The sequence below is a fragment of the Carcharhinus amblyrhynchos genome, chromosome 24 (assembly GCF_965287045.1).
Source record: "Carcharhinus amblyrhynchos chromosome 24, sCarAmb.v2.hapA, whole genome shotgun sequence".
In the NCBI taxonomy this organism is placed as follows: Eukaryota; Metazoa; Chordata; class Chondrichthyes; order Carcharhiniformes; family Carcharhinidae; genus Carcharhinus; species Carcharhinus amblyrhynchos.
In genome coordinates, this window is record NC_137347.1 from 11,857,630 (window position 1) to 11,929,718 (window position 72,089).

The window sequence follows — 72,089 nt, forward strand, 5'->3', positions numbered from 1 at the left end:
TAGAAACTAAAGTGGTACATTTTCTGCTCACTTATAGAACCACTGCACATACTGCTACTGGAATAACTCCAGCTGAGCTGCTAATGGGTCAACACTAAGGACCACGCTGAGCCTGGTAGTCCCAAATTTGGTGGGAGGAAGGAGAAGAAACCATGATTTGTCAAAAGTGGTAAAAGCATTTGAGATAGATGATCCATTCTTTGTGAAGAATTAGAAGCAGGCAAATTGGGTCTCAGGAGTTCTGATGGCCAGAAAGAGGGCAATATCCTATGAGGTAAAGTGCAGAACAAGGTTGTGGAGAAACATGTAGATAATTTGAGGAGGTGGGAGCCACCCCAAAGAGCCAGTGTTACTGCCTGATCCAGTTGTGACACAAGTAGTGTTGTTGTAACTCCAAGGGGTGAAGTGGCTGATCAGCAGGCCAAAGTGCTGCTCCCATGAAACTAGGGGGAATGGTGGAACGAGAGGCACAGATTCCAGAGGAGAGTCCCAATGATACAAGTCCAGCCAAAACAAACAAACAATCAAATGTCAACCAATTGATTTACGTCACTACCAGAGAAAGAGAAGTCCCCTGACAGAGGGAGTTTTTAATACAAACAAATTCCAGCGAATGCTGGAATCTGAAACAAAAACAGAACATGCTGGAAAATTTCTGCAGTTCTGACAGCATCTGTGGAGAGAGAACAGACCTAAACGTTTCGAGACTGGATGACTCTTCATTCGGATTTTGATAAACTGTATTAAAAGTGTTTCTCACTGCTAATGCTTTGAAAATTATATAAACAATTTATGTATTTTATAATAAGAGACTTAAAAGGGGAGGGATGTAGTGGCAGGCCCCTTTAAGGGACATCTGTGTGGAGTTTGCACATTCTCCTCATGTCTGCCTGGGTTTCCTCCAGGGGCTCCGGTTTCCTCCCGTAGTCCAAAGATGTGCGGATTACATTGATTGGCCATGCTAAAGTTGCCCCTTAGTGTCCTGATTTGTGTAGGTTAGAGGGATTAGTGGGTACATGTGTGGGGGTATGGGAGTAGAGCCTGGGTGGGATTGTAGTCGGTGCAGACTCGATTGGCCGAATGGCCTCTTTCTGCGCTGTAGGGTTCTATGATTCTATCCACTGAGTGGGTCATGTGACCTAATCACCCAATGGGGAATGAGCATAAGAATCTTGGTGCAGAGTGCAAGTTATTGCAGCCAGAGTATGTCCTGGAGTTGGAAGTGTTAACTTCGTGAAAGTACTCTGCACATTTATCTGCTTGTGAATAAACCATTATAGTTCTTTACGGTGGTAATGAATCCTTGCAGTTACTGCATTGGAGAGTTGAAAATGTTCAGTTATGTCGCACAAGAAACAGGCCAAATTCAACCTGGCCAATTACTGCCCCATCAGTTACTTTTGATCACCAGTAAGGTGATGGAATGGATCATCCATCAACAGTGCAATCAAGCAGCACTTATTCAGCAATAAACTAGAGTCATAGAATCATAAAGGTTTACAGCATGGAAACAGGCCCCTCAGCCCAACTTGTCCATGCCATCCTGTTGTTTTTAAAATCTCTAAGCTAATCCCAATTACCCGCATTTGGTCCATATCCCTTCATACCTATTGTACCCATGTAACTATCTAACTGATTTTTAAAAGACAAAATTGTACCCGCCTCTACTACTACCTCTGGCACTGCTCACTGATGCTCAGTCTGAGTTCCACCAAGGTCACCCAGCTTCGGACCTCAGTGGCACGGCACGGCACAATGGTTAACAATGGTGCCTCACAGCGCCAGGGACCCGGGTTCGATTGTGGCCTTGGATTACTGTCTGTGTGCAATTTGCATGTTCTCCCCATGTCTGCATGGGTTTCCTTCAGGTGCTCCGGTTTCTCCCGCAAAGCTGTACAGGTTAAGTGGATTGGCCATGCTAAATTGCTCCCTTGTGTCCAAAGATGTGTAGATTAGCTGGATTGATTAGCCTTTGTAAAAGCACCTGGATAGGGTGGGGCTTGAATCTGAGTAAGACATTCTTGCGTTAATCGATGTAGATAGAATGGACCAAATGGCCTTCTTCCGCACTTAGGGATCCTATGGATTCTACTCTGGTTTGCTGCCAAGGCCACCTGTTCAATCTGTGTTCAGCCAGCCAGCATAAGAACATAAGAAATAGGAGCAGGAGAAGGCCATCTAGCCCTTCGGGCCTGTCCCACCATCCAATAAGATCGTGGCTGATCTGAAGTGGATCAATGCCACTTACCCGCCTGCTCCCCATAACCCTTAATCTCCTTATCAATCAGAAATCTATCTACCCGTGACTTAAAAATATTCAACAAGGTAGCCTCCACCAGTTCAATGGGCAGAGAATCCCAGAGATTCACTACCCTCTGAGAGAAAAAGTTCCTCCTCAACTCTGTTCTAAACTGCACCTCCCCCCCCCCTTATTTTGAGGCTGTGCCCTCTAGTTCTGGTTTCCTTTCTAAGTGGAAAGAATCTCTCTACCTCTACCCTATCCAGCCCCTTCATTATCTTATAATTCTCTCTAAGATCCCCCTTCAGCCTTCTAAACTCCAGTGAGTACAGGCCCAATCTACTCAATCTCTTCTCATAAGCAGAGCAGGTAAAACTCACCTGAAAGCTGCAACAGTGGAAATGGTGAGACAGGATGAAGTTTACAGATTGTCTGACTCAATGGGAGTGGATAAGGGCAGATTGTGCATCATGACCCGTATGTCTGAAAACAGGAGGAAATAAATCTTTTCCTCCAACATATGATTGTTGCTGGTTGTATTGAGTTATTTTGAAATAGTGTGCATGGTTAATGAGATTGCTCAGACTGGAAGCAGGAGGTAGTTTTAACATACAAATAGTAATAGTCACACACTTGGACAGGTGTCTAGCAAAGTGGCCACCTATTCTGCCTATCTCTTTTTTCAATGTGCAGGAGATCACACCATCAACAACAGGTGCAGTATAGGTGTCATGAAGTGTCACCCACGTAACTAATTCATCTTTCAAACAATCAGTGATGCATGGCTGCTGTGGTGAGGTTTGTACCGAGAAACAAGGTGATAGCAAATGCTAAGTGATATCTATCAGATGGTCTTTTCGTGCATGTGTAGATCTGATGGTCTGGGAAGTGTATGTCACTGAACTGATGCAGATTATTTCGGCAGAAAACGGAAGTATGTGGCGAGAAAGCAGATCATTGTGCAATCAGAAACGACGTGTTTTGATACAGGCCTTTTGTGACCTTAGTCCAAAGCACTTTCCAGCCAATCACATATCTTTGAATTATAGTCAATGTTGTAATGTTGGAAATAAAGCAGTCAATTTCCACTCAGCAATGCAGTGAAATCAGATCTTGCGCAAATCTGTCCGTGGAAATATAAGATGACTGGATGCTCTATTTTGAGCGATGTTGATTGAGAGATAAACAAGTTCAGGATACCTTTGCAGCCAGGACACCACTGTAGAAGGTGGACGAGTGGAGTTCCACTCTAAAGGGATGTGCAGGCGGGGGAAGACTTCAAAGCCTGCCTACAGCACAGCTTCCTCTTCACTACACCCCACTTCAGCCACTGGGAGGTCACCCCTAGGGAGCTCCGCAGTCCCCCACTGCGTCCAGAAACCTGGAAGTCAACTGAGAAATTCCAGTTGGCCTCCTTCAACAGGTAACCCTACCTGCTCCCCCCAATTCCTCATCGGGTAAAATGGCCCTGGCTCTGGATAAAACCCCACCTCTGTTCCCAGTGGAACTAGAAATAAAATCATTCGCTTCAGGTAAAGTGAGACGGGGAATTAAACATTCCTACCTTTAAGTTTTTCAGGGAAGACAGAGAAGGCAGCATAGTGGCACAATGGTTGGCACTGCTGCCTTACAGTGCGAGGGATCCGGGTTCAATTCTGGTCTTGGATGACTGTCTGTGTGGAGTTTTCACGTTCTCTCTGTGTCTGCGTGGGCTTCCTCCGGATGCTCTGGTTTCCTCCCACAGTTGAAAGAAGCGCAGGTTAGGTGGATTGGCCATGTTAAATTGCCCTTAGTGTCCCAAGATGTGTAGGTTAGGAGGATGAGTGGCGTAAATATGTAGGGATAGGGCCTGGGGAAGATGCTCTATCAGAGAGTCGGTGCAGACTCGATGGGCCAAATGGCCTCCTTCTGCAGTGTAGGAATTTTTTAATTCTAAGTGAAGAGGGTAGAAGAATGACCCGATTAATTAAAGGGCTGAATACAGTCGTTGAAAGGAAATATTTTATTACTAGTAATCCTCAGTCACAAGGCTTCTGAAGAAGAGATAAGGGGTGAGATTTTCCGGTCATGCTCACTCCAAAACTGGAAAATCCAACCCATGGCCAACAGACCATTGCATGCTGCCACCGACCCCCCTCCACCACCCCCCAACCCCCTCCCCCAACACCCACTACAATTCCTGTGGCGAGTGAAATGCAGAAGTTCCACTCAAGGCATGATAAGGGATCGTTACCGTGCTGGGAGTGATTTATAGATCACTGAATATTGAAAAGAAAGTGTTGAGAATAAGCTTTGAGAAGTTTAAAGAGCGACGCTGCTTCAATTACTAACCACGCTAAAACAATCTAGGAGAGGACAAAGCTTCATGGTAGGGGTTCCAAAAGATACATCCAGCACTGCTCCCACACACAGTCAGTTACATGCCCAGCATAGAAGGCTGCAGTGTTACATTAGATTGAGTGGTACAGACAGACAAATAAAGGAGGAGGATATTTTAGGTATTATTCGCCAAAACAAATAAGGCTAACAGTCATAAATCACAACTTGACAAATGACTCATTGCCAGTCCTGCCAATCAATGGAATGAAATATGGCAGATTTAAGAGAAAGAATCCACCTCATACTTAGCACCCAAGTCGTTGACCTCAGGTCAAGGGCAATGAGGAATGAACAAGAAATGGTGACCCAGCCAGCGCTGCCCACATCCCATGAATGAATTTTAAAAAGACACACACACAGCCTGAATGTTTGTGTAATACATTCATTTCAAATGGAAAGAACTGTTTTGAAATGGAGTGCTTGCTTCATTCCTGCTAAATTTCTTTGAAAAGATACTTTTGGAAATCCCCCATGTTTTTAGCAGGAATAACGTGGCTAGAACTTACCTCCTGATTTCAGACAGTATTGGGCAGATGGAGGATGATACGTGGCAGGACAATGCCACTATATGTAATAAATCATTTCAGTGCCCTCAAACACTTAGGGCCCCACTTTGCCATCAAGTTGCGCCTGTTTTCGGGCGCGGAAACTTGGCAAAGTCAGGCATGAGGCGAGCAGCAGAATCCGTGACCACCTCTGCACATGCTCCCCCTTTACCAAGCGCCTAAAATTGCCATGACCGGGACCGCACTCGGGACCACGCCCAAAACGGGTGCGACACCAATTTAAATGCATTTGCATGCAATGACTTAATGGGCTGGACGCCCAAACTTATTGGCATTTCCCCCTTTACCACCGCGTTCGCCCGTCCAGATTCGGCACGAAACAGACATGCCTGGCAAAAGTCCGATTCAGGCGCTCCATCTTCCGAGGACATAAATTCAGAGCTTCTGGCGGTTCTCTGACTCAGATCGGTGGTACGGCAGGGGAGGGAGGTGGGCCAGATGACTGTCTGGTATGGGGGGAGGGAGGTGGGCCAGATGGCTTTCTGGTACAGGGGGGTTGGGGGGAAGTGGGTCAGATGGCTCTCTGGTGGGGGTCCGTTGCCACTTGGCGTGCAATCAGTGAGGTCAAGTGAGGCAGGGAGCCGCAATCGATCTGGGTAGCGGGGGAGTGGGGGTATAAGGGGGACAGTTATGTTGTGGGGGTGGGGCAGTATCTGTGGGGGCCAGGTGCACATGTGCAGTTGAAGACTTCAATTGGAGCAACAGTGTTTTGGCCTGAAAAGCCCCATCAACAGGCTTGAGTAACATGATTCAGAATCACTGCTATTTTTTTCAGGCAGAGTGCATATGAGAGAATGGGTCTAAAAGTCAGAGCTGAAACACTCCCAGATTCAGCACTTAGAATCAAAATGGTAAAATCAGGTCCTTAAAGCTCGGTTAAGGACAGAAACAGTAAGTTGTGGTTAGTGGCTAGTTTGCATGGTAGGCAGTGATGTTCCCCAAGTGCCAATGCGAGAACCAATGTATTTTTTGATGTATATATCAATGACTTGGATCTTGGGATGCAGAATAAAACATCAAAATTTGCCAATGCCAAACTTGAAGGAGTGACAACTGGTAAAGATGATGCAGGACATAGAAAGGTTAGCAGAATGCATAAACAAGCGGACTTTTACTCAGGGAACTGTGAGGTGACGGATTTGGCAGGAGGAAGTCTGACAACACCAGGTTTAAGCCCAACCGATTTATTTGATCGTAAACACACAAGCTTTCAAGGCTTGCTTCTTCAGGAATGGAGAGTACTGGCCTCAGACAGAGCATATAACAGCACAGACAGTTTATAGATTACTGATTAGAATGCAAATCTTTACACCTAACCTGCTATTCAAGTCTTAAAGTGGCCAACAATGTGAGTGGAAGGAGCTTTAAACCCAGGTTAAAGAGATGTATATTGTCTCCAGACAGTACAGTAAGTGAGGTTTAGCAAACCCAGGCAAGTCATGGGGGTTACAGATAGTGTGACAAGAACCCAAGATCTGGAGACAAGAACTTGGGGTCTGGAGACAATACACATCTCTTTAACCTGGGTTTAATGCTCCTTCTACTCACATTGTTGGCCACTTTAAGACTTGAATAGCAGGTTAGATGTAAAGATTCGTATTCTAATCAGTAATCTGTAAACTGTCTGTGCTGTTATATGCTCTGTCTGAGGCCAGTACTCTCCATTCACCTGACGAAGAAGCAAACCTCGAAAGCTTGTGAGTTTACTATCAAATAAATCGGTTGGGCTTAAACCTGGTGTTGTCAGACTTCTTACTGTGTTTACCCCAGTCCAACGCCAGCATGTCCACATTTTGGCAGGAGGGACAGGGAGAGGCAATATTGGTTTAATAACTTTCACCTGGCAGTAAGGATACTCCAGTAGCAAGTACTAAAAGAACTAACTTCACAAAGTAATTCAAAGGAAAGGTTTAATAAAGAAATGTCATTATACCAACACTTGGGTCACAAATACTCCCCACAATCCCCATCTGTTTATTTAAACCCCGTCTGCTGATCCTCACCGCATGTTATCATTGCTTATGTTATAACAAATGACACATGCCTGAATAATGTGCAGGGATGGAGGGATCTATTCATTCATATGCATAGATGTATATATTTAAGATTTGTATGTGGCAAGTAACATTAACACCATGCAAGTGCCAGGCAATTGCAATGTCCAACAAGCAAGAATCTAATAAACACGACCTTGACATTCAATGGCTTACCATTATTGAATTCCCCATATCATCATCTGGGAGATTACCTAGTCAGAAATGGACTAGTCATGTAAATACTTTGGCCACTCTTCATTTGCTTGGTATTGGCTTCATGACAGCTCCAATATCACTCAAAAAGCATGACACCATCCAAGACAAAGCAGCCTGCTTGAGTGGCAGCCCATTCACCACCTTAATCATTCGTTCCCTGCATCACTGATGCCCAATGGCAACAATGCGCACCACTTCCAACTTACCACGGCTCCTTTGACAGCACCTTCTAAACCTACAACCTCTACCATCTAGAAGGACAAGGGCAGCAGATTCATAGGAATACCACCACCTGCAAGTTCCCCTCCAAGCCCCACATCAGCAGGCTACACACAACCATAGAACCATAGAACCCTATAGTGCAGAAAGAGGCCCTTTGGCCCATCGAGTCTGCACTGACCATAATCCCACCCAGGCCCTATCCTCATGTCCCTACACATTTACCCACTATTCCCTCTAACCTACACATCCCAGGACACTAAGGGGCAACCCTGAGCAGACTCGGGGGTGGGGAGGGGTGGAACTGATTGGTTTGTTCCACGGAGAGCCAGCATGGGTTCGACGGGCTGAATGGTTCCCAGCTTAAATTACAGTATTTAGGTGACATGGTCATAAAAGAAAGAAATCATCCCTAACTTAAATTGTGCTGCAATGCCAGCAATGAAGATATCAGCACTCTTCATTATTACAGAGTAAATTAGACTGCAGCTTCCTGTGTCCACATGGGCAGAGTTAGACATGGAAGTTGGAAAGTTATCGAATCTGAGTACTTCTGATGTTAATTATTGTTGGAGATTTCTTAGAATGAAACTTAGGCTGGGATTTTCCCGAAACAATGCTAAGTCCCCAACATATGGGAAATTGGGGATGATTCCAGTTGTTTTTTCAGCCTACTTACCAGAGCGGATCTCCGACACTGAGCATTGCAGAGTGCCTCAACGTGATTCCCTCTGAGAAGCTGGGTGTGGGGCCTACACTGCCTGAGGTTGGCAGCATAGTGCTGAGCGAGCCACTGCACATACCCAATCTGTCAGAGCGGAGATCAGTGCATGTGCAGTTCCCACCCCCCCCCCCCATTGCTAGCCTCCCGATTGCTGGTCTTCCCAATCGCTGGCCAGCCCTGTAACCCTCCTGATCGCTAGTCTTCCGAGCCCCCCACCCCGCTGATCGCTGGTTCCCAGGCCAGCCCCTATGTCCACTCACCACCCCCTTCCCCACCCCACTAGCCCCTATCTCCCCGATACCCCCATCCCCCAAATGTCATCACCCCCAGCCGGTTTCTGATGACCAGCACCGATGTCTCCCCCCCAGCCAGCCCCTCACCCCTGACAGTCCTGATCCCCTTCCCCCCCAACCCCGATGGCCAGCCCCGATCGCCCTCACCTCCTCCCTCTCCCATAGATCCCAATTGCAGAGTGGCACCCCACTGCAGAGCAACCGCAAACAGGTCCCATCCCCAGTAGGGTCTGCACCCTCTTGCCCCACCCCCTTGGCACTGCTGATAGAATTGGACAATGCCAGGGTGCCAGGCTGGCACAGCTAGGCTGGTACTCCCCAAGGGGCATCCCCCCTTATCCCCAACCTCCCGGGGGGGGCATCAATGGTCTCTGTTTCCTCCAGCGGGGTTCCACTGAAGACAATCTCTCCTGGCAGAGGGGGAGATGCTGACAGGCCAAGAGAAAACCATCTCAAGTCTGCTAATCAATTTCCATGACATTTCCATATGATCATCAGCTCTGCGTCAATTTCTGGCACGGAGCTGATGACGCTGAAAGACTGTGGTGCCCGTTGTGAAAGCCACAAAACTTCCATTGATGGTGTGCCCCGGCCCATTGCGCTACTCAATCAGTGCAGTGGACTGGGAGATTCACCCCCTTGTTCTTTACTATTTCTTTCTGTTTCTTTTATCTCTCATGATGTAAATTTTTTCCCCGTCGTTATTTTATTTTCTGTACATTTCCCGGTTTAGGCTGTGTGGGCACAAATATTAATTGCTTTTGCCTTTTTTGGGCACAGTCTATTCTTTGAGAATGAGATGCACATTGTGTGCCCCACTGTTGGGGCTGGTCGCATCAGACACATTGGGGGCACGATCTTGAGCTCGTGCTCGCCATCCATGCGAATGCCAATGGGGACTCAAGATCGAGAAGTCACGGTGCTCGCCGGCGACAGCATCAGGTCCACGGCCATAACCGATGTGAACCTGCTTTACATGCATGTGAATGCAATTAAATGTTGTTAACCCTCCCCTCACCTGATATTGACCTCTGCTGTATATTGACACCAAGACATCACATCGATGCGGTTTACAATAGGTTCACACAGATGTGAACCAGTCATGGCAGTCTCCCTGAAGGTGTAAAGGTGTATTTGGTTCCCGATAAAGAGGGACATGGCAGTAGCCTGGCAATGCTCCTTGGCACTGCCCCTTAGCACTGCCCTTTGGCTTCCCGGTGTCACATTGGTTGGGTCGACATAGTGGCAAAGTCGTTCGGGGTAGCACGGTAGCACAATGATTAGTACTGCTGTCTCAGAGCGCCAGTTCAATTCCGGACTTGTGTTACTGTCTGTGTGGAGTTTGCACGTTGTCTCCGTGTCTGATGGCTTTCCTCCGAGTGCTCTGGTTTCCTCCCACAGTCCAAAGATGTGCAGGTATGGTAAATTGGCCATGCTAAATTGTCCCAAGAAGTTTTGGTAATCTGAATTAGCGGGGTAAATATGTGAGGACAGGGTCTGGATAAGATCCTCTGTCAGAGAGTCAATGAGGACTCGAAGGGCCAAATGGCCTCCTTCTGCACTGTAGGGAATTCTAGGATTCTATGACATGCAGATTGGGATGAAAGCCAGCTGAAAAGTTTGATCAGGGACAACTAATGCTGGCTTGTCAGAGTCTGACACAGTCAGAAAGAGAGCAGCAGACCTCACCAAATTTTACAGGCGACTCTCTCTCTCTCTGATTGCTGAAGCAAGGCAAGGCAGTAAAGCCATAGCTGGAAAGGAAACAGAGCAACTTCTCAGCCACACCACAGAGCACTGAAATCTCAAAGTTCACTATTCACCTACCGAAGTCAGCACCACTGGAATCACAAATTGCAATGGCTGCAACATTCCACCATCTATTCTTCATGAGCAAGTCAAAAACTCTGGCATATTTTATTTACTTATGTTTGGATGCGATCCTTATTTCTAACCTGTGTTAATGTATATGCACAAGCGTTATTTTTTTTTCACCTTTAAGACTTAATAAACTCACTCTTTAACTGAAGAAAACCTGATTAAAATGGGCTGACAAAAGATCTCTGCAAGGGCAGTGTTCCTTCGTAAATTCATCTTGTTGTGACCAACCAAGGGAGCTGAATAATGAAAGGGAACGAGTTCATCCCTCCCCACCCCAGGTAAGAAATTTGGGGAACCTCGCCTGGTGAACAGGTCTTCACAATGTTCACAACCACCTGAATGTTTTTGGAATTTTGCTGTGCACAAATTGACACACAATTCCCTTTATTACACTTCAAAAGTACTTAGTACATTGCCAGTAAAGTGCTTTCAGATGTCATGTGATTGTGAAAGGTGCTATATCGATGTAAGTCTTCCTTCTCTTTTGTTTTGCTGCTATTTCCTTAAGAATGTGCTCCAGCTGTTTCTCAACGCTCTCAGCTCTTTGGCATGTATTTGGTATGTAGTACTGTTTCCATCACTCCTTCCTTCAATAGTGGAGTTAGACTTCCTGCTTTCACTAGAGCCATTCCAGAATCCAAAGAATTTTGGAGTATCACAGCTGATGAATCCGGTATCTCTGCCAAAACCACTTGAGGAACTGCATTTAGAAATGATGTGGAGATGCCGCCATTGGACTGGGGTGGTGGGCACAGTAAGAGGTCTCACAACACCAGGTTAAAGTCCAACAGGTTTATTTGGAATCATGAGCTTTCGGAGCACTGCTCTGGTGCGCCCGATGAAGGAGCAGCACTCCGAAAGCTTGTGATTCCAAGTAAACCTGTTGGACTTTAACCTGGTAGGGTGAGACTTCTTACTGTATTTTGAAAGACATGGATGATCTGGGAATTTGCTGGCTTTTAGGCCTTTTAATTTTGTTAACTGCAAATGAATCACTTTTCCCACGCAGTCTTCATTTCTCAATGGAAAGCATATTTATTGAGAATTATGAAATATGTCTTTAATTGTTCACCATTTCTTATTTATAATAATTTTAAATTATTATTTATAATTCATCATACATTATTTATCATCTAACCTACCAATCTACCTTAAATCACCCCTCAAATCAATACAATTGTTTTTATTTATCTGCTTTCAGACTTAGGTTTATCATATTGAAGCTGGATGTGAATTTTTCCCATTTTAGGATCACACTTCCCTAGAAGATCCTTAACTATTAGATTGCTTTCAAATTCTGTCTTATTATGCATTGAAGATTTTTAATCGAGTCTTCACGAGTTGGTTTGCTAGTTGGAAACCATCTGGAAAGCATTTCATGAACTCATTGTTTAAAGTATTTTTTGCTGATTTGATTTATCCAGTCTACATGCCGATTGAAGTCCACCACAAGTTTTGCATTCAATTTGTTACAAGCTTCTCTTCTTGCTTGATGATACTGTTTCCAACAATGTAGTTACTGTTTGGGGCTATGTTTCCTTCCCCATAATCTCCATCTATACAGATTCGACTTGCTGGTTATCTGAGTCAAGATCCTTCCTCACAAATAAAACTATTTATTTCTGCCACATTACCACCCTCCCTCTCTCTAACCCCAGTCCCACACATGTCATATTGCTGATACATGACCTCTACCTTCTTGTACTCTATTCCTCCAGATATAAAGGTAAGCACTTCATTAGCCTCTTTAATTATTCACTGTACTTGTTCATTACATTTTATTGATCAATGTACACAACTCCCAAAGTTTTTTGGACCTCCACTGATTTCATTTTTTCATCATTTAGAAAGTACACTGTTGTGTCCTTTTTTACATCCATTGTGGATGACCTCCCCTTTATCTACATTGTGATCCATTTACACCATAAGACTATAAGATATATGAATGAGACCATTTGGCCCATTAAGTCTGCTGTGCCTTTCAATCATGGCTGATATGATTCTTATTCCCATTCTCCTGCCTTCTCCCTGTAACCCTTGATCCCCTTATTAATCAAGAACCTATCTATCTCTATCTTAAAGACACTCAATGACCTGGCTTCAAGCTCTCTGTAGCAATGAGTCCCATAGATTCACCACTCTGGCTGAAGAAATTCCTCATCTCAGTTTTAAAGGAGTGTCCCTTCATTCTGAGGTTATGCCCTTGAGTTCTAGGTTCTCCCACTAGTGGAAGCATACTCTCCACGACAACTCTATCTACTCCTTTCAGTATTCTGTAAGTTTCAATTAGATCCCCCTCATCCTTCTAAACTCCTAAGTATAAACTTCTAAGTATAGACCCAGACTCCTCAATGACTCCTCAAGTGACAAGCCCTTCATTTCAGGGATCATTCACACATATGTCAAAGTTGTGTCCATTTACAGAATCAGTATTTCCACTGGTGTGAAAGACAAGAACTCAAGGGCACAACCTCACAATGAAGGGACGCTCCTTTAAAACTGAGATGAGGAGGAATATCAGTGTGGAGTTTGCACATTCTCCCCATGTCTGCGAGGGCTTCATTCAGGTGCTCCAGTTCCCTCCCACATGCCAAAGATGTGTAGGTTAGGCGGATTGGCCATGTTAAATGGATAGGGTTATAGGGTTAGGGCAGGTGAAAGGGCCTGGATAAGATACTCTGTCAGAGGGTAGGTGCAGATTTGATGGGCTTAACGGCCTCTTGCATTGTAGGGATAAAAAATGGATCAGCTGGTGCTAGTTTGAAGAATTGCCACCATCAGAATGTAGCCAAAGCTTCCTTAGTGAATGTAAATATGACTGAAAGCAGCAGTCCAAGCCTGCCAGTGGAAGAAGACCGAGACAAGGCAAGCATGTTGAAGGCCAGCAGAACCAGGAGCTTGTCAGCTTATGGGAAGGGGCATCCCAGGTTTCACAGAGCAATGACAATTCCCTTGGGAAATGCAGAAGGTTCTCTACCCTAGGGACCAGGGGAGAAAATCTCCACACCTAACCAAATAGGCCTGAATGGAGTTCATTGAGAAGTCAGTAGTCATAGAACCATCGGGAAAACCTGTCTATTGTTCCTCAAGAAAATGAGGAAATCTCCAACAATAGCTACTTTTGGGAAAAAGCACTGGGGATGAGATCCTTATTTCTAAAAGAGTGTTCCACCAACATGACAGGTACAAGCACACCTAACAACATGTTCCTTCCCAACAACAGCATCTGGTAACTTAACTAACTCAATGTTCTGGGGATACTGGGTTTGAATCCTGCCACATGAGATGGTGGAATTTGAATTTCATAAAAAAATCTGGAATTAAGAATCTCCTGGTGACCAAGTGATGACCACGTGGTGACATGACCACCTTTGAGCAGAACATCAATCACCTGAAGATATAAATCAGGTACCTAATTGTTCCTGTGGGGCATTTCAATATGCCCCAGTGAGGGTCTCCCAGATTGTTTTGATTTGATTTATTATTGTCACATGTATTGGATGCAGTGAAAAATATTGTTTCTTGCGCACTATATAGACAAAACATATCGTTCATAGAGAAGGAAAGGATAGAATGCAGCATGTAGTGTTATAGTCATAGCTAGGGTGTAGAGAATGATCAACTTAATATAAGGTAGGCCCATTCAGAAGTCTGTTGGCAGCAGATGGGATAACCATGAAACCATTCTCGATTGTCAGAAAAACCCATCTGGTTCACTAATTTTCTTTAGGGAAGAAAATCTGCCATTCTTACCTGGTCTGGCTTACATGTGACTCCAGAGCCATGGGCAACTAAGGATGAGCAGTAAATGCTGCCCAGCCAGTGACGACCATGAATGAATATAAAGAGAACCTCATTGTCTGCACCCAAGACCAAAGAGACAACTGCATCACAAGAGCAATGCGTGTCACTAATGATTGCTGGTCCAACAACCGTCTAGTCAAATTGATCATAAACTTTTGGCTCACCTAATGTCATCCCATGGGTGATTCAACATGAAATCCATCCAGGAAGACTCCTGTAGACCTTCCAACAATCCCCTCCAGTCTAAGTTGCTGTGCTCCCTGAAGTTAGTGCATCTGATACAACCATCTGGAACAGCCTCAAGACTGGCATCCTTTCGGCCTGTGCTGAAAGTCTCTGCTGCACCAGTCATCGCCAGCAGAACTGCTTCAATGACAATGACAAGGCAATTGAAAATGTGCTCATCAGAAGAAAGCTGCCTTCTGCCTATGGCAAAATGACCCCAGAAACAACTCCAGAAAAGCCACCTACCGACAATCCAAGGCTAAACCCCAGGGACTGGTCCAGGGGATCAAGAAGATTTGCAGGCAAGAGAAAGACAAAGAGATCCAGCTCCATGCTTAAGGAGTTATGGCCTCTGCCCACGCCACAATGGTCCCAGCTGCTGACAAGTCTACCCTACCCGCAAACAGCAACTTCATCAGGAACAGGTAGAGGGAGAACTTTGAGTCTTTTCTCAACCACAACTTGAAGATTTTGAGTACTACTCTTGACCTTGTACACAAGCGCAGAGTGAACGTGTCCCTTGCTGAACCTCTGTTCCTGGGTGAATCATTTCAATGATACCCTAAAAGTCTACTTGAAAAAGATCAGCTTTGACCTCACAGCTGGGAAAAGAGGGCACTATGCTGCCCAAATGGCAGGTCCTGCTTCACCAAGATGACGCTAGCTTTAAAACAAGGTGAATGATGAAGGTTAAAGGCACAGAGACATAAAGGAACTTCAAAAATGTGCACAATCTTTCATTGACCAAGGATCAATCAAGTAACTCGCCAATAACTATTTTTAAATCTTCCCTTTTGACCTCTTTGCCCTAGCACTGACTTCACCCCTATCTCTTACTTCTCTGTCTATCTCTCTCTCTCTCTTCCCTTTTCTCTACACTCCCCAGCTTCTTGACCATCGCAGACTAGTAAGGAGGAATAAGTGTGTCTCATATTGGGAGGAAGACAGCTGCCTTCCACATCTCAGGGCCTGCGTCAGGATGATCCAGTGTGAACAGCACTTCCTCATTCCCTGTACCAGTGATGTCAGCACCTCATGTTGCTGCAACAATTGGGGACGTTCCTGCAAGGCCAACAAGGTCATCCCAGGCAGAGATAGCAACCTGTCTCGACCACAGCAGGCAGTGAAGGGGGAGTACCTCATGGGAGTACACATGAAAGTATTAGCAAAACACATTAGAGACACAGGATAAATAGATAGTTAAGGTGTGTCAATGTTTGTAATAAAGGTGTTGTTCAATTTGTTCACATTTTCCTCTATTGTTGGAGACTTCTGTAAGTACAGGAACACCATGACTCATTGCAAGGTTTGATTAGGAGGGACTCAAGTGTTTGCAGCTGTCTTTTTGACTATGCAGAGGCACATTGGGTGAGGAAGTCTGGGCATAGAGCTGAGATAAATAGCAATAGTGGAGGGTAAGGCTGCATCTTTATTTAACTGGAAAGATGATGTTGGAGAGGTCATCTGAATCATAGACATGATTGCACCTCCTATGTCTTCCTTGTAGTCTCCATTACTGCTCCTCGCGTGTTTCCAGATGCTGTAGCTGATCATCAGCTGCCTCATCATGTTCCTCATCTGAGGATATTTGTGTTTTATTAAACCCCTCTGCAGAATCACGTGGTGCAAAAGCAGAACCCCACCCTACAGAGATAGGGAATCTGGTTAATTGGTGCGACGACAATAATCTTTCTCTCAATGTCAGTAAAATGAAGGAGATAGTCATCAACTTCTGGAAGTGCAGTGGAGGACATGGCCCTTGTCTACACCAATGGGGATGAAGTGGAAATGGTCAAGAGCTTCAAGTTTCTAGGTGTCCACATAACCAACAACCTGTCCAGGTCCCTCCACGCTGATGCTATCGGTAAAAAAACCCACCAACGCCTTTACTTTCTCAGGATGCTAAAGAAGATCGGCATGTGGAAGTTCAATGTGCCCAGTGAGGGTCTCCTGGATTGTTTTGATTTGATTCATTATTGTCACCTCGTTGGCCCCCTCTCCAGAGTCATCTCTGCATTTGTTTCTGTGGGATATCTGGTACACTGACCTCTTCCTCTGCTGTTAATCCTGAAGCGAAGTTATAATTTAACATATACACCATTTCCTTATTTTCATTGACAACTTCATTATTACCAGTTTTAAGGGGCCCGCATTGCTTTGGCCTGTCTTTTATTCCTAATGTAATTGTAAAGTAAATGAGCTGCACAGGAACAATCAGATTTATATCTTCAGGTGACTGATGTTCTGCTCAAAGTTGGTCAAGTCACCATGTGACCAGTGTGGGCAGAAAAGGGATAGCCAAAATGATGCAATGACAATAATCTCTCCCTCAATGTCATTAAAATGAAAGAGATAGTCATCAACTTCAGGAAGCATAGTGGTCAGCATGTCCCAGTCTACATCAACAGTGAAAGAAATGGCCGATAGCTTCAGGTTTCTAGGTGTTCAGATCACCAACAACCTATCCTGGTCCCTCCTTGCTGACACTATAGTTAAGAAAGCCCACCAACACCTCTACTTTCTCATAAGGCTAAGGAAAGTTGGCACGCCTGCGACAACTCACACAGTTTTTACAATTACACCATAGAAAACATCCTTTCTGGATGTACAACAGCTTGGTATGGCCAAGACCACAAGGAACTATAAAAGTTTGTGAATGTAGCCCAATCCATCAAGCAAACCAGCCTCCCATCCATTGATTCCGTCTACACTTCCCACTGCCTCAGAAAAGCAGCCAGCATAATCAAGGACCCCATAAACACCAGACATACTCTCCTCCATCTTCCTCCATCAGAAAAAAGTTATAGAAGTTTGAAACCCACTCAAGAACAGCTTCTTCCCTGCTGCCATCAGACATTTGAATGGACCTACCTTAAATTAAGCTGATCTTTCTTTATACCCTAGCTATGACTGTAACACTATATTCTGCAACCTCTCCTTTCATTCTCCCCTATGTACTCTATGAATGATACGTTTTTGTCTGTAAAGCACACAAGGAATAATACTTTTCACTGTATCCTAATGAATGTGATAATATCAAATCACAATGTTTTAGAGTTCATGAATTATTATATCAAATGGCACAGCGGGGTTGAGGGGTTGAATAACTTACTCCAGCTCCTAATTTGAATATTCATACAAATGTTCACGACAGGGGAACATGGCAGTCAATTTGTACATGGTGCAGGTTCTACAAATGACTGTATATGATAGATCAAATCATTTTGTAAGTAGCGGTTGTGTGATAAATCCCAGACAGAACTATTTTTATCTTCACCCGTCACTTAGATTTAAAAGGTCACATGTTTTTAATTGAGTGTTGCAGCTATTTCTGGTCTTAATCACATGCATCAATATTATTTACTCCTCCTTCCTCCAAACCTTCAGATCTTTCGGCAGTCACACTACAAGCTGTGATCTTGCCAACGCATAGCTCGAACCTAGAAAATTCATCACAGCCAACCTGCCATGATGTTGGGTGGGTAAAAATCTCATAGACCTACAGCTTCTACACTCAGCCTAACCAACATTCACAAAGATACTTCAGCCATTGCAGAGTGCTGCTGAAGGGAACTTTGGCTGAATGTAAAACATAGAACATTACAGCACAGTACAGGCCTTTCAGCCCTCAATGTTGTGCCAAACTATGTCCAATCCCAAGATCAAGCTATCTCACACCCTATAATTCTGGTGTGCTCCATGTGCCTATCCAATAACCTCTTGAAAGTTCCTAAAGTGTCTGAGTCCACTATCACAGCAGGCAGTCTGTTCCACACCCCAACCACTCTCTGGTAATAACCATCTGCATTATTTGCAAAATCCTATGTTTTTCCATCATGGTAAATTTCACAATTGTGCTCTCTCTGTCCAAATGTAGAGATAACGAAAGTAGTCTAGCACTGACCCTTGGAAGGCATCATTTATTGACCTTTCTCATAGGGAAATTTTCCATCCTAACATCTCAAAGCAAGGGTCAATGGAAAACCGCCATCAGTGCAAAAGAAAGTCAATACCGTTAGTAATCAGCTGTGATGGACCTTTGTCGTATTTCCAGAGGTGTCATCATACAACTTCCTACCCTCAAAGGATCTGCCCAAACTAACAGCCTTTTTATCCCCATTTCCCATTCTTCTTACAACTAATGAATGTTAATGAAAAAGAAACATATTTTGCATTTTCTGCTGGATTGTTCAGCAGTGTCCAAGTAAGTGATGAGTCCTCAATTCCCAGAAAACTCATGATAAATAAGTCTGAAGCAGTCAATGTCCAATTTCAACCAGACCTGGACAATACCAGAAAATGATGGAAAATTTCGGCAGGTCTGACAGCAACTGTGGAGAGAGGATTGAGTTAATGTTTCGAGTCAAGATAACCCTTTGTCTGAGCTCAAAGAGAAGAGCAGGACAACTTTGGGGTAGGTGTTTCTGGAAGAGAAGTGACAGTGAGTTAAGCACTAAGATAAAGGCAAAATACTATGGATGCTGGAATCTGAAACACAAATAAAAAATTGCTGGAAACCTCAGCAGGCCTGTAAGCATTTGTGTTGAGAGAATAGAGTGAATATTGATTCCATTCTCTCTCCACAGATACGATCAGGCTTGTTGAGATTTTTCAGCCTTTCCCTGTTTTTGTTTCAGGTTACAGCATTCACAGTATTTTGCTTTTATTGAAGACCTGAACAATATCCTGACTTGGAAATATATCGCTCTTCTTTCACTGTTGCTGGGTCAAAATCCTGGAATTGCCCCACCTAACAGCACTGTGGATGCACCTATACCGCATGGAGTGCAGTGATTCAAGAAGGCAACTCACCACCGCCGTCTCAAGGGCAATAAGGGCTGAACAATGAATGTTGGCCTAACTAATAGCAAAAAACACTTCGGGCTAGTTTTTATTTTTATTTTTATTGGTGTTCCATTTTAAGATATACAAGACCAGTTTGGACCAGTATTCTTATCTCCCCATTTACTACTGTTCTTTTCCCTTCTGGGTAGCCAGCTATGTCCATATCCTGAAAATGAATCATAGAATCCTACAGTGCAAAAGGAGGCCATTTGGCCCATCGAGTCTGCACCGACCACGATCCTACCTGGGCCCTATTTCCATAACCCCATGCATATACCCTACCTAGTCCCCCTGAGACTAAGGAGCAATTTAGCATGGCCAATCCACCTAACCCACACATCTTTGGACTGTGGGAGGGAACCAGAACACCCAGAGGAAGCCTACGCAGACATGAGGAGAATATGCAAACTCCACACAGACAGTAACACAAGTTGGAAATGGAACACAGCTTCCTGGCACTGTGAGACAGCAGTGCTCACCACTGTGCCACAGTGCCGCCCCAGCATTGGACAGCATCAGTTGGCTCAATTCTCTCGCCACAGATGCTTACAAGCATGTTGAGATTTCCAGCATTGTCTATAAAATTGGCAACATATAAAGAGGTGCTGGAAATACCAAATATACTCACTAGTAGCACAGTGGTTAGCACTGCTGCTTCACAGCACCAGCGACCTGGGTTCAATTCTTGGTTTGGGTCACTACCCGTGCAGAGTTTGCACATTCGTAATGAGGCGGGTAGAATCAGGGACCTTGCGGTGAAGGATCCTCTTGGGGAGAGTGATCATTGTATGGTGGAGTTTCTGGTGCAGATGGAGGAGAACAAAGTGGGTTCCCGGACACGCGTCCTTTGTTTGAACAGAGGGGAGTACGATAGGATGAGAGAAGAATTGGCAAATGTGGACTGGGGGAGCGCGTTGGAAGGTAGGTCTGCTGAGGGGCAGTGGAGGATTTTTAAGGAGACCTTTCTTGGTGCTCAGCAGAAATTTATTCCGATGGTCAAAAAGGACCGTAGGAGGAGAGGTAATAAGCCGTGGATAACGAAGGAGGTGAAGGAAAGTGTTAAATTAAAAGCGGAGGCGTTTAGAGTAGCTAAGAGTAGTGGGCGAGAAGAGGATTGGGAGAGGTTTAAATGTCAACAAAGATTGACAAAGAAATTGATAAAGAAGGGTAGGATAAACTATGAAGCTGGGCTAGCGCTTAATATAAAAAAGGATAGCAAGAGTTTTTGTAAGTATGTAAAAAGGAAGAGGCTGGCTAGGGTGAACGTTGGACCCTTAGAGGATGAGAAGGGGGACTTAGTGGTAGGGGATGGGGAAATGGCTGAGGTCTTGAATAACTTTTTTGTTTCGGTCTTCACGGAGGAGGACGTGAATAATTTGCCAGGTGTTAGAGATGGAAAGGTGGTAGGACTGGAGGGTCTCAATGACATTACTGTTACTAGAGAGGTGGTGCTCGACAGACTGGAGGGGCTGATTGTGGACAAGTCCCCAGGACCGGATGGAATGCATCCAAGGGTTCTGAAAGAAATGGCGGAGGTGATGGTGGATGCCTTGGTTATTTTCCAGACATCGCTGGATTCCGGGGAAGTGCCGGAAGATTGGAAAGCGGCTAATGTTACGCCGTTGTTTAAGAAGGGTGCCAGGCAAAAGGCGGGGAATTATAGGCCGGTTAGTTTAACGTCTGTTGTAGGTAAAATGTTAGAATCCGTCATCAAGGAGGAAATAGCGAGGCATCTTGAGGGGAATTGCTTGATAGAGCAGACGCAGCACGGTTTCGTTAAGGGGAAGTCGTGTCTGACGAATTTACTGGAGTTCTATGAGGATGTGTCTAGAGCGGTGGATAGAGGAGAGCCGGTGGATGTGGTCTTTCTTGATTTTCAGAAGGCGTTTGACAAGGTACCTCACAAGAGGTTATTGCAGAAGGTCAGGGGACATGGAGTTGGGGGTAGGGTGTTAGCGTGGATAGAGGACTGGTTGTCAAATAGGAGGCAGAGAGTGGGGGTCAATGGGTGCTATTCGGATTGGCGGTTGGTGACTAGTGGAGTGCCTCAGGGGTCGGTGCTGGGGCCTCAGCTATTTACCATTTATATAGATGATCTGGAGGAGGGAACCGAGTGTATGGTGTCGAAATTTGCTGATGACACCAAGGTTGGTGGAACGGCAAATTGCGCGGAGGGTGTGGAGAGTCTGCAGAAGGATCTAGATAGGCTGGGCGAATGGGCCAGGAACTGGCAAGTGGAATTTAATGTTGGAAAGTGCGAGGTGGTCCACTTTGGTAGGAATAATGGTAGGAAGGACTATTACTTACGTGGAGAAAAACTGCAGCAGGCGACGGTGCAGAGGGACCTCGGGGTCCTTGTGCATGAGTCGCAAAAACCCAGCTTGCAGGTGCAGCAGGTGGTCAGGAAGGCGAATGGGATGCTGGCCTTCATAGCGAGGGGGATTGAATATAAAAGTAGGGAGGTCTTGCTGCGGCTATATAGGGCATTGGTGAGGCCGCAGCTGGAGTACTGTGTGCAGTTTTGGGCGCCGTACTTACGCAAGGATATTTTGGCCTTGGAGGGAGTGCACAGGTGGTTTACTAGGCTGATGCCGGAGTTGAGGGGGTTGAGCTATGAGGAGAGGCTGAATAAACTGGGCTTGTACTCGTTAGAGTTTAGAAGAATGAGGGGAGATCTCATTGAGACATATAAGATGATGAATGGGATGGATAGGATAGAGGTGGAGAGACTCTTCCCGCTCAGAAAGGATAGTAGGACTAGGAGGCACAGCCTCAAGATAAAGGGGGGGCGGTTTAGAACGGAGTTGAGGAAGAACTTCTTCACTCAAAGGGTGGTGAATCTCTGGAATTCTCTGCCCGCTGAAGTGGTGGAGGCTGCCTCGCTAAATATTTTTAAGACGCGGGTTGATGGGTTTTTGATAAGAGAGGGGATTAAGGGTTATGGGGAGAGGGCGGGAAAGTGGAACTGAGCCACGACAGATCAGCCATGATCTTATTGAATGGCGGGGCAGGCTCGAAGGGCCAGATGGCCTACTCCTGCTCCTATTTCTTATGTTCTCCCTGTGTCTGCGTGGGTTTCCTCCGGGTGCTCCAGTTTCCTCCAACAGTCTGAAAGATGTGCTGGTGAGCTGCACTGGCCCAAACAGGTGCTGGAATGTGGCGACCAGGGGAATTTCACAGTAACTTCATGGCAGTGTTAATGTACTGGTGACTAATACATAAACTTTTTAACATGCCTGGCAGCATCGGTGGCAGGAGAAATGGTTTGCATTGCCTGCGAAAAAAAAAGATGAGTTTTTCAGAACTGGTCACATTTCGCTCAAAGCGTTAACCTTCTTTCTCTGAGCAGATGAGCATTTCCTGATTGTATTTAAGCTTCTGCCGTCACATGGAAGTTATGTCAAGTATTCAAGTGCGAAAATTCAAGCAGATTTAAATCCGCCCGGGCAGATTTCCTAATTCCTCCCGGCTATCAGCTCTGGCGGGAATCAGGAAGTGTAAGTTGGTGGGTGGGGGGAGAATCTGCATACATTTCAGTTGTTTCCTGGCAACATAACATTTTTTTTTGACGTCACACGCAGAGAGATATAACCTGTGGCTCCAGTGTTGAGATCAGTTGAACACACAGAGTAAGGTGTGATTGGAATGCACCTTCCGGAGTTAGTAAATGGGGAGCAGTACAAACAGAGTTTGGTGAGTATTCTCACAGACAACAAGAGTTTTTAGAAAATTACTTTTTAAGGCGTTGTTTCCACCAGCAGCCCACTTCTTAGAGGAGCATTTTCTTTTTTAAAAAAAAAAATTGCAGTCTGTGTCTACAGCCTTGCCCAGACTCACCAGCGAGAGCTAGAACTCAGGGCTGGGCTGCGCTGGCAGTGGATTAAGCTACTGCTGATCCGCTGGTGCTCCGCAGGCACTTTAGTCCCCTTTGGCAGTGAAGGAGTCACTGTGGGGTTCAAAGTCGGGAATCGCCAGCTCCAGTCCCTGGTCTGGGTTTGAGAAAGGGCGACTAGAAATCAGTTCTCCGCATGATAGGAAGTCAAGATTCGGTGGTTGACTTGTCACGGTCACGGCAGGAATCTTACAGCGTGTGTCAGATACATGATCATATGAGGCACTGACTCAAAAAAGAAACCGTTTGCTGGTAACATTTCGGCTGGAAGGACGAAAAGTTAACCCTTTGCAGTTCCTTCTTTGTCTGTACAAGCCTGTAGCATTGCTCACTGTGATCTATCCATATTTGCCATGATTACATATGTACTATACAGCTACGGTAGGAAGTCTGACAACACCGCCTTCTTCTCGGGCAAACCCCGAAAGCTTGCGAGTTTACTATCAAATAACTCGGTTGGACATAAACCTGGTGTTGTCAGACTTCCCACCTGTGGTTACCCCAGTCCAACGCTGGCATCTCCACATCGTGACTCTACAGATACATACAGGCAGAGGCGCAAACTGCGTCTTATGCTGACAGGGCGGGCGTGCTTTACTAGTGTCGAAAATACAGCCTTTCAAAACCAATCTGTGCACCTTAAACAGTGAAAGAGAACAGAGTGTTGGTAGAAACTGGAACAAACTAATCTGGAACTGATAGAATCAAGGAACCCGCCCTTCACCCACCCCTCCTGTCCCACCAGCCCATACCACAGTGTAACTTTTGAGAATTACTGTTGGCCTACGTTTGTCTTCATTGTTCTTTTTATCTGCCTCTTAAGCGCCAGCAAGGTCAATAAGTGCTTACTTACTTTCTTATATTAACTGTTTCCTGTTGGATCTGATGTGTTTGTGAATGTTACTCAGAGAGCGTGGGTAAAATGTGAAACTTGCTATCTTGTTGAGGCGCATGATGCATTTTAAGGGGAAACTGGGTAAGTACACAGTAGGGACAAAGGGAAGCAGGGCATACAAATTGGTAAAATGAAGCAAGCTAAGGAGCGTAAGCATCATTGTAGACTTTTTTGACTGAATGTTCTTCCTCTGTGCTGCAAAGTTCGATGTAATTCCACGTACACCTAGTTTCAAAATGGTTTTAAAGAGTTCCTCTAGTCTGCATCCAGAGCACAGCTTCCAATCCCTCCTGAAAGAATCTTTCCATGGGAGCACGTCATGCGGAGTGTGGTGCTACCCAGTCCTGAATCCAAAAGGTCAAGTTCTTCCTCTGTTTTAGTTCCTATATTTTCCTGATTAAACATAGAAATTGTTTTAGAAAATGACCTGGTTTCACATCAATATCTGGTGGAGAAACTCCTGCCACCACTTCCCCCAGACCCTGCCACAATTCCCCTCCAACACCTTGTTTTGTTTCGTTGCTTGATTGGAGAAAAGTGAATGAGAACAGGATGGGTTAATTCTCAGTGTTACGTTGGACCATTCCGTATCCAGTAACACTGCAAAATAGATCATTAGAATGTGTAAGAAACATTAAGAAGTAAACATTGGTGGTGTTTTGTGTTATAGAGAAACACTGGGATATTTTACTACATGGTGCTATATAAATGTAAGCTGTTGCCCATATGAGAGGGTTTGGGGCTATGTTTCTTAGAATGTGTAAAATTTAAGGAAATTATGGACTAACTGAACTCAGAAGGAAGTGGTTAAATCGACTTCTTCTACTGTAGTCATTCATTTCTTTTCAAGGGAAAAGTAAAATGGAATTCTTGTTCCTGACTCTGAGAAATTTGTTGAAGTTCTAAGCACTTTTTTTTTGAATAGGTTCAAAAAAATCATATTAGTTTAATGGAGGGTACAATTCCAGCAGCTATTTGATGTTGTTGACTAACATTCAGTCTTGGATCCTGGAGGGAGCCAGGGAGGCACCACAGGTCAATACTAAACCAACTTTATTTCATTCATTCATGGTATATAGACATCACTGACAAGGCCAGCATTTGTTATCCATCCTTAGTTGTCCTTGAAATGGTGATTGATGAAACACCTTTCCAAAGTGTAGGTATACCCACAATGCTGTTGGGGGGGGGAATTTCCAGGATTTTGACCCAATGACAATGAAAGAACTCCAAGTCAGGATGGTACGTGGCTTGGTGGGTTACTTACAGTTGATGGAGTTCTCTTGAGCCCATTTTCCTCTGGGTTATAGACTTAAGAAGGTGCTGTTGAAAGACGCTTGGCCAACTCCTATAGTGCAACTTGTATAGTGTGGACTGCTGCCACTTTGGGTTGTAGATGACGGGGATGAATGTTTAAGGTGGTGGGTGGGGTGCCAGTCAAGCTTTGTCCTGTGTTGAGCTTCTTGAGTGTTGTTGGAGTTGCACTCATCCAGGCAGGCTGGAGTACTTGCATCATTCTTTGACTTGTGCCATTGGGTAGACTTTGCAGAAAGTAAGTTACTTGCTACATCATTCCCAGCCTTTGACCTGCTGTTAGAGTAACAGTGCTAATTCAGCTGGATCAATTTCTGGCCACTGGTGATCCAACATATTAATAGTGGAGGATTCAGCAATGGTAATGCCACTAGGTATCAAGGAGAAGTGGCTAAACTCACTCCTATTGGAGACGGTCATTGTCTGGCACATGTTTCATTTATCAGCCCAAGCCTGAACATTGCCATGATCTTGCTGTCTTTGAACATGGATTACTTTAGTAGCTGAGGATTGAACATTGTGCAGTCATCATCGGACATCCCATTTCTGACATTATGGTAAAGGGAAGGTCACTGATGAAGCAGCTAGAACACTAACCCTATGACTCTATGACTAACTGCTGCAGTGATGCACAACATCAGTCATTCAAGAACATAGATTGGAAATCAACTAAAAATCTATTACCACAAAATTAATTTTCCAGTGGGGTAAACTTAGAAAACATCAAGATATTATTATATCTTCTTTCGATTTAAGTTTTGTTTCAATTTAGTTTCAGTTCTTTCACAATCAGTTATCAGTCCCAGATTCAGTTTTCAGTTGACTTTCAAACCCTCAGATACCTCTTCCTTCTCTGTGGTGCACCTGGGTCTCAATCTTAGTCCCTTAAGATCTCTCCTTTTCCCTTTGTTTAATTATTTGGTTTGTTCCATTGGATCCTTGTGCTCTATTTCTCTTTGTTCATTTTGCAGTTGTTTCTTCCGAATCTCCAACAATTTCATACTGACCCTTTGTTCTCATTTGCGCTCTGAATTGCCAGCACTCCTCCCATTGATTGTATTTCATTGTTCTTCCACCACTGTTTAAAGATTAAAATGCTAACGTATGGTGGGCATTTGTGGCACTTCACTCGCGCATCAGAATGGAGTAAACTGAAGAAAGTCAAGTACGCCCTAGACTGTTGAATTCTCCCCAAAAACTTTACCTCTTCCCGACATGGCTCCCCTTCTTTAACATGTTCCTTTTTGACAAAACCATTAGAAACTTTTCTTAATGACTTCTTCTTGGGTGGAGTCTCAATTTTGCATTTGATACTTTTTGTACCGCTGTCGACATGAGGAGGATTTGATATTGAATGGGATACAGACAACAGAGATTTGGAAATATGGAAGGAGGAGAGACAGGGAAGAGACAGATGATTGTTCAGGATTAGGGAATGGTAGAAACTTAGGAGATACGTGGGATAAGTGGCAAAGGGAAGGGAATCAGCGCAGAGAGGTGGGTGGAGGTCTCAACCTTAGTGGCTGTAATGAGCTTCACACACATGTTGCTGGAGGTAAATGAGGAGGACATAGTCGAGAGGGGTGTAAGATTGTGTTGAAGGTGGAGAAGAGAAACTGGGATTATCTTTTCATTCCAGGATGATCCTAGATTAGTGAGCAACCTTGGTAGGGGAGAATAGGGCCCAACAGGACTTGTTGTGGACCAATTATATCCAGCAATAAATAGCATTGGTTTATTTCTTTTAGTTGTATTCCTTTGAGCACAAACTGTAGCTCAGCAAACAGTTACGTTATTGGCCAAGCACAGTAAAGAAAATTGCTCTACAGTGATCACACTTCTACTGAATCCCAGTATTAACTAACACTGCCCTCTGGTCCGATGAGATTCATGTTTATTCATTAAAGGTCTCGAAAGTTTTAGTGTCCTTCATTATAGAATGAGGGAAACTGATGGAACTCGGCCATTCCTGCAAAATACCTTCTTTACAAAGGCTGTGACTAAGTTTGTATCCTGGATAATCTGTCACTGAGAAGTGGAAGGCTCAGTGAGATGAGTCAGTAACTGGAAGGTGGTTTTGAGCTGTCCCTTGGATGGCTCCAATTTTTCCTCTTTCTGGGAAAGCACCTAACTTCCTCTCTGCACACCACGGAAAAGGCAGAGAATGAAACTGGGCTGCTTAATTATCCAACACGCCTAGTCTTTTCCTTATGGCACAGCGTGGCAGTGCACCATGGGTAGCTTTCAGCAGCGTGTCTCAGAAGACAGGACATCAAATTCAGTTAAAGTAGCAAACTGAGGATTTAGTACTAGCTTGCAAGTAGAGCTTTATGTATGGCCTGTTCACAGTACTCTTGGCTTGGAGTCAGAGGATTGTGGATTTGCACCAAGGCCTCTGGAACACTTGAGGTGAAGCCACATCATCAGAACCTGCTGCCCTTTCGGCCTGGATGAGTTAGTGAACCATTTGGGTTTTTTTAAAAATCAGGAAGTTTGTCTCCTGGCCCATCAAACTTTTTAATGTTAACCAACATGTCATCAGATATACAGTTTAACTGCTTTTTCGCTTCTGTGTTGTTGGGCAGTCTGCTGTTCTTAACTGTGCAACAGCCGTTGCACTGAAGGAAGAAATTAGTTGAGGGAACTAAGTTTCGACATGTAAGTTTTTTTGTGGCTTGAAATAAATGAAAAGCTAACAGCGCACACAGTAGTCTAACATAGCGAGAAGGTACAAGGTCTAAACCATTTAAGCAGCAATTTCATGAATCAGTTACAATAATAAGCATGTTAACTTCACAACAAGATATGCAGATCTATTTAAACTGTGCATAGATGGTCAGGAGGCCTAGTGTTACAACAGACCATGATTTGGAGTGAGGTAAATGGATCAGGAGGGGTAATCATTTGACCAATGTTAAAAGAAGAAAATGATGGTAGCTTGATGGATATAGTTATGGTGAATATTTTGGAATTATGCAAACAGGAATTATAATTTGTTGATCCAAACATAAATGGATCATCTAGATAATTTGTTTAATTCTCAAATTGGGTTGATTAAGTAAAGCGGAAGATACTCCTTCCATTAAAATATAGAATATGTTGAAAATGTACAGCAAATCTAGCAGCATCTATTGAGAGAGAAACAGAGAGGGCAATTCTACCATTTTGTTTTCAAGTGCTATGGGCGGGGCTTAACATGCCCAAAAGCCTGCAGAGAAAGGTAGTGCGCATGTGCAGACCTCTAACACTGCGCATGCGCATTAGCAGTAGCAGGGTCCTGACAGAAAAGAGAGAGCTGTCAGACCCCTGCTGGTGCAAGCTGCCTGAAGCAGCTCCTCCCGCCTCCCCCCCACCTGCCCACAATCATGCAGGCCCATGGCCCCCACCAAGCCCCCCACCGTACAGACTGATCGCAGACCCTACTCCCCACTGATCACGAACCCGCTGGCCTCCCCTCCCCCGCACCGATCGCGGACCCGCTGCCCTCCACCACTGATTGTTGCAGAGTGGCAGCGGGCACATCAGCTGTGCCCCATCGGCCCCTCCCCATTAGCCCAGCCCCAACTAGCTTCTTCCCCCCATTTGCCCCACCCCCTGTACTGCCCCAGTGAGCAGTGCCCAGGTGCCAGACTGGCAAGGCCCAGATGCCAGGGTGGCATCCTTGCTGGCACTGCCCAAGAGAACCATACCTTGCCCGTGGTCTCCCTGGGGGCCCGCAATTGTCTCCAGTTGCACTGGCAAGACTAAGTCGATGCTGCCCGCTCATGGAGAGCATGTCTATTCCTCATCAGCCAGAACCTTTCCCGGCGAGGTCATAAAGTGGCAGTGGGTGAGCCTGGACGATTGAGCATTGGATTGCTAAGCAGATATTGAACAACATTAAAGTACATTAATCTGCCTCTCGCCCATTCTGACAAGCGGCTAAACGCACCAGAAATCGGTGCTTGTAAAATGATGCTGATTAATCACACTTTACCGCCACGTTGCACCCGAAAACGGGCGTAAAGCGACGATAAAATCGCCCCCAGAGTTGAAGATCTTTCATCAGAGCTCCAATCCTGTTCTCCAGTTCTGACCAGGACAGCACGAATCAGCCCATCAGGACCCAGGCATTTGCACTGTCTGTCCGTGCGACACAATCTCCTCAGGGTCCTGACGCAGAACAGCAGCTGACCCGATGGGAGGGGAGGTCCCTGCACGGATGCTGCCAGGGCTGCAGTGTCTTCCCAGCGATTTCAGTGCTTAGATATGAGTATTTCTCGATGACTTCACCATTGTAAACAGCAGTATGACTAAGCAGGTTACTTTTCACCCATGGAGGATTAGCCTTTTGCATGTGTCTGAGAGTGCAATGTGAGGCAATTGTTGAGAGTTTATTTGCCGACATGAGTGGGTTTATTCTGTACACTAGCAATTTGGGAATAACTTTTGAATAGAAACTCAGTTTCTCGTTAACTAACATCTGCCAACAATTTAAGGAATTCTGAGGTTTTTTTTACAACAAAGATTTGGCTATCTGGGTCTGTAAGGAAGACTTAAGTAACTGGAAGCACTTTGTGAAGACAATCCTGTTTGTAATTGAGCATTAACTCTCCAGTCTGGTCTGCGTTTGTATCTACATTGGTAACCTTAGTTTTGCATTATTAATAATACAAACTCTATCATCTTCCTAGGAGCTAAATTCGAAGGAACGTGGGAATTGCTCGCAGGGAAACATGAGCTTGACGGAGCATGCACCCTACAGCCACAAACCCTCCTTGGACCTCCCTACCTGGGGTAAAAATATCCTTACTGATGCCTCCCGCACTACAAGGACTAGCCCTACCAAACAGAAACTGGCTTCCAATGAAGTCCAGTCAAATAACGAGTGGAAAAGTAACAGCTCAAAAGAATACCGAACGGGCAGTAAACTGGAGGCAGAGGGCGGGACCAGACAGGGCTGCGAGGACCCCCCACTGAGTTCCGCCGACTCCTCGGATTTGCTCATGAAGGTGGACTTCTTCCGTAAGTTGGGTTACTCAACGGAACAGATCCGCGTGGTTTTCCAAAAGGTGGACAGCAACGCCGATACCAACACCATCCTCGGAGAGTTAGTGAAGGCACAAGGCAATGTGGAAAAGGAGAATGTACCAGAGGATGTGCCAGTGCCTGTCTTGGTGCCTCGTGGAGGTCCTTTAGTCAAAACCCCGAATAATGGGCCAGTGACTGAAGAGGGACAGGAGCAGGAAGTCAACTTGCGAGCAGTAGTGATAGATGGCAGCAATGTTGCAATGAGGTATGTTGCTGATGTTATTTTTTTTGCCAATTCCTGTTCACAGCTTGTAGGACCATGTTGTCAATCATCGCTGCCTTATTGGTATAAAAGCATAGGTATATAAAAATACAAGGTATATTGCCCGAGTATTTTTACATGGGGTGGCGCAGTGGTTCGCAGTGCTGCCTCATGGTGCCAGGGACCTGGGTTCAATTCCGGTCTTGGGTGACTGTCCGTGTGGAGTTTGTACATTCTCCTCGTGTCTGCATGTGGTTCCCCTCTGGTGCTCCAGTTTCCTCCCAGAGATGTGCAGGTTTGGTGGATGGGCCATGGGAAATATACAGGGTTTAGGGTAGGGGAGAGGGCCTGGGTAAGATACTCTGTCAGAGAGTTGGTGCAGACTCGATGAGCTGAATGGCCTCTTCTGCCCTGTAGGGATTCTATGAATCTTAGGGTTTCGATTTCAATTCACCAAAAGGTTACAAACAGTGGATCCCACCCCGTTATCTATAATTTTCACGCGCAAACGTGTCCATCTGGAACCAACAGGTTCATAAAGGTGACATGTGAATACTCTGACCAAATGAGGGGAGCAGGAATGTGACACTGTGCCCATATTATGTGATGCAAGACTGTTCCTCACCACCTGGCCCCCCCACTTCCCTGACCTGAGTCAATGTGCCCACATTTACCTGAACAACCAGAAGGCAGACATGGGTCAGGCACATTTCTACAAGCCAGCAGGCACACCTCACCTACTTCTCCCCCGACCCACGCGGAGGGGCCGCTGAAGGTCAGTGGTTCAACTTGGAGTGGCCCCATTCAGTCAGAGAAGTAGAGGTTTACACTCTTTACACTGTCTGTCAAAATCCCCTCCCCACTTCAATCCTCCACTTTTCTCACCCTACCCTCCTCACCATCCCCCTCCCCGTCCCCGCTCTACACCACCCCTGCCCCATTCCTCTGGAGAAAATTCCATGTTCGTCATTGGGCTTCTGGCTTTCCCTGCCTCAGGAATCATTGTTCCCTGAATTCCAAGTATCTCACTATGGCTGGGCTGGGAATGGCCGAGGGAATTGACCATTGTACATCAACTCCTGTCTCTAAACTTTACACAAGCTTGAAACTAATGAGAGAATTCCCGGAACCACTTGACGTTCCGGGAATCTTTGTCCCTGTTTCCTGTATTGATTCCGTACCTTTGACCCGCCGGTGACTCACCAGCTGCACACAGCTTCACACATAAACCTTTTAGAAATCGTATGCAAATAGGCCAGCACTTCCTTCTGAGGGGAATTTTCAACTCTGGCACAGACTGCAGAGGAGAACGTACTGTGTCTGTCACCAGATGCTGATTAAGATAATGGTTGTGCAATTGGAAAGGTTCCAGGGAGAATTGCCTCCAGTGCATTGAAGTGTTTATAGCCTCATGGATTTGGTGCAGTTTTAACTCCTTCACAACCAGCGAGAGAGGGTCAGTGGGGAGGTTAAGTTGTCAAATATGCAAAATTTGACCTCAATCTGCCACAAACATGTTTGCTTCCATTCTAAGTGTGTGGGTTTGAGGGGGTTGGCTTGTGTAACTTGCAGACTTACCATTATAACATTGAAAAGAGCTTCTGTTCCTGACTTTTTTTTTGTTGAAACTTGATGTTGCCTGGTCAGGTTCCCCATGGCTTAGGAATTCAGGTGGCTGAACAGAGGGGCGGCGAGAGGATGCGTCTGACAGCCTGATTTTGTGAGTAAGAGGAGCAGTATTGATCCCCTTCTGGCTGGGTTTCTGCTGCCGCAAAGGGAAGCGATAGCCTAGTGGCATTATCGCTAGACTATCAATCTAGCAACTCAGCTAATGTTCTGCGGACCTGGGTACGAATGGCAGATGACAGAATTTGAATTCAATAAAAAATATCTGTGTTTAATTAACTATTGATGACCCTTGTCAGAAAAACCCATCTGGTTCATTAATGTCCTTTAAGGAAGGACATCTGCCATCCTTACCTAAGGTTGTGGCTCCAGAGCTATAGCAATGTGTTTGACTCTCAATTGCCCTCAGGCAAGTAGGGTTGGGCAATAAATGCTGGCCAGCCAGCAACGCCCATGTCCCACGAATGAAACAAGGTTCTCGCACCCACTTCCAGGTGTTCAAGAGTTCAGAAGGTGCCATCAAAGAAGCCCATCTTAAAGCTATAATAGGCTTGTCAGGCATCTCATTAAATAGCCCATTGTCAAAGCAGCTGCTTTAAGCATATTTCTAATGGGTGTTTCTGGTAAAGAATGGAACAAATCCGAACAGGCCTGATACAGTTCACCTGGAAGTCAGTATACTTTCCAGTCTATGAGACACACATTCCGCCCTGATACTGCACCAAGACGTTAAAACTGGGACCACGGTTTGAACGTAACCCTTAAGCTTCATGATGAGGACAACATGGGCAAGCTCAACACCGGACTAACTTCATTCAGCCAAACAAATGATGACAATGACACTGCGCATGAATTTGCAAGATAAGAGAGTAGGCTAAACACTAAGATTAAATCCTGCACTACCCCTAATTTCAGAGTTTCAAATCTTTCGGACCAATGCCATCTTTTGTATTTAATCCTTTTACAAGTGTCTTTTGTGGAACAATTTCTAAAATTTCAATTTATTATTTTCACATAGAAAATATAAAGCTGTAAATCAGCAACGCCGTGCCCCTCCCTCCCCCCCCTGCCACCACCCCGGAGTTTAATAATGTCCTTATATAACATATTTTACACAAAGTTGGTGAAAATTTAGCTATGTTAGCACTGTTGCCTCACAGTGCCAGGGACCCGGGTTCAATTCCAGTCCTGGGTGACTACCCATGTGGAGTTTGTACATTCTTCCCGTGCCTGCATGGGTTTCCTCCAGGTGCTCCAGTTTCCTCCCACAGTCCAAAGAGGCGTGGGTTAGGCTGAGGGGGTGGGGTGGGGGTGCGGGTAAGACAAACTAAAACACTGCTGTTTGCAATTTAGTTGAACATGTAGCGGAACTGGCCACTCTCAGAGTAAGAAAAAGATTTGCAATGCAGTGGGTCATGAAGACAGCACATTTTTTTAAGCAACTATGTTTTACGAAACGCAATAACAAGCATTGTGCAATTCATCCCATGACGGTTGGAATGAGGAGAAACAAACCAAAGACAGCTCTTGGCTAAAGGTGAATAGTTCTAAGAAAGGCAGCAAATTGAGAGGCTGCATATATCCTGTAATCATACATGGTCCTGAATGTTCTCTCCAACCATCACCTCAGGGTATGAGTTCAGTGTCAGGAAGGCTGAGCATGTGACAAACTCACGTGGTCGCCAGTGTGCCAGTCTCATTACCATCTGGTAAGTGAATCTGCTGTCTGATTCCAGGAGGCAGGAGTGAGATCATAAGGCCATCAGCCAGGGATCCATGAATCCTGGGTGGCGAGGAATAGGATTGAATGAGCAACCTGAGGTCACCCATACTGGCGATCTGGTGAGGTGGTGTTAGCCTGATGTAGGGAAACAGGTCTTGGTTTCCTGTTGTGATCTAGAAGAGCTGGCTCACACAAAGCCCTAAGATAGCGAAACAATTTTCCTGGCTTGTCTCTACTCCAGGTTTGGTCCAGGTTTCTCTGGTAGTTTTGCCTCTGTGTAGAGTTGTGCATTAATATCTCTGAATCCTCTTTGGGTTATATGATGCCAACTTTTGCATGCTTACAAGGCCTCCACCTGTTTGTGACCAGGGAAGAATTTGTTTATTTATCTATTTATTAATGTCACAGGTAGGCTTACATTAACACCACAATGAAGTTACTGTGAAAAATCCCCTCGTCGCCACACTCCGGTGCTTGTTTGCGTACACCAAAGGAGAATTTAGTGACCAGTGCATCCTAACCAGCATGTCTTTCGGACTGTGAGAGGAAACCGGAGCACTCCGAGGAAACCCACACAGACACGAGGAGAACAGGCAGACTCCGCACAGACAGTGACCCAGGTTCCTGACACTGTGAGGCAGCAATGCTAATCAGTGTGCCACCGTGCTGCCCCGAATTTGCCTACTCAAATGGCAGCAAGTAGGAATGTAATAGGGACATGTGGCCTCAATTCTAACCCCTGTACCCTGCTTTCTTTGGACCAGGAAGAATTTACAATCAGCATTTATCTTTTTAGATCATAGATTGAGGAAATCTTCCCATTATCTGCAGGTAAAATCAACAAGAATTGCAAATTCATCATCATTACTTCAATAAGGAAACTTTTTTTTTATTATTGATCTTGGTGATATCATAAGTGCTATAAATTTGGAAATCACTTTAAACATCCAAAGAGTACAGCTGTTTCCTTATTGCTGGCATGCTAATGCCAAATGATCCTTGCCCCACTGTACCCTGCAGGACAAGCTAAATATCCCGTTAATTGTGCTGTAACTCCATTCTGTCAATGACATTCTTGTAATAATTGCACAGTACAAAGTTTATTTATTAGTATCAGAAGTAGGCTTACGTTCATAGTAACTTCATTGCACTGTTAAAATCCCCAAGCAGCCACACTCCAGTGCCTGTTCGGGTGCACAGAAGAAGAATTTAGCGTGGCCAATCCACCTCACCTGCACGTCTTTGGACTGTGGGAGGAAACCGGAGCACCCAGAGGAAACCCACGCAGGTACAGGGAGAATGTGCAAAGTCCGCACAGCCAGTGACCCAAGCCAGGGATCGAACCTGGGTCCCTGGAGCCGTGAAGCAGCAGTGCTAGCCACTGTGCCACCATGCCACCTAGGTATGCAATGATTGTTCCTTCTAAATACAATGACAAATGCCACTTCTAGTTTAGGTGACACCATCCAAGAATATGCTTAAACAGGTCGCCTGAGCAAACTTCAGACACGGCGCAGTAATTATAATAGTTGGAGGTTAGGAAATTATTAGACTTTATAAACAAGTATTACTGATGGAGAACGTTTCTACTTCCTGGCGTGGGTGCTGTGCTGCATGACATACAACCTCAGAGGAAATTTAGTGATGCAGTACGTCGCGTTGTTTGAGCCATGGCTTAGTGGTTGCACCTGACTCAGAAAGTCAAGGGTTGGAGTCGGCCTCTAGAGACCCGGGCACAAGTTCTTAAGCTGTCATTCCCGCGCTCTACTGAGGGAGTGCCACACTGTCAGATTGCCATTTAAAAGCTGAAAAATTAAACTGAGGCACTGCCTACTCTCTCAGGTAGACATTAGAGACCTCAAGGTACCATTTTGAAGAAGAACATGAAAGTTCTCCTCGGTGCCCTGAGCAATGAACATCCCTCAACCAATCCATAAAAGTAGATTATCTGGTTATTATCAAATGGCTGTATCCAGGAACTTGTTTTGAGCAAATTGCTTCGTACATTTTTCATATTACAGCAGTGACTACACTTCAAAATTATTTCATTCTCTGAAAAGCGTTTTGAGATATCTAAGGTTTTGAAAATCTCTACAAATGCGGCACAATGGTTAGCACTGCTGCCCCACAGGACCAGGGATCCAGGTTCGATTCCAGCTTTGGGTGACTGTCTGTCTGTCAGGAATTTGCACATTCTCCCCGTGTCTGCATGGGCTTCCCTCAGGTGCTCCGGTTTCCTCCCACAACCCAAAGATATGCAGCTTAGGTGGATTGGCCATGCTAAACTGCCCCTTAGTGCCCCAAGATGTGTAGGATAGGTGGATTAGCCATGGTAAGTGCATAGGGTTAAATGGATAGGGTGGGGATAGGTGGGCAAGATGCTGTTTGGTGCAGGCTCAAAGGGCCGAATGGTCTCCTGCACTGTTGGAATTCTATGGCACTAAGTCCTTTTTAAAATTATTTTTGATCTTGAATTATACAAAAGATTACTGTTTGCCACACAGCAAGTTGATGCTTGTTTAGTATCTTCTTCTTTGGACATCTGCGCCCTATATGAAAGGAACAATGGTTTCAAAAAAGCAAGAGAATCACTTTAAATTCAATAATTGAAAAATTTCCAGGAAGCAATTTACAATCATCCTATCCATCACTAGGTTAAAAAATCATAGATAAAATTGAATATAAAAATAGGTGATAAGGCTTGTGAGTGGTTTAGAATATTTATCTACTTCAGTTATTTTCAATTATCTTCTAAAATCTTTGAATCGAGTTACAGCTTCCATTTGTTATAGGAGCTTCAAATTAAAAATTTCAATAGTCTTTTTATTATTTACTTAAAAAGATAAAATTATTCAGTGTTTGGCATACAGAAAAGCTCTGACTGATATTACGACAGAACTTGTAGATGTATGTTTATTTCCTTGTGTTACAAGTAGGCTTACATTGACACTGCAATGAAGTTACCATGAAAATCCCCTCATCGCAACAGTCTGGTGCCTGTTTGGATACACAAGCGAGAGTTTTGCATGGCCAACGCACCTAACCAGCACTTCTTTCAGAATGTGGGAAGAAACCCATGCATACACAAGGAGAACATGCAAACTCTGCACTATCATTGATCCAAGCCAGGACTCGAACCCAGGTCCCTGGCACTGTAAGGCAGTAGTGTAACCACTGTGCCACCAAGCCACCCCAAGGCAACATCTCTTCAAAAGTACTATTCAAGCTATAAATGCCTCGGAACACCACCTTTCTCGTGCATGGAGAGTTCAAGTTTGAAGGATTAAGACTTGTAGTTAACCTGGCAATTTCTCCCAAAGAACTGATCAAGTTGTAACCAGCCTGCCTATTGCAAAAGGTGGTGTATTCCAGACCCATGTAAGCTTTAGAAAAAATATTGCCTACGGGGTCAGGTTTTACCTGTGCTTTTTCAAGACTGGGTTATGAGAAATTTCCCTCCTTCTGAACTGAGTCAGAACTCAGTGAAATGTGCCATCTTCCTTCCCAGTTACGGTAAGTGACCGCCCTCGAGTGATTGCAGAGTACCTTGATGAGAACTGAACTCACCTATCGTACAATCAGGTGACTCATACAGATTAAACTGTAGCTTAGCCAATTCATCGTTTTGCAATTATATATACATAAATTTCACTAAATTATTGTGACACCACACATATGCACAAATATTACATATCCATGTACAGACATGAATACACACAAAGGCGCAAACACACATAGGAATCTTTGGCCTTTCTTGTCATCTAGTAATAGGGTTCTTTCATGTGACTTAAAGATTGGTGTTGGGTAGGCTCATGAGGAATAGTCAAGTATGCCAAGGTCTGAGAAATATGATGTAGAGATGCTGGCGTTGGACTGGAGTGGGCACAGTAAGAAGTCTCACAACACCAGGTTGAGACTCACATGATGAAGGAGCAGCACTCCGAAAACTCATGATACCGAATAACCTGTTGGACTTTAACTTGGTATTGTGAGATTTTATACTGAGAAATATGGTAAATTAGAAATACTTAAGTATAATAGTTCCAGTAGAGGGTTCAGAAAAGAACGTCTTTGCTTGCAGTGTGGTAAGAATGTGGAACTCATTATCACTGGGAGTGGTTGAAGCAAAATGAAGAGATGATTTTGAGGGGAGAGTAGGAGGGAGAAGGGAATTGTGGGTTTCAGTGGCAGATTTAGGTGAGGAAAGATGGGGGGGAGGTTTAAGTGGAGCATAAACACCCGCATGGGCTGGCTGAGGGTGAATGGCCTGTTTCTGTACCATATGTGGGGTAGGATTTTCCACTCCCCTCGAGGCATGTTTTGCAGTGGCTGAGACCTTTGACCTTTGGCGGGATCCTCCAGTCCTGCTGCTATCAACGGGGTTTCCCATTACTCAGGGAACCTTGGGGGGGGGAGGGGACAGGGCAACAAGATGATCCCACAAGCAGGAAAAGCCAGAAAATTCCACTCATCCTTTGCAATCATTATGTGATTGGAATTCATGATTGAAATTTTAACATGGTCTCCAAAAGACAAAATAGGAATTAGGAGCAGAAGTAGGCAAATTCAGCCCTTTAAGCTTACTCTGCCATTCAATCAGATGATGGCTGATCTCTTCCTGGCCTCAAATCCACTTCCCCACCTGTTTCCCCATATCCCTCTTTGCTTTTTTTATCTTAGAAATATGTTTACCTCCTTTGCAAATCTCCTCACAAATATTTTTGTGTTTTCTTTTGAAAGAGAATGTGCCTGAAGGCTTGGGAGAATTAAATCCATCCGATATGTTAAATGCCCACATCCTTTGCGATAATACAGATATATATCACCAGTTAGATAATAAAGATTATCATGACCCAATTTTCTTTCGAAACTCCTGCAGTACAAGTCTGAGAACTGTGTGCGTTCAGCGTCCCAATAAAACCCACAGTTGTGCTGTTACTAAGTTCTTCGGTGTCCCTTAGTGCTGAGGTTGCGAGAATTTCTACGTAGTGGCACGCTTCTGGCTGTGTGACTCAGTAGGTTGGCACGCAGAGTCATGGGCTGGATGGGTTCGTGATCTCACCTGTCATTTTCTGCAAGATAAGTTTTCAAACCTCACAGCAAACATCCAACTGAAGCGATTGAGCAAAAGCCAACGAAAATCAAGATTACAGTGGTGGACGAGGTGGACGAAACCGGGTGGAAGTGTGTCAGGTTTACACAGAAGTCTTAATGTAACAGGCGAGTCATCAGCACGATAACACAGCATCAGTTAACAGCCTACCTGATGTGCGTGTAAAGTGTGTCACTTGGATTCTATAGTCTGTTCGTTCATACTTCTTGCCAGGCAAAGTAAAATTCATAGTGGAATGGCTGTAACAACCTCAGCAATTGTAAATGCAGTCAGAACTTAAGTTGAATCAAATGTAATGATGAGTGCATCTGGTCTTAATTTTCAGTCATGGGAATAAAGAGGTCTTTTCCTGCCATGGAATTCAGCTGGCTGTGAACTGGTTCCTGGAGAGAGGCCACACAGATATCACCGTCTTTGTCCCATCCTGGAGGAAGGAACAGCCGAGGCCCGATGTGCCAATCACAGGTATACATGTGTTCCAATTTAATCAGCTTGTGGTAGTTTGACACTTGCTTGCTTTCCCATTAATGCTGAACCGCACTATTGAAATCTTTAAATTGGATCAGTGGTGAGGACTGCAGTGAGCACAGAAAAATAAGGTGATAGCATTCAAAGGAACTTTCAAGACCCCAGATTCACGGACCTTGTTGTGTCCTGGGTCAATGACGTGTTGCACAAGAGCACCTTACAGTTTCAGTTATGTTGGGAGCCACCATTGGGAAAAATTTATTGCAGTCTAACTATACTGATCCTGAACTAGTTGCTGGCATGAATTGCGCATTACTTTAGGTGTAAAAGAAAACACTTGCAATTACAGTACACTATACATAGGGATGCGATACTGAATTGGCAAAGCCTTGTTATTTATTGGTTGCTTTGTGATTCTGTAGCTTGTTACATGCGAAGGATGAGATAATCATTGCAGGGGTTCCCGTGTTAATCTGGTTGTTCACCTCGTGGCCATTTGTGGGAGCTTGCTGTGCATTTATCGGCTGCCACACTTTCCACATTACAACACTTCAATGAACACTTCATTTGGCTGTAAAAAGACCCTGAAACTGGAAAAGCGACTTTTCAAAACTCAAGAACTTTCCTTCATAGAATCGCTACAATTAGAAGGAGGCCATTCAGCCCATCAAGCCTGCATCAGCTCCCTGACAGACCATCTTACCCAGGCCCTATCTCTGTAACTCCATATATTTATTCCACAAAACCCCCTAACCTACTCATTTTGGGACTAAGGGTCAATTTTAGCAAGGCCAGTCCACCAGGCCTGCACATCTTTGGATGTCTTTCTTGCAATGTAGTCAGCTGCTTGTGCGGGCACATTCCACACCAGAACACGCTGCCTGTCCTTTCGTTGAAGGTTCCTCGAAACATCCAGGGGCCATGTTTGAAAAAGGTTGTTAGTCCCTTTGCACATGTAAGCAGGAGAGAGCTCATTCCCCCATTCCAGAATACATTAGCCGCTGACCACACTTGGCCTCATGAATTCCACAGCCAGTATTCTCTGGTGTTGAGTAGGCAAAGCAATGGATTGTTTTGTTGTATTATTTACCTTTGTGGCTTTCTGTCAGCCCTCCTCTCACCACACACACACACGCACACACCAGTCACAGGTATACATGTGTTCCGATTTAATCAGCTTGTGGTAGTTTGACATTTGCTTGCTTTCCCATTAATGCTGAACCGCACTATTGAAATCTTTAAGTTGGATCAGTGTCAGTGGTGAGGACTGCAGTGAGCACAGAAAAATACAAAGAACAAAGAACAACACAGCACGGGAAACAGGCCCTTTGGCCCAACGAGCCCGCGCCGCCATTTTAACATTATGAGTGCCCTCCTCTACCCATGACCTATGTCTACACCTATTGGGGAAGATTGAGGGAAGACTAATTTGGGGACAATTTCTTACACCAATCAGCCTAAGAGCACGTTTTTTGGGATGTGATGACATTTGAAGGAACTTTCAAGACCCCAGATTCACGGACCTTGTTGTGTCCTGGGTCAATGACGTGTTGCACAAGAGCACCTTAGAGTTTCAGTTATGTTGGGAGCCATCATTGGGAAAAATGTCACCCCCGCCCCCCCTCCCGTCCCCCTACTCCCTTACTCATCATCTCGGCCACTCTTCAAACAAACTCATTTTCATTCCTCCCAGATCTATTCGCCAATTTTTGCTTTAGTTTTCATTTACAGATGGCAGTCCAACAAATCACGGCGCTCCCACTGCAGTCTTGGCTGAGATCAGCAAACTCAGTACAAATCAGACATTCACCTTCTTGATCTCGGCTGGCATTGGACAGTGCCTTTCCTCCAAATTGGAGTGAGCATTACCACAAACCTCTACGTCACTTCAGATTCTCTTCACTTTGAAGTTTATTTATTAGTGTCAAGAGTAGGCTGCGATGAAGCTACTGTGAAAATCCCCCAGTCGCCATACTCTGGTGCCTGTTCAGGTACACAGATGGAGAATTTAGCATGGCCAACACTCCTAACCAGCATGTCTTTTGGACTGTGGGGGGAAACAAGAGCACCCGGAGGGGAGTCCCGCAGACATGTGGTGAACGTGCAGAGTCCGCACAGACAGTGACCCAAGCCGGGAATCGAACCCAGGTCTCTGGTGCTCACCACTGTGCCACCCTACTTCTCTTTGAGAGTTTCCCATATACGCCTGACCAGCTCGGTAAGGCACCACTGTCTTTTGGTTATCAATCACTGAGGGTTCATCCCGAAACGGTAAAATCCTGCCTGAGGTCAATGGACATTCACATGTTGTAGCCCTTGTCTGCTTCGATTCTGGGGCGGTAGAATTCCAGCCAACATCTTCACAATTAGTGAAAGCCAAAATAATGATCGGCGGGATGTATATTAACATTAATCTAGCATACAATATTTGACATGCTTCACAAGTCCTATCAGTCTCTCGCAGATGTGCTGCTTGCATGAAGAACAGGTACTCCTTTCAGGAAGGGAATCATTAATTACACAATTATCTGATAGTTCTTTCTAACTTGGAATTCTAAATCTAACTGTCAGCTGCTTTCTTCATGCTCATAACGGAACTCTTTGGAAATAAGCGTTCAGTTAGAGAATTGAGTCATGGGTAGTATTTCCTCCACCAAAAGTCATCATTCTGTTGATAAGAGCAGCAAAGAACTGGCACCCCATTACTCAGAAAAAAAGCCTTTCGTTTCTCCTATCACCTTTCAGTGACTGATTCATCTCTAATTCCCACTTAGATCAGCACATCCTTCGAGAGCTCGAAAAGAGAAAGATACTTGTCTTCACGCCATCCCGCCGGGTCGGTGGGAAGAGGATTGTCTGTTACGATGACCGCTTCATTGTCAAGTTGGCGTACGAGACTGATGGCATCATTGTTTCAAACGATACGTATCGGGACCTGCAGAATGAAAAGCCTGAGTGGAAAAAGTTCATTGAGGAGCGCTTGCTGATGTACTCATTCGTGAATGACAAGTAAGTCAGTCGTCAGCAGAAACCCACAGTGCGCATCATGTTCCTCGCAATTAATTAAAGAGACCAAATCTTATTGAAGAATAATACCAGCTTTTATGGCGTAAACTTGGTGTCTCTTAGCCACAATTTCCAGATTCACCCCAGCTTATTTCAAACATATTGGTTTCACGCCTCAATACCTAGGTTATTAATTCTCTTTCTCTTTTAAATACGGTAAATTTAAAGTAAGGTTTATTTATTAGTGTCACAAGTAGGTTTGCATTCACACTGCAATGATGCACGGTAGTTAGCACTGCTGCTTCACGGCACCAGGGACCCGGGTTCAATTCCTAGCTTGGGTCACTGTCTGTACAGGGTCTGCACATTTTCCCCATACCTGCTTCAGTTTCCTCCCACAGTCCAAATGATATTCTGGTTAGGTGCATTAGCCGTGCTAAATTCACCCTCAATGTGCCCGAACAGGCACCAGAGTGTGGCGACTCGGGGATTTTCATATAAGTCCATAAGATCTAGGAACAGAATTAGGCCATTCGACCCATTGAGTCTGCTCCGCCAATTGACCATGGCTGATATGCTCCTCATCCCCATTTTCCTGCCTTCTCCCCATAACCTTTCAACCAATAACAAATTAAAAATCTGTCTAACTCCTCCTTAAATTTACTCACTGTCCCAGGATCCATCAGACTTTGAAGTAGCAAATTCCACTGATTCACAACTCTTTGGGAGAAGTAGTTTCACAGTAACTTCATTGCAGTGTTAATGTAAGCCTAATTGTGACATTAATAAATAAACTTCAAACAAATTCAGATCCAATCTAACCATCTACCAACCCAGTCACCAACTCTTCAACTATACGAGGCATAAAATCAAAAGAAGATTTGATCTTCTCTTCTCATTAACTTCTCATTAACATTAACTCTCATTAAGTTTCTTCTCATTAACTGGCACTAACAGCTGAAGAGTATCTTATTGATCCTGCCAGGCAGGCAAAGGGTGACAGTGGGTCAGCTACAAGGACATTGGGCAAGGATGTATCACCCATTCGCTGTCCCACACAAAGTGATCCCTGCAAATCCTGTTTGTACTTGGCTGAATTTCTCACTGATGTTTTTGAGCCAAAGGAATTTGACACCCAGCCAACACTGTGAATAGGTGACTGAAGTTGGCCCTCTGTCTCCATTCTGCACGTCTTGGACTTTGCACTGACTTCAAACACTAACAAACTGAACTGCTGAGAAGCTATAAACAAGCCGAGGAGACCAGGAAACAGGATCAGCCGATCGAATCAACTGCTTCTCTTTTTTTTCATTAAGATTAAACAAATAATGCAAAATCCAGTAAATGGGAATGAATCCACAAACCTACTGAGCACTGCTTCTCCATAGTGTACAGTCTGGGGAAAAGAAATCAATCCACATTTTATCAGTAATCAGTTTGGAAATGTCCACTGACCTTCCTAAACAATGAGATGTTTCAAAATTGCCCAGGTTATGTCAATCGTTGAGACAGGGCAAGGTAATTTTTAAACATGTTGCACATGTTCAGAAGTAACCCTCCATGCAGGTTCAAACAAATCCTTTCTCATTTGGTGAATGGTCTGAGTTGCTCACAATGACATGTCACAGCCATTTGGTGGTGATGCCGGCATTGGACTGGGGTGGGCACAGTAAGAAGTCTCACAACACCAGATTAAAGTCCACTGGGTTTAATTGGAAGCATGAGGTTTCGGAGTGCTGCTCCACTAACCTAATGAAGGAGCAACATTCTGAAAGCTCGTGATTCCAAATAAACCTGTTGGACTTTAACCTGGTGTTGTGATACATCTTACCACGTCACAACCAAAGAGTGGAACATCTCTACAGCTTTCTCATCCTAGATCAGCATGAAGCACTCTCAGCTTCATTGCTCCTTCCATAAAATGCCAACAGAATAACTTAGCCCCAAGAATAACCATTCCAGCAGCAGTACATCATCTTGGTATTCCATAATAATCATCTCTGTTGCCTTTGAGTGAGATGCTCAGTCTGTACAGAATTGTGAGTAGTTTACCTCGAAGATTCAAACTCATTTGTGAACAGGAACTAAATGGAAAAAGTTGATCTCACTTTGGATGCTCACAGCAGAACTTCCTTTTACCAATTAGGATTGGATTCAGAGCCAAGTATCAGAGCTGACATTGTTTCTGGGTCACCGTGGCTCCCCGTTGCTCCTTGATGATGCAGCTCCCATTCTTAGAATTGAGCGAAAACTGTTTGCGTAAAAACAACAGTGGGTTCAGGGATTTTTAGGCATGTTTGATTATTTCAGTCTTATTTTGTTCTGTGAAAGTTTTCTGTTGCAAAATGTTTTGATTACCTAATGATGATGATTTGGTTAGTTGTCTTCCTGTCGTCCCTTTCTAATGATGGCTTTCTCATGTTGTGTAGGTTTATGCCCCCAGATGACCCCCTCGGGCGCCATGGGCCAAGTTTAGATAATTTCCTGCGGATAAAACCTGTAATACCGGAACATAAACGACAACACTGCCCCTACGGTGAGTACTTACTTTCAACAATGCGCATCATTTTAGACCCTGCTGGACCAATTTTGTTCTCAGGCTTATCTTTCCAGTGGAGGGGTAGGATTGATTTTTGGGTCGAGGTAACTGTAAGATGGCACTGTGGAATTTAAAGTCTAAGGCAACCCTCTGTAGACTCGGTAACCGATATCTCAGCTACAGGACACTGGCAATCATTTGATGAGCCTCTGCTCCATTTAAACCTGGAGCTGTGGACCTGTCAGTGGGGATATGGATAGATAGCAGTCAGCTCTACATAGGATTTCAAGCCACTAAGTTCACTGGTAGTAGGTGCCTATCTGCACCTACCTCCCTCTGTAACTGGATGCTGCATTGGTGTCAGACAGTTTAAGAGTAAGCACTTAACTCTGCCAATCTGAGCCTAGCCTCTCTGGATTTAGGAAACTGAAGTTTTTATGCTTAAGTTTCTTTATTATTGTCACAAGTAGGCTTATGTTAACACTGCAATGAAGTTACTGTGAAGACCACCTCGTTGCTGATTACTCCGTATAGTTACACTGGCACCTACTCGGGTACACTGAGGTAGAATTTAGCATCGCCAACGCACCTAACCAGCACACCTTTCGGACTGTGGGAGGAAACCTGTGCACCCGGAGGAAACCCACGCAGAACGTACAGCCTCCACACAGACAGTGACCTGAGCCAGGATTCAAACCTGAGTCCTTGGCACTGTGAGGCAGCAGTACTAACCACTGTGCTAACCACTGTGCCACTGTGCTGCCCTAATGGGAATTTCTCCAATGGGAAAGGAGTATGCATGTTACATTAAGACAACGCACATTGCAATAGCTTGGTATAGCATAGAGAAATAGAGAGGGCGAGTGGGGGTGGGGGGGAGTACTAAGGCAGAATTGGAAAGTTCTGGAAGGAAGCAGAGAGAGAGAGAGTGTGTTATGATGTTTTGCAGCTGGATTGGTAATATGGCTTGAGTATCTCAATAGTAACTTCTATATCACACCTTCAGTATAGTAAAACATGCCACGGTGTTTCAATGCTCCATTATCAAACAAGTTTTAACACCAAGCCACATAAGGAGGTCAACAGCTGCTCAAAGTGATAAGCTTTATTAAATAGGAGACAAGAGAGGTAAAGACTTGGAGATTTAGAGGGGGAATTTTAGTCCTTATGGTTTATTTTGCGTCCTACACATATGTAGTAAAGTGTTTCTCAAAGAATTGTGATTTTTATCTTTGATTTCTTTGTTCCAGGTAAAAAATGTACGTATGGCATCAAATGTAAATTCTATCACCCCGAGCGAATTAATCAACCCCAGCGTTCAGTAGCAGACGAGCTCCGTGCCACAGCCAAGTCCTCTCCAACAAAGAGCATCAACTCTGCCAGCCCGCACAAAGAAGAGAAAAAGGCCAGTGTGCAGAAGCGACCGCTCTACTCCGATAACAGTTCACCCAACTTTAATCAGGGTGAGAATGGCTCATTGCAGAGACTCAATCCAGACAGGCAATACCCAGTGCAGAATGCAAACCCCATTGAGAGCAGCGCAATGTTAAAAGGAATGGCGCCAACCAAAAAGTCATCACCAAACCCAAACACCGAGTGGTTTCATCCTGCAGGCTTTGACAATACCACAACCAATTCAATGTGTTCAACCTCGCATAAGAGTTATGATGAAGGCTTTGTGTCATTTGAAAAAGAATTTTCTGATATGTGGCCTTCTAGATCTCAGTGTCACAGTGAGCCTTATTCTCTAAACAATGGGCAATATTATTTACCGGCCCACAGCTTAGAGCATCATCAATACAGCTACCATTCCCATGAGTCAATGCCATCGCTCGGCCCTGGTGGCTACCCTCCTCAAAACCCACCCAATAGTTCTCCATGCTGCATGGCTATGGGCAATGTGCCAATTCAGCCACATTTCAGCCACAGTCTACCGAGTGACTTCAATTCGCCCGGCTCCCGTAGGTCAACGAGCTGCTGGCCTGACTCACACCAGACGTCAACTAACAGTAGGTCAAGCAGTCTGGTGGACCCCCGTGTATGGGCAGTGAAAAGATGTGACCCACAGGTCCTGGATCCCTATTGGAAAAATAGCCAGTGGCCAGCACATGATCACTGCGGAGAGGAGCGGGAGAATGTCCGTATGAAGCTGTGTGCCATTTTCCAACCCCACCTCGTGGATACTGTTATGAAACAATACCCACAGCTTTTAGACCCCCAGGAGCTGGCGGCCACAATACTAGCTTGTAAATCCCGAAGCCCTAATGTTTAAGGTGCTGACACATTAAAAGTAAACCAACACGTGTCCAACCAATTGCTAGCTACTATTGTAATAATTAGTTTGAATCAAATGGATTGGAATGTACAAATTCCATGCGCATTAATGTATATAACACTTATAACTGGATTTTGAGAACCTATATGTAATAGTTAGTTTTATGGCAGTCACTCTAGGGAGTGGAAGTACTTTAAGCCCAGTTTCTAGTCAATGCATTGTACAGTGCAATCTCAGTTTACTGTGATAAAAGCAACTTTTGTATCTTGTATTTTATTGTTTTGCCAATGAATCATTTAAAAATATGTAAAAGATGAAAAAAAATTTTTGTAAAAGCACCTGAGGTATTTTCTAGATTTAGGTTTCATGATTTGTACTGTAGCCTGTACATATTGTACATAGTATTGTCATCCTGCATTGTAAATCTGTGCATAACGTAATTAGTCTGCATTGTGTATTCAATAATTGGTATATACTTGTATGATGTATACTTTAATCTGTACATACTGCGCAATGCATACTGTAATGCCTATATACTGTTGTGTACATACTGAATTCCGTACATTTCATGTCATTATTGTTGACTCCTATGTAGTGCTGTCCTCAGAGTTAATTCAGCACCTTTATTTTTGTCTGAGACCTTATTCGGAAGCACAGAAGTGTTTCCTGTTCCACTTGAGGGATGTGAACTCTCTGCAATCAAAGTTCCTAAAAGAGTTGCCTTGCGGATCTTGTGTAAAGTTGCAACTTACAAGTTGTCAATCTGAAACAATCGCATCTTTTGACCTCAAGCCGAATACGTTGATACATATTGTATCTTTACCGAATTGTTGCTTTGATCATGCCACCTGAAATCTTTTCAAAAAAAAGATTTTTGTTTCAGTGGAGAATGTAGTTGGCTCCTTTCAGTCAGACAGAAATGACTTAATGTTACTGCCTGAAATAGTCTGAGCTATTCAATTTGTTACACCTTCTGGAGCAGCTTTTGAAACAAAGTGATCATGTAGTTACGTCCTCACAGTGTAGCATACATGCCTGGGAAGGTGAACTAGCCTTTAAAGAATACAAGCCCTTTCTTGATTGGAAATCTTAACTCACAGAAAGCAGAAAGGTGTTTAAAGGAAGTGAAGGCGGGAAAGGGGAGGCTGCCTAGTTTGCATTGAACCTGAGCTAGTATCTCCTCAGGTGCGATGGACAAAGGCAGCAGGCCATTCCTGACACCATTCACTGCGTTGAACACAAATTCAGCAAGCCAAAATGTAATTGTCAATTGGTTTGCCCAGCTGATGTTCTTTGCAAGTGAACTAAAATGACAATGGTGGCAGCCAGACTAGTTCTCTTTGACGCACTGGATCAATTCAGTGATTTAATAGTCATTCCTGGAGTCAATTCTGCAATCACCACTGAATGGCAGTTGAAATTGGCTACATTGGCACTATGTGTCAGTCTGCAGGTTATAGGGATTGCTAACCTGGTGTACTTAAACCTTGCGTGAGGGGCACCTGAGAAATTCAGAACTACAAAATCATTTGTGATGGTTTTGTTCTAGTTAAGCAAACTGCTTACATTAAAAAAAATTGTACAGTAAGACTTTGTATTTTTAACTTTTTATAAAGCACGTTTCTCTCTGTAATATTTACCAACTGTATTGTAAAGTCTGAGTTTGTGTTTGAGGATGAATTATATGCTTTGTGGCAAAAAATGATGAATCTTCAATGAGCAAAATTGCCTGGTGGAGCATTTTACAAGATTACTGGGGGCAGGCACCACAACGTGAGGGGAGATTTCCCTTGGCTGTACATGGGAATTCTTCCCAATTTGCTGGTGTTGAAATGGTAACATACAGAGGTTTACAGCATGGAAATAGGCTCTTCGGCCAACTTGTCCATGCTGCCCCTTTTAATCCCTAATATCACTGAATAGTGAATAAGTTGTTTATACAGTGCTAGTTGCAATCACTACCACAAAGAGCCATAGCTTGAATTCTTCTCTTCCCAGAGCTCAACATGCCCCAAACCTGAGCCCCCAGTCCTCCAACAGATCAGGGACTTTGTCAGTGTTCAGTTTATAATACCGAACATCATCGCGAGCTCAAGTAAAGTGTGAAGAATCCATGAAAATTCCATGGCAGAACTGAATCTAAGGATCACCAACCTATGTTTCTGTGTTTCTAAACCTGGCAAGGTACCTTGCAAGAGAAAACACTCTAAACATTAGATAGTCAGTAATTCCGTAATTCTAAAGAAAGAAAATCTGTGACTGAAATAGTTCAGTAAGCTAGAGATCAAAGGAAATCAATAAAAAGTAATACATGTTTCATATGCTCCTTTGTCTCTACAGTTTCTGAAATGCACACTTCTTATTCTGACGAAATCAGGTTGCAAAGTTTATGTTACGCAGCCTATGTTATTTTTCCCAGTTTAGAAAAGAAATGTAAATGAGAGAAAATGTTCGAATGTCTTAAAAAGCAATAAAGCATTATGTAAAGGCATCTTGTGATATGGTATTGTTTCTTTCTTTTTTAAACCAGTTTTCCTATTTGCAACAAATAGAACACAGCGGTGAAGGTGTTGGCCGGAGCTGAGTTGGCATTGCTGTTGTCACGTAGAGTCAAAGGTCATGAGTCCCATTCCACAGACTTGAGCCAACGCTCCATGCTGGCACTTCAGTGCAGTACTGAAGGAGTGCTGCACTGTTGAACGTGCAGTCTTTTGGATGAGATTTTAAATTCATGCCCCATCTGCTCTCCCACTTAATTTGTAAAACAAGAAGAATCCTGTGATGAACAGCAGGGGAGTTTTCCTCAGTGACCTGACCACTATTTATCACTCAATCAACTAATTACCTATTCACTTATCACAACTAAGCTACTGTGTTTCCTACATTGCAGCAAACGTATTTAATTAGCTGGAAAGTACCAGTTCAGTTTGCAGCAATTTCAACTTTACCCTACAGTCTGATATATGAATGCCTGGATAGTGGGCTCAGTAATGAGTTATTACAGCAAAGGTAAATCCTCCTATTAGCACTGCTGCCTCACAGCGCCAGAGACCCGGGGTCATTTCCGGCCTTGGGTGACTGTGTGGAGTTTGCACATTCATCCCATGTGTGCTCCAGGTGCTCCTGTTTCCTCCCAACACCCCAAAAATAGGCGGGTTAGATGGATTGGCCATGCTAAATTGCCCCTTAGCATCAGGGGAACTAGCAGGGCTAATACGTGGGAGATCAGGCCTGGCTGGAATTGTCAGTGCAAACTCGATGGGCCAAATAGCCTCCTTCTGTGCCGTAGGGATTCTATGATTCTGTGAATTGTGTGACTCTTTTTGGCTCTGGATGTGAATGACAGGTTAAGACATATAGATGATCATAGAGCAATTGTCTAGACAGGTAATAAAACGAGACGGTTGCTCAAATTGGGTAGGTATCGGGATTTGGGTTGCAACATAGAAAATTGCCTTTGTTGCAGCACTCCTTGTTGTGATGTTTGAACATGCAGATGAACCGCTTGCTGCCCTGCTGGCAACAGGAGCCCAAAGGTGATAGCTACTTGATGACAACAATTTTTGCATATTTATGGCTTGTACGAATCCATTTTAAATTTACCCAAATTCACTCCACACCAAATGATTAACATCAATGAAAACATTGGGTGCAAAACCATTCCTTTGTCAGATGCAAATATCAATCGGTTGCAAAATACTGAATAACAAAACAATGGGACTATCTCACTCATCACATGCCTCAGCTTGTAGTGTTTATTCTGGGTGTCACATGCCAGAAGTCCATACGCAGTCTCCACCTATCCATCCAGTTTTGGTTGTGGCAGCAGCTGTAGGCGGAATATAACAACACGTTGGGGTGAAAGTTGAAAGACTTAAATTTATATGAAAATTAAAAAAAATGCTGGAAAATCTTGGCAAGTTAAACAGCATCGTGGAACGAGGAACAGAATTAACGCTTCAACTTAAGACATTTACAATAACTTACATTTGTATAATGTTTATCATGCATAGCACAGTGGTTAACACTGCTGCATCACAGTGCTCAAGATCCGGGAAACATGGTACTATTCGAAGAAGAGCAGGGGAAACATACCTGATAATTAGCGCCAATATTTACCCCTCAATCAACATGTTTTGTGGTCATTATCACATTGCTCTTTGTGGGATCTTTCTGTGTGTAAATCAGCCTCCATGTCCTTGCCTCACAACACCAGGGAGCTGGATTCGATTCCCGGCTTCACTGTGCAGAGTCTGCACTTTCTCTCCGTGACTGATTGGGTTTCCTCTGGGTGCTCCGCTTTCCTCCCACAGTCCGAAAGACGTACTGATTAGGTGCATTGATCATGCTAAATTCTCCCTCAGTGTACCCAAACAAGCGTCGTAGTGTGGCAACTACGGGATTTTCACAGTAAATTCATTGCAGTGTTAACTATGAAAATGTCCCAAAGTGCTTCACAGGAGCATTATCAAACAAAATATGACACCGAGTCACTTAAGGAGACGATGTCAGATATCCAAAAGATTAGTCGAAGAAAAGCAAAGTACTGCAGATGCTGGAAATCTGAAGTAAAACAAGACATGCTGGATAAACTCAGTGGTACGATCTTACCGCCCATTCACATCATGCTCTGGCTGTAGAGAAGACAGTTGGAAAATTCCAGCCAGCATGGCTGGCCAGATCTAGAACATAGAACATGGAACATAGAACATTACAGCACAGTACAGGCCCTTCAGCCCTCAATGTTCTGCCGAACTATGTCCAAATCCAAGATCAAGCTATCCCACTCCCTATCATTCTGGTGTGCCTATCCAATAACCGCTTGACATTCCTAAAGTGTCCGACTCCACTAATCACAGCAAGCAGTCCATTCCATACCCCAACCACTCTCTGAGTAACGAATCTACCTCGAATATTTCCCACCAGGAACCTTAAAGTTATGCCCTCTAGTAACAGCTACATCCAACCAAGGAAATAGTCTCTGCACATCCACTCTATCTATCCCCCTCATCATATTAAAAACCTCTATTAAATCACCTCTCATCCTCCTCCACTCTGAAGAGAAAAGCCCCAGCTTCCTCAACCTTTCCTCATAAAACCAACCCTCCAAACCAGGCAGCATCCTGGTAAATCTCCTCTGCACTTTCTCCAATGCTTCCACATCCTTCTTATAGTGAAGTGACCAGAACTGCACACAATATTCCAAATGTGGTATCACCACAGTCTGGTATAGTTGCAGCATAACCCCACGGCTCTTAAACTCAAACCCCCGTTAATAAACGCTGACACACTATAAGCCTTCTTCACGGCTCTATCCACTTGAGTGGCAACCTTCAGAGATCTGTGGGTATGAACCCCAAGATCTGGCTGTTCCTCCACATTTCTTGGAACCCTGCCATTAACCCTGTAATCCGCATTCAAATTTGCCCTACCAAAATGAATCACCTCGCACTTATCATGGTTAAACTCCATCTGTCACTTTTCTGCCCAGCTGTGCATCCTATCAATGTCTCTTTGCAGCCTACAACAGCCCTCCATCTCATCCACTACTTCACCAATCTTGGTGTCATCAGCAATTTACTAACCCACTCTTCAGCCCCCTCTTCCAAGTCATTGATAAAAATCACAAATAGCAGAGGACCCAACACTGATCCTTGTGGTACACCGCTGGTAACTGGCCTCCAGTCTGAAAATTTTCCCTCCACCACCACCCTCTGTCTTCAATAAGACAGCCAGTTACTTATCCAATCAGCCAAATTTCCTTCTATCCCACACGTCCTTACTTTCTTCAAGAGCCTACCATGGGAACCTTATCAAACGCCTTACTAAAATCCATGTATACGACATCAACTGCTCTACTTACGTCTACACACTTAGTTACCTCCTCAAAGAATTCAATCAAATTTTTGAGGCAGGACTTACCCCTTACGAAACTGTGCAGACTATCCCGGATTAAGCTGCATTTTTCCAAATGGTCATAAATCCTATCTCTCAGGACTCTTTCCATTAACTTACTGCCCGCCAAAGTAAGACTAACTAGCTTATAATTACCAGGGTCATTCCTATTTCCTTTCTTGAAGAGAGGAACAACATTTGCCATTCTCCCGTCCTCTGGCACAAATCCCCGTGAACAGTGAGGACCCAAAGATCAAAGCCAGAGGCTCCACAATCTCATCCCTTGCCTCTCAAAGTATCCTAGGATTTATCCCATTTGGCCCAGGGGACTTATCAACCCTCAGGTTTTTCAAAATTGCTAATACATCTTCCCTCTGAACATCTACCTCCTCCATCTATCAGTCTGTATCACACTCTCATCCTCAAAAACATGGACCATCTCCTTAGTGAACACTGAAGAAAAGTATTCATTCAACGCCTCACCTATCTCTTCTGACTCCATGCACAAGTTCCCACTACTACCCATGACTGGCCCTAACCTCACCCTGGTCATTCTTTTATTTCTCACATAAGAGTAAAAAGCCTTGGGGTTTTCTTTTATCCGACCTGCCTAGGACTTCTCATGTCCCCTCTTCGCTCTCCTAAGCCCTTTCTTTAACTCAGTTGAGAACACAGCGTTGTGTTGAGGATGATCATGGAGGAGGTGTTGTTGCCTACCCTTACTGATCATGGTCCACGAGTTAGGAAGTTCAGGATTCAATTGCAGAGGGAGGCGCCCAGGCCCAGGTCATGGAGTTTGAGGATGAGTGTTGAAGGCTGAGCTGTAACCAATAAATGGGTGTCTGACAAAGGTGTCCTTGTTATCTAGATATTCTAGGGTTGAGTGCAGGGCCAGGAAAATAGCGTCTGCTGTGGACCTGTTGCGGCCATAGGCAAACTGTAATGGATCCAGGTAGTCCAGCAGGCTGGAATTGATTCGTACCGTGACTAACCTTCCAAAGCACTTCATAATGATGGATGTCAGAGCCACCAGCCAATAGTCATTAAGGCACGCTGCTTGGTTTTTCTTAGGTACTGGGATGATGGTCATCTTCTTGATGCAGATAGGGACCTCAGATTGTTGTAAAGAGAGGTTGAACATCCAGCCTGACCTGAGGCCAACAGAGAATGCCATTCTGCGAGCTTCGCCCCCCCCCGATTCTGGAGCGGGCAAGGTGGTAAAATTCCAGCCTCTGAATTCTTATCACTCTTTTTCAGAACTAAGAGAGGGAGAAAGGTGATGGATCGGGGGGGTGAAGTCTGTAGGGCAGAGTGGAAAGTCAGAGATGGATGGGAGCTAGGAGAGATTCATAGGCACAAGACAAAGGGAATGTTAATGGCAGTGTTAAAGACTAAAAAAGAGCTGAAAGTGACATAAAGGTAAGGTAGCAGAATGTAACAAAGGTCAGAATTCTGTGAAACCACAACATAAGAACAAGTGACAAATGGCCTTATGGGGCAGGGGAAGGGACATGAGGACAAAAAAAAAATGGATTTTAAATAAATGGCAAGATGGAGAAGAGAGTTCATGGTCTGAAGTTGCTGAACTGAGCATTGAGCCCCTAATCAGAAGCAAAGATGCTGTTCCTCCAGTTTTTGTTGCTCTTCACTGGAACATTGTAACAGGCCAAGGGCAGGTATCTGAGCTCGGTGAGTTGAAAAGAAGCGGGAAGTTTGGGATCACGCCTGCAGGCTGAGGTGTTCCGCAAAGTGGTCACCCAGCACAAGCTGAAGCGGTGCCGCACTAACAGCAACACTATAACGGACAGCTGTAATCACACTAGTTGAGGGACAAGTTGTGGCCTGACACTGGTGACCTATTCAGTTATTGTGCAAGTAATGGCCTGGGACATTTCACTTTCACCTGAAAGGATTTATATAGACATGCCAGCGTTGGACTGGGGTGGGCACTGTAAGTAATCTCACAACACCAGAATAAAGTCCAATAGGTTTATGTGAAGCTTTCGGAATGCTCCTCCTTCATCAGGTGAGTGTAGAATTAGGTTCACAAACATGGCACATGTAGGCAAAAACAATTGCAGGATAATGATTGGAATGTGTGTCTATATAGGTAATCAAGTCTTTACAGGTACAGACAGTGCAAGTGGAGAGAGGGATAATCATAGGCTAAAGAGGTATGAATTGTCTCAAGCCAGATCAGTTAGTAGGATTTTGCAAGCCCAGGCCAAACTGTGGGTGTTAAATGTAGTGTGACATGAACCCAAGATCCCGGTTGAGGTCATCCTCACACATGCGGAACTTGGCTATCAGTTTCTGCTTGGCAATTATGCATTATCGTGTGTCTTGAACCGTTACTCAGGCTCACATGGCCTTGGAGTTGAGGGTAAGGCCTGTGAGATGATAAATGCAGAGAAATGCTGTCCACCCCCATCCCAACATCCCCCACTGATGAGGGTGATGGCACAAGGCAAAAGATACTCGGGCTTAAAGTGAAGTAAGTTTTAATTTTGAAAGTCTACATTTGGCATCCTCTTCTCCATCCCTACCCCTTCTATATTTTACCGCTGCCAATTCAGTAATCCTGCAACTTCTTAACTTCTCAAGGCTTCCCGCTCCTTCTAGGTGCACATCAGAAATGGAGGCATTCCATGTCCTGTGGCCTGTAATGCGGTTGGTGGGAGGCCTCTGGAGGCCGTGGACCTGGAGGGGCACAGCCAACTTTCAGGTGTCCCTCATGCCGTGGACCTGGAGGGGCACAGCCAACTTTCAGGTGTCCCTCATGCCTATATGTGCCATGTTTGTGAACCTAATTCTACACTCACCTGATGAAGGAGGAGCATTCTGAAAGCTTCACATAAACCTATTGGACTTTATGTCCTTCCCAAATCCCAGTAGATGCAGTGGTGGCAGAAGTGGAGGTGGGGCGGGAGAAGAAGGGAGGGTGGGGTGGTACTCTGAAAGGCTGGAGACTGCCAAGAGCCCTCTGGTGGGAAAAACCCAGGCTGTGCTCCAGCACTTCCTCCTCCCTTGGGTGTAGTCCGTATGTAGCAGAGTGGCAGCTGGGGTGAGATCCAGCTGTATCATTGTCACCTGGCAATGCCAGCCCTGGAGACCCTCCGTGGCCTGAGCACTGTGGCCGATGCACTCAGCCATGGTCTGGTGTGTGCCAAGCTTTGGAATGCTGCGTGTTGTGTCTGTCGCACAGTCTGTTTTAAATCTTACACAATGGACAAAAAACTGCGAGTAGACTTCTTGTTAGTACAACAAATATTTATTTAAACCCACACAATCAATAATCACCCACTCAACCAATAATAGGTTATCTTACTGAAAATACTAAAGTTCAAGTCCAATACAAGACCTTGACTTAACTTTGGCTGACTGGCAAATACCCAAGCAGATATTGGCCTTAATCTGTGTGCCAGTCTCAGTCGTCCTCTGCGTAGCCTAATCTGACACTCTGGCTCTGATCTTCCTTCCTTCTCGGGTGTGTTGGCTCTCCTCATGCTGGTCGCTGCTGGCGATGGTCACTGTTATTGTAGCTCGTTTGTGGGATCAGAGAGGGAGCTGCTTCTTTTGTGCAGCAGCTTTTTATCTCTCCATGGTTTCGTGTCCTTTTAGGGCAGTTGCCTGATTCTTGTCAAGCAATCAATCAGAGCTTCATCACTCTGATCGATAAGAGTCCAATCAGGTGCTGCCACACCAATCTCTGGGTGTGTACCCAACAGTCGTGCCTGTAGGTGCTGGAGGCACATAGGTCACGTATCTCCCTCCCAAATAACAGGTTAAGGTAAACAAGTTTGATCGGAGCGTGTCCATTGTCTTTGGGACGGTCTATTTCCTGTGTATTCAGTTGTCTGAGTTGCAGCCTGTTTATCTCTGTTTTTTAATCTGCAGTCTGCTGTTTCAGTGCTTGTCCAATTATCCCAGCATGCTCTGTACATCACCATTTTAGGTGGCCCATTTGGCCACATGTGACAATGTCCACCTGGGCCTTTGACATGCCAGTAACAACACTGGACATGCTGTCTTGGTCCTCAACAATGGACAGCTCAGAGTCATCGAGTCATACAGCATGGAAACAGGCCCTTCAGCCCAACTTGTCCATGCAACCCTTTGTTTTAACCATTAATCTAGTCCCAGTTGCCTGCATTTGGCCCATATCCCTCTACACCCATCTCACCTATGTACAGAGTGAGCCAGGCCTTGGACATCATCGGGCATGGCTCGGACCTCTTGCTCCAGACTCTTCACTATGGCTGCCACCCTCGCAGTGTTGGCCTGGGTTACACACGTTGCTGGCACCATTACCTGGGAGGCTGGAAGCCAGAAATCCTCTGATTGTCGGCTCGCCTGCAAGTTTCTCCCTCCACTCTATCTGCAGCAGCAGTTGTGTGGTGTTCATCAGAATGAGCCCCAGAAGCCTGAACCTAACATATCCCACCGAGGCCAGTGTATCTGCCTTGCTAGACGGTGCCAGTGACAGCAGTGCTGCAAATTCAGTGTCAACCCCAGAGTTGTGGTCCCGGGTTCTCTGAAGGGGTGCAATCCCGAATGGCCCAGCTTCACTGGATGGTGATCTTGGAAGAGAAAGGACAAAGGTCAGCTTTTAGAAACCTCAATGCTATGGAGAATTTTAGACTCACTTATCATAGAAATCCTACAGTGCTGAAAGAGGCCATTTGGCCCATCAAGTCTGTACCAGCCACAATCCCACCCAGGCCCTTTCCCCATATTCACCTGCTAATCCCTCTAACCTGCGCATCTCAGGACACTAAGGGACAATTTAAGCATGACCAACCAACCTAACCCGCACATCTTTGGACTGTGTGAGGAAACCAGAGCACCCGGAGGAAACCCATGCAGACACAAGGGGAATAGAACATAGAACATAGAACATAGAACACTACAGCACAAACAGGCCCTTCGGCCCACAAGTTGCGCTGATCACATCACCTACCAACCTACAGACCTATCTATAACCCTCAATCTCATTAAACCCCATATACTCATCCAGAAGTCTTTTAAAAGACCCCAGCGAGTTCGCCTCCACCACCACTGACGGCAGCCGATTCCATTCACTCACCACCCTCTGAGTGAAAAACTTACCCCTAACATCACTTCTGAACCTCCCTCCCCGCACCTTAAATCTGTGTCCTCTCGTAGCGACCATTTCAACCCGGGGAAATAGCCTCTGAGAGTCCACCCTATCCATTCCTTTCAACATTTTGTAAACTTCTATCAGGTCGCCTCTCAACCTTCGTCTCTCCAGGGAAAAGAGTCCCAGCTCCCTCAACCTAACTTCATAAGGCATGCCTCCCAGTCCAGGCAACATCCTTGTAAATCTCCTCTGCACCCTTTCAATAGCTTCTACATCTTTCCTATAGTGAGGCGACCAGAACTGCGCACAATACTCCAAATGAGGCCTGACAAGGGTCTTATAAAGTTCCAGCATTACCTCCCGACTCCTAAACTCAATCCCTCGATTAATGAAGGCCAGTACACCATACGCCTTCTTGACCACCTCCTCCACCTGCGAGGCCGATTTAAGAGTCCTGTGGACCCGGACCCCAAGATCCTTCTGCTCCTCAACACTACTCAGACTTCTGCCCTTGATAGTGTACTCGTTCATCCCGTTGGTTCTGCCAAAATGGACGACTACACATTTATCCGCGTTGAAGTCCATCTGCCACTTCTCCGCCCAGTCCTGCATCCTATCTATGTCCTGCTGCAACTTTTGCCATCCTTCCAGATCATCCACAACACCACCGACCTTCGTGTCATCAGCGAACTTACTTACCCATCCCTCCACTTCCTCATCCAGGTCATTTATGAAAATGACAAACAACAAGGGTCCCAGAACAGATCCTTGAGGCACTCCGCTGGTGACTGACCTCCATTCAGAAAAAGCCCCATCCACAACCACTCTCTGCCTTCTGCAGGCAAGCCAGTTCTGGATCCACAAGGCCAAAGGCCCTTGGATCCCATGCCCTCTCACCTTCTCAAGAAGTCTTGCATGGGGGACCTTATCAAACGCCTTGCTGAAGTCCATGTACACTACGTCCAACGAATGTGCAAACTCCACACAGACAGTGATCCAAGCCAGGAATTGAACCCAGGTCCCTGGAGCTGTGAAGCAGCAGTGCTAACCACTGTGCAACCGTGCTGCCCACTTGAGATTTATCATCTGTATAAAGGTGCTTTGGGCTCTGTCTTGCTCAAGACATCCCAACCTTGCAGTTGGCTACTGACCTCTCGAAGTCCTTCCCTTCAATTTCCAGGCTCCTTCCCTCAAATGGGATTAGGACCCTGTAATGACTTCATTTGGGACATTGAGGTTGGCCTATTGGAGTATGAACTCCCTGATTAAGGATCCAATTGATGGGACCAATTAGGGAGTCTTTGCCTTGTATTTAAGCAGCAGTGTCAGTCACCCCTGGAGGTAGGAAATCTGCTGTCCTAACTTGATCTGGACTACCTGTAACTCCAGACCTGTGGCAACTTGGTGAACTTTTGAAATGCCCTCAGGGAAGGGCAATAAATGTTGACAGTTTTTTTAAAAAACTTGTGTATATTACAACAATGACAACACTATAATAATGCTTCATTGCCCATGGTGGAGTGATGAGGTCAGTGGGTATGTTGAGCACCACTTAGGGAAGTTGTGCTGAACAATGACCCCTCATGCATTGCTGCTTCACCGAGGAGAAAACACGCTTTCATTCTCCAATCAAAGCAGGAGCCCCATGTTTTCACAACGGCCCACTGGTGTCTTGCCAAGGAATGAACAATATCTGTCTTTGTAAGATATTTTTACTTGGAGTACCAAATAGCCCATTTCTTTCCTGCAATTGTATAAAGGTGGTACCAGTATTTAGAATAGTAAATGTGAGGAAAACACTTAAGGGATGGTCTAATTTGAAAAGGTATTCTTGGGAGGAAAGGTTGGAACATTCACACTCAGGAGTGGCTTGCAATGGAGGGAACAGATGCTTGGTAAAATATTTTATTTCCTCTTAATTTGAATATCACGTCATCGCCAGATAAAATATTATTGTGCTACCTATCGTGCTGATGCAAGGGTTTTCCCCATGTTTTCCTTTCTGGCCATTGAGAACTTTCGGTCTCAGTTGTTTTGCAACAGTCCGTTGAAAGCTGATACAAGGTGAAGAGGGAAAATAATATGTGTTAATTCAAAGAACGAGAATTCAGCTCCTACATATTTCTTGTTTGGTGCATCAAAGGAGAAGGACTGGATGCTTGGTTCGAGTCATAGAACCCTACCGTGCAGAAAGAGGCCATTCAGCCCGTTAGGTCGGTAAAATCCCACCCAGGGCTGCTCCCCATAACCCCATGTATTCACCCTAACTAGTCCCCCTGACACTGAAGGGCAATTTAGCCTGACTCATTGTTCTCCAGAACAGTGTACTGGTGGCTGGTGAGTCTAAATTGCGATTGTACTGTAATTTTCAATTGTATTGCCGGTTCGCGGGGTTTTTGTTAGTTTGCCCTTTCTGTAACGGGACCTAGGCACAAGGGCAGTCGGGAAGGGAACGCGGGAGTACAAAAGGAAGGCCGCAATAGACAGCAGGCAGCGTCGGGAGCGGGCAGCGGAGTGAGGTGGGTGCTGAGTGAGGGCTTTGGCTCACAGGGCTTAGGCAAAAGCAGGCTTAGGCAAGGAGGGGGGGGAGGAGGAGGGGGGGGTGGGGGGGGAGGAGGAGGGGGTGGGGGGGAGGAGGAGGGGGGGAGGAGGAGGGGGTGGGGGGGTGGGGGGGGGAGAGGAGGGGGGGTGGGGGGGTGGGGAGGGGGGGGTGGGGGGGGAGAGGAGGGGGGGGTGGGGGGGGAGGAGGAGGGGGGTGGGGGGGGTGGGGGGGGAAGAGGAGGAGGGGTGGGGGGGGTGGGGAGGGGGGGTGTGGAGAGGGGGGGTGGGGGGGGTGGGGAGGGGGGGGTTGGGGGGGTGGGAGGGAGGGGTGGGGAGGGGGGGGTTGGGGGGGGTGGGGGGGGGGGGGTTGGGGGGGGGTGGGGGAGGGGAGAGGGGGGGTGGGGAGGGGGTGGGGGGGGTGGGGAGGGGGTGGGGGGGGAGGGGGAGGGGGAAGAAGTGGGGGGGTGGTGGTGGGTGTGTGGGGGGGCGGTGTAGCGGGGATGGGTGGGTTACAGTTAGGAAGGGGAAAAAGAAGAGGAGTAATGGTCCAAAGGCTACCCCGGAGGTAGTCTCCCAAGATATCAGGGGTAAGGCGACAACTGGGGTGAAAAGGGCAACAGAGGAAGACCTGAATGCCTCAGAGGGAAGGAAGGGGGCTGGATGGAGATAGTGGTGGGGGACGGGAGGGTTAGAGGAATTGATAGGTGGTTCTGTGGGCAAAAGCGGGACCCCAGGATGGTAGTCTGCCTCCCTGGAGCAGGGGTACAGGATGTGTCGGAGAGAGTAGAGGGAATCTTGAAGGGCCAAGGGACCCAGGCGGATGTAATTATACACGTAGGAGAGAAGGACGTAGGAAGGAAGAGTAGGGGGGATATACGTAGGCAGTTCAGGGAGTTGAGGGCCAGGCTGAAGTGCAGGCCTCCAGAGTGGCATTCTCTGGGCTGCTGCCAGTGCCCAGTAATAGCAGGGATAAAAATAATGAGATCCTACAGCTGAATGTGTGGCTGAGGGATTGGTGCAGGACAGAGGGTTTTAGTTTTGTAGACCATTGGGAAGTCTTTGTGAGGGAAGGGCACCTGTACAGGAGGGATGGGGAACAGTTAAATGGGGAGGGTACACATATTTTAGCTGGGAGGTTAGCTGGAGTGTTTCGGCAGGGTTTAAACTAATATGGAGGGGGGTGGGGAGGAGACAGATAGCTCAGTAGGCACTGGGAGTGGGAGTGAGTTGGGTGACAGAGTAAGTCTAGATGAGAGGAAAATCTCCCAGGAGAAGGGGGATCCATGTGGGCCTGAGGGTCTTCAGTGCATCTGTTTTAATGCGAGGAGTGTGACGGGTAAGACGGATGAACTTAAGGCCTTGATGCTCGCGAGGAATTTAGATGTGGTGGCAGTGACGGAGACGTGGTTAAAGGAAGGGCAGGACTGGCAGCTAAATATTCCAGGGTATAAGTGTTTTAGGTGTGACAGGGGAGGGTCGAAAAGAGGAGGGGGAGTGGCGCTCTTAGTTAGGGAGCGGATCACAGCGGTGCAGAGGGAAGATAACATGGAGGGGTTGGAAATTGAATCTCTGTGGGTGGAGTTGAGGAATAGGAAGGGAGTCATTACTATGCTAGGAGTGTACTACAGGCCGCCCGACAGCCCGTGGGCAGTGGAAGAGGGTATATGTAGAGACATTTTGGACAAGTGTAGGAAGAACAGGGTTGTTGTAGTGGGAGATTTTAATCTCCCTGGGGTGGATTGGAAGGTGCCTAGAGCTGGGGGTTCGGAAGGGGAGGAATTCGTAAGATGTGTATTGGAAGGGTCCTTACAGCAGTACGTAACTAGCCTGACTAGAGAGGGGGCTATACTGGATTTAGTTCTGGGAAATGAGCCGGGTCAGGTGGTTGAGGTTGCGGTAGGTGAACAAGTGGCTAATAGTGACCACAACTCTGTTTACTTTAGGATACGAATGGAAAAAGATGAGTGCTGTCCTAAGGGGAGGGTGCTAAATTGGGGAAAGGCTAGATACAGCTGGATTAGGCAGGAGCTTAAGGATACAGACTGGGATAGGCTGTTGGAAGGCAAGACCACGTTAGGCATGTGGGAGTCTTTCAAAGGAAAACTGCAATGGGTGCAGGAAAGGCATGTGCCGGTTAGGAGGAAGGATGGGAAAGGTAGGATTAGAGAGCCGTGGATTACTAGAGATACAGAAGACCTGGTTAGGAAGAAACAAGAGGTGTATGTCAGGTCTAAGCAACTGGGAACGGAGAGAGCGTTGGAGGAGTTCAGAGAGAGTAGGAGGGATCTCAAAAGGGGAGTTAGGAGGGCAAAAAGGGGGCATGAAATGGCTTTGGCAGGTAGGGTTAAGGAAAATCCAAAGGCGTTTTACTCCTATGTTAGGAGCAAAAGGGTGGCTAGGGGTAAAATCGGTCCTCTCAGGGACAAACGTGGGGAATTGTGCTTAGAGGCTAAGGGAATGGGGGAGATCCTGAATGAATACTTTGCGTCGGTATTCACAAAAGAGAGGGGCTTGATGTCTGGTACGGTCATCGAGGGAGCTGTAGACCAATTGAAGGATCTATCGATTACGAGGGAAGAAGTGTTAGGGCTTTTAGGTAGCAATAAAACTAATAAATCTCTGGGGCCCGATGGCATTTATCCTAGGCTGCTTAGGAAGGCGAGAGATGAGATTGCTGGGCCTCTGACGCAAATCTTTGTCTCTTCTTTGGACACAGGTGAGGTCCCAGAGGACTGGAGGATAGCCAACGTGGTGCTGTTGTTTAAAAAGGGTAGGAGGGATAACCCGGGTAACGATAGGCCGGTGAGTTTGACGTCAGTGGTAGGCAAGTTGATGGAGAGGATTCTTAGGGAGAGGATGTATGAGCCAGATGGAGGTTTTCAGGAGATGTTATGTAAATATTCCGAGGCCTTCTAAAATGAACTAGGACCTCTAACTAGGCAAACAAATGGTTCGGCACAGACAAGAAGGGCCAAAAGGCCTGTTTCTGAGCTGTAATTTTCTATGGTTCTATAAGGGGAGCTCAAGCTAAAATATATCTGAAGTTGGAGGCAATACCTAAATTTTTCAGGCTCGCCCAGTGTCCTGAGCACTTCATTACAAAGTTGAAATTGAGCTCAAAATTTGGGTATCATAAAACCTGTTCAATTCTCTGAATGGGCCGCACCCATAGGGAGAGTTTTATGACCTCGCTCGGGCAAGACTAAAAATTCCTGCCCAAGGTCGATGGAGATTTCTGTTGTTGGACGCTCGGCCGGGCGAGGTGGTACAGTTCTGGCCATAGTCCCGACCTTAAAACCAGATTAGACTTCAAGCATATGTGGGGACTACAAATTGTCAGATAATAGAGGAGCTCAAATAGGCGGATACGCCATTCCTAAAATTGAAGACCGCAATGCCAAACGAGCTGAAGGGTTAAAATATACCGAATTAGACCTTAATCACACTTATCAGCAATTGAAATTGGGCAAAGTCTCACAGAGGATGGTAACAACCAATACTCAGAAAGGTTTATACCAGCTACCCTCACCAGCCTGTGCCATTTTCCAAAGTACAATGGAAAGTCTATTGCAAGGCATCCAGAATGGACTGATTTATCATCATGATGTTTTAATTACAGGAGCCACACCTGAAGAACAAACAGCAAACTTGGAGGAAGTTTTGGAGTGATTTAAAGGAGCATGGGTTAGGCTTAAAAGGAAAAAAAATGTCCTTTCCGAGCAGACAAACGTCCCCATTTAGGGTGGACGCAAAAGTGTTTTGGAAGGCAAACTAAAAGCCATTAAAGAGGCTCCACAGCCAACAAACGTCTCTGAATTAAAATGCTTTCCCTGAATGGTGAACTACTGTGGTGGGTTTCTACAAAATATATCTGCCACCTTAGCCCCCTTCCACCAATTGTTAAAGAAACATCAACGTTGGAGGTGGGGAGAAGGCCAGAAAGAAACATACACAAAAACCAAACAAGTTCTGCAGTCGTCAGAAATATTAGTGCATCATTATCCAACCAAGCCCTTGTTGTTGACAAGCAATGCGTCACCGCATGGAGTGGGAGCAGTTATGTCTCACAGAATGACCGATGAAGCAGAAAGGCTAATTGACTTTGCCTCAAGGACAGCATCAGATGCGAAAAAGAAATATTGCCAGATAGATAAGGAACATTTGGCAGTCATATGCGCCATCAAAAAATTTCATCAGTGCGTTTATGGTCGGCAATTTACAATAGTTTTGGACCACGAGCCTTTGCTGAGCTTATTCAGAAAAGATAAGCCAATGCCACAAATATCTTCAGCAAGAGTGCAGAGGTGAGCTCTCTCACTGGCTGCATATAATTATACCTTTCAACATCACCCAGGGGCACAGATACCTCATGTGGATATACTCAGCAGATTTTCTCTCCCCACAGACAGTGGCAACACCACCAATTCCACAAGAGATAGTGATGGCACTGAACTTGATAGGGACTTTGCCCTCTCAGTGTGAACAGAAAGAGACCCAGCATTGTCGAAAGTGAAGACAATGGTATTGCTCGGGTGGTGATATGAGAAACCCGAGCTTAAGCCCGAACAACAAAGGGGAAATGAAGATAAGTTGTGAAGGCAGGGTGATGTTGTGGTGGGTCTAGGGTTATCGTCCCACCCCAAGGAAGACGGCTATTGTTGCAAGAGCTACACAACTCACATCCGGGTCGAAACAGAATGAAATCATGATCCTGAAGTTACGTGTGGTGGCTGGGCCAGAAATAGAAAGAATGTTTCGTTAGTGTCTGAGTTGTCAAGCTCAACAGGCTTTGCTGCCACTGACTAGTATGCACCCTTGGGAGTGGCTAGGTGGATTGTGGGTAAGGATAGATATCAACTTTACAGGATCATTTATGGGCCATATGTTTCTATTTTAATGGACACACATTCAAAGTGGTTGATTGACCAGTTGATGAAGTTCAGGACTGCAGCTGCCATAACTGATAAATTGAAAATATCTTTGCAATTCATGATACTAAGAGATCTTAGTATCAGATAACACATTGCCACAGAGGGCTGAAGAGGCCAGATCATTGAGTGTCTTTAAGACAGTGATAGAAAGGTTTTTGATCTATAAGGGGATCAAGGGTTATGGGGAGAAGGCAGGAGAATGGAGATGAGAATCACATTAGCCACAACTGAATGCTGGAGCAGACTCAATGGGCTGAATGGCCTAATTCTGCTCCTATATTTTATGGTCTTAAGATACCACATCAGTTATGGTGGAGGAGTTTCAGAAATTTGTAAAATCAAAAGATATTCACCATATTAGGTCAGCATCTTACCACACAGCCCCAGATGGGTTAGCAGAATGCACTGTGCAAGCTTTCAAGGCTGCAGTGAAGAAACAAACCAATAGACCTCTATGCTTACATATTGTCGGCTTTTTGCTGTCTTATAACACAATGCTAATGTGACCTCAGGCATCACGCCAACCAAGTTGCTAATGGGATGCTGTTTAAGGACACGCTTGGATATGATATTCCCAGATTTGGAGGGAGGGTGGAGGCTAGACAAATCTCTCAGAAAAAAAATCACGACTGAAGGAGGAAAGACGGAGTTTTCCAAATTGAGGATTAAGACATGGTCAGACATTTTGCAAAGGACAGGATCACTCTTTTATATTGCGGAGATCTAAGAAACACATCAAGAAACACATAGACCACCTGAGGAGGAGATGGTAGTGCCTGAAACAAGGGATCAACAGATGACTTCAGCAGAAACCTTAGGCCTGCCATGATTGGTTGCAGGGATCCTGGGTGTCAATGTTGAACCACAGCAGCCAGTGTTTCCTGTGACTGAGAAGACAGCAGCCACCGAGGAACAACTAGACGCTGGTTTGATGAGTTTGCCTTTCACCTCAACCTGACCTGATTTTTCAATTCCAGACAAACCTAGCTCAGACTTGAAGAGTTTGAAAGTTGCTGGATCAACTAAACATATGACAATTTGCCTTGGGTTTTCCTTGATGTTCTTTTTGAGAATTGTTGCACATGTTAATGATATTCCCTTTTTGTTTCCTCCTTAGCTGACTTCAGGAGTTAGTGGGAAAGAACAAAGAACAAAGAAAATTACAGCATAGGAACAGATCCTTAGACTCTCCAATCCTGTACCAACTATGCTGCCCGACTTAAGTAAAACCCCCCATCCTTCATTGAGACATATAAGATGATGGATAGGATAGAGGTGGAAAGATTCTTCCTGCTCAGAAAGGACAGTAGGACTAGGGGGCACAGCCTCAAGATAAAAAGGGGACGGTTTAGAACAGAGTTGAGGAGGAACTTCTTCACTCAAAGGGTGGTGAATCTCTGGAATTCTCTGCCCGTTGAAGTGGTGGAGGCTGCCTCGCTAAATATTTTTAAGACGCGGGTTGATGGGTTTTTGATAAGAGAGGGGATTAAGGGTTATGGAGAGAGGGCGGGAAAGTGGAACTGAGCAGTGACAGATCAGCCATGATCTTATTGAATGGTGGGGCAGGCTCGAAGTGCTAGATGGCCTACTCCTGCTCCTATTTCTTATGTTCTTATGTTCTTCCGAGGGTCATATCCCTCCATTCCCATCCTATACATGTATTTGACAAGACGCCCCTTTAAAGTCATTATCATATCTGCTTCGACTACACCCCCCACCCTGTCCCACCCTCCAACAATGAGTTCCAGGCATCAACTACCCTCTGTGTAAAAAGTCTGCCTCGTATATCTCCTTTAAACCTTACCCCTCGCGTCTTAAACTTGTGCCCCTTAGTAATTTACTCTCCCACCCTGAGAAAAAGCTTCTGACTATCCACTCTGTTCATGCCTCTCATAATCTTGCAGGCTTCAATCAGGCCACCCCTCAACCTCCGTTGTTCCAGTGAGAACAAACCAAGTTTCTCCAATCTCTCCTCATAGCTGATGCCCTCCATGCCAGGCAACATCCTGGTAAATCTTTCCCATATCCTCCCCAAAGCCTCCATATCATCAGTGTGACGACCAGAATCAAACACTATATTCCAAGGAGTGTAGTAAGGTGGCCACTTTAAGGGAGTGTACCCTAAGGGCCATGTGGTCAGGCCAGACCCTCTGGAGGGTTGAGGCGGGAAGCTGAGCCAATGGAGTGAGGGCGCTTATGCCAATCAAGGGAAGAGCCACCCTTCATAAACTTGAGCACATCCATTGCTGCTCTGCCTGTGCCCTTAACCATACCGAGCCCCATTCACCACCCTGCTTCATGTCCACTGGGCCATGTTATCTGCCAATTTGTTTTTAAATCTCCTCCCTGTTTGGAAATCCCTCCAAAACTCGCTCCTTCACATCTCTGTAATCTCTTCCAGTCCTACAACCCTCTGAAATCACTACACCCCTCCAACTGCACACACTATCCCCAATTTTATTTTTGCAGGATTATACTTTATTCGTAAAATATCTGAAAGAACATTTCAAAATGGCTAACACCAAAAGACGTAATGATATTCAGGATTTCTACATAGGTCATGTTGTACTCATGAGGCTCCAATACAATTGTGAAACCTATTTTTTTGAAAATATTAGTTCATGGGATGTGGGCGTCTGGCTGGGTCAGCATTTATTGCCCATTTCTGAGGGTATTTTAGAGCCAACCAGATTGCTGTTGACCTGGAGTCACATGTAGGCCAGACCAGATAAGGAGGGCAGATTTCCTTCCCTGAAGAATGTTAATGAACCAGATGGGTTTTTATGATAATCGACAATGGTTTCAAGATCACCAGTAGAATCATAATTGCAGATATTTTTAACTTCACCATCTGCTGTAGTGGTATTCAAACCTGGGTTCCCAGAGCTTTGCCCTGGTTCTCTGGGTTACTAATCCAGGACAATACCACTACACCACTGCCTACCCTAAAACACACAATCCCTGATTCTAAGCACTCCACCATTGGCAGTCACTCCCTAAGCACTGGAGTTCCCTTCCTCAAACACTCTACCTTAGCTCCCTATTCGTTTGAGCCTTCAAACCTATATCTTTGACAAAGTTTTGGTCATTTGTTCGAGTAACTCTTTATGTAGCGATCAGTTTTGTTTGATAATGCCCCTGTGAACGTTAAATGTTACAAGTGCAAGTTGTACATATTATATAGAATCCATCTTCAGATAACCTTCTTTCCTTCTTGATCTTAAAGCCGATTGGATAGCAAGTGATCCTTTCTCAAACAGCCCTAATCTTTGTCGCTAATTATTTTTCTTTCCTGCTTCCCATGGCCGCCAATCTCCACATCTCTCATCCCTTCATCATAACACTGTTTTGACTGTTTCCACTTCTGTCCTTATATTTATCCAACAGACATGGAAAATCCATTCTTTTATCTTGCTCCTATTCTTGGGCATTGTAGTTATATTTTTATTCAGACTTGGAATGTCAATGTAGCTGGCAAGTGTCATTGCCCTTCCCCAATTCCATTGAGGACTTAGTGGTGAGCCGTCTTCTTCAATGGTTGGAGTCCAACTTGGGCAGGCACTTCCCCTGCATTGTTAGGAAGGGAATTCTCAGGGTTTTGAACCAGTTGCTGTGAAGGAATGGTGATACAGTTCCAAGTCAGGAATCCGAGTGACTCAATAGAGTGCTTGCAATTAACGGTTCTCCCATTTGTCTGCTGCCCACATCCTTCCATGTGACAGAAGTCACAGGTCAGAAGGCACCGTTGGAAGGTGCTGTTGAAAGGGGCTTGGCGAGTTACTGCGGTGTACCTTTTAAATGGTACACATTGCCACCGTTGTGTGTCTGTGGTGGAGGGAGCAAATGTTTAAGGTTATGGATAGTGTGCAATCAAGAGGACCATTTTGCCTTAAATGGCATTGAAGTTTTTGAGTACTGTTGCAGCTGCACACAACTTGGCAAGTGGAAAGCATTGCATCATACTGCTGACTTATACCTTGTAGATGTGGAGAGGATTTGAAGAGTCCGAAGGTTAGTTACTCATTGCAAATTCCCAGTCTCTGTTATTGCCACAGTATTTCTGTGCTGTACAATGGTAATCCCCAAGATGTTGATGGTGAGGATTCAGTGATGGTTGTATAGTGGTTATGTTAGAGACTTTTAATGTAAAGGCTTCGACTGAAAGAGAGTCTAATTAAAATCACATTTAACGGAAATGGAGCAGTGAGGTTTTCAACTGTGTGGTTCCCACCAACTCTGTACTTGTGGCAGATCACCTAAAATAATCAAATTCTCAACCCTAATCCTCGTCATCTAAGGGTGTCAACTATTTTAACTGCTTTCGTGGCTCAGTGGTAAATTGACAAGTTCCTATTTCATTTCCTTATTTCATCTGACCACAGATGTTCCGCACTCTCAATCGTCACTTACCACAGAATCCAGAAAAACAAAAACAAATGGAAATCTAATGATTTCAAATTGAAAAGATGAAGAGTTTGCATTTATTTAGCACCTTCCTCAACCACAGGTCATCCAAATTTTTACAGCGAATTAGGTACTTTTTCACTGTATTCACTGCTGTAATATAGTTTATTTATTAGTGTCAGAAGGAGGCTTATATTAACACTGCGATGAAGTTACTGTGAAAATCCCCAAGTCGCCACATTCTGGGTACACTGAAGGAGAAATTAGCGCAGCCAATGCGCCTAACCAGCACATCTTTCGAATTGTGGGAGGGAACTGGAGAGCCCAGAGGAAACCCATGCAGATATGAGAAGAACGTGCAGACTTCGCACAGACAGTGACCCAATCTGGAATCAAGCCCGATCCCTGGCACTATGAGGCAAGGAGATGGAGGCTCATTTACACACAGAAAGATTAGACAAAGGGCAATATGATAATGACAAAACATGTTGATTGAGGGATAAAACTTGGCATTAATAATCAGCCATGTCTCTTCTGCTCTTCTTCAGATAGTACCATGAGATCCTTTTCATCAACCTGAGAGAGCAGACAGAGACCAGAATTTTCAGGTAGGCAGGGGTTCAGCTTGCGCTACCCAATCGGTTGGGATGGGATGCATCTATGCCAACTCAAGCAGGTCACACTTTAATAATCATTGACTGGCAGAAGGCAGGACTTTCACCTGTCACTGGGAGGAAGTCCCACCTTGGAGACCTACCAACCAACCAGACTGACTAATAGTTCATTGCAGTTACAAAGCTGCAGTGGCCAGAAGGGGCACTACAGGAAGCTGGCTAAAACTAAGTGGCAAGGGTCTCAGGGGAGTTGGGATGACTAGGAATGGCCAGAGGGGGAAATTGCAAGGAGGGGGGGAGTGATTGGGTCTTGGGGGTGGAGGTCAGGAATTTGAAGGAGGTTACAGGTCCTGAAGAGGAGGGCTACCCCAGTCAGAAGAGGGTTCCTGACAGAGACTTCAAACTTTATTCAATTTCGGCTCCCACCCATTCCTCCAATCTAGCATTAGCCTGCCAACCTAAAAATTGAATCTGGGGAAAACAAGGCCCTTAAGTGGCCATTTATTGTTCAGTTAAGGGCCTTAATTGGGGCAAGGGTGGGCTTTCCCTTCCAAGGCATGAAATCACAAGCAGGTTCAGCTGGATGGCACCCTAGAGGGATTCTCGTCCATGCAACTTTGCGCTCCCACACCATCTCAGATCCATTGGGGTAGGGCGGGGGGGGCAGTGGTTGGAGAGTGTTAAATTCTGGCTGGGCTGTCGATTTAACGTCTCAGACAGTACTCTTGACAGCTCAGCCCTCACTCTGTACTGCACTGGAATTATTAATCTACTCAAGTCTCTGGAGCAAGACTGGAGTGAACACAGATGACAGCTTGACTGATGTTCAAGCGTGCTGCCCACTGAGCCGCTGCTGACGCATTCAGTTCTTACAAAATGTTGAATGTGTGTGAACACTTTCAATATTAGTTTAACATGCAGCAGAAAGGAGAAATGTCCATGAATCGTAACGTTTACAGCACTTTCAGCCACTGACTCAACAAGAATCTAAACACTGGACATTTTACTTCCTTATATGTCGCAAAATTCATACTTGCAGTAAAAAGCTTTTAA

General features: G+C 45.1%; 1 protein-coding gene across 1 annotated transcript; it reads left to right on the forward strand.

The window, feature by feature from the left end:
• Positions 1 to 22,729: 22,729 nt before the first annotated feature.
• Positions 22,730 to 50,041, forward strand: LOC145357834 (ribonuclease ZC3H12A-like). Its single transcript, XM_080211367.1, has 6 exons — positions 22,730 to 23,120; positions 30,202 to 30,803; positions 39,588 to 39,727; positions 42,505 to 42,739; positions 45,166 to 45,272; positions 46,526 to 50,041. Exons 1-6 carry the CDS (start codon positions 23,073 to 23,075, stop codon positions 47,545 to 47,547), a joined length of 2,154 nt encoding a protein of 717 aa, XP_080067493.1. The 5' UTR covers positions 22,730 to 23,072; the 3' UTR covers positions 47,548 to 50,041.
• Positions 50,042 to 72,089: the final 22,048 nt, after the last annotated feature.

Excerpts from the sequence above, each read along its gene's own strand:
- LOC145357834 (XM_080211367.1), top strand. The coding sequence starts at position 23,073 with ATGCACCTTCCGGAGTTAGTAAATGGGGAGCAGTACAAACAGAGTTTG. Across the intron at positions 30,804-39,587 it reads GGCAGCAATGTTGCAATGAG|TCATGGGAATAAAGAGGTCT; the intron begins GTATGTTGCTGA and ends CTTAATTTTCAG. Across the intron at positions 45,273-46,525 it reads ACGACAACACTGCCCCTACG|GTAAAAAATGTACGTATGGC; the intron begins GTGAGTACTTAC and ends TCTTTGTTCCAG.